This window comes from Myotis nattereri (assembly GCF_964212035.1).
Source record: "Myotis nattereri genome assembly, chromosome: X".
In the NCBI taxonomy this organism is placed as follows: Eukaryota; Metazoa; Chordata; class Mammalia; order Chiroptera; family Vespertilionidae; genus Myotis; species Myotis nattereri.
In genome coordinates, this window is record NC_138078.1 from 118882739 (window position 1) to 118954827 (window position 72089).

A 72089-nucleotide genomic window follows, 5' to 3' on the forward strand; every position below is an offset into this window, starting at 1 on the left:
AAAGCTATAGTCACTCTGATAATATTCTTCTTAACTTTTAAAATTCTGATCATATTAGTGTATGCCAGAGTTACCAGGGTCCTACATGCCCCTTGAGATCTAAATGACGTTGCTTTGAGCTCCTCTCCACCTCTGTGCCCTAACCCATGTAAGTCAAGAGCCCTGTCCAAGGTATTTGTGAATTTCATGGGGTGGAGGAATTGGGAAGATTTATATTCTTGTGACCTCCTGTGATCCCAGGTTCCTGCAGCTTTAGGCATGATCTTTGCTTTTATCACATTGACCACAGCATGTCACCTAGAGCCTTCCTTGGTTCCCTGAGAATAGAGTCTACTGAAGGTCTGTGGTGGGTAGAGTCCTGGGTAAGGGGTCACATCACATACAGCTCACAGACTTCCTACATCTCTTCAGCTCCTCTGTGCCTCTTTTCCTCTGCTCCTTACCATTTCCCTCCAGGGTTTCTGAGGTTGCTGCAAATGTTCCCCTAGCTGAAATCTACTCTCAAGAACTCAGCTAAATAGTTTTGCCAACATAGTTAGTTCTTGCCCTGTGGATTCTTGTCATCAGCAATACATTTTCTCCACCTCATTACATAAGTAAGTTCCTTCCCCTCTCTGGGTCTCAGTTTTCTGATCTGTATATTGGACTAGAATCACTAGATCAGCCCTGTCCAATAGAAATATAGTGCAAGCCGGTGTGCTCTCCTTCCCAGGAGCATGCTCTCGCCTCCGCCACCCCCTTCTTCCATTATAGGCATGCATCTCCTAAACTCTAAGGGACCCCACGAGGCTTGCAACCAGGGAGCAATGGGCAGGAGCAGTTACAAACTCCCTGACCCTGTCCCCAAGGCCCTCTTTTCTCTGACTTCTTACTGAACCAAAGCAGAGCAGCCTGGGCTCATTTCCCCAGCCCTGCATTGTTTCACTGTCCCCAACTTTAATAAACGTCCTCTAAAATAATAAATAAATAAATATAATGCAAGCCATATTTGTAATTTTAAATTTTCTAATAGCCACATGGAAAAAATAAACAGGTATAATTAGTTCATATTTATCCTCTCAGGTAGCAATGGGGGAGCTACTAAAGAATTTTTTAACATTATTGAGGTATGATTGACATAATGAACTGCGCATATTTAAGGTGTACAGTTTAAATTTTGACATGTATACACCTGTGAAACCATTCTCACAATTGAGATAGTGAAGATATCTGTCACCCTCCAAAGTGTCCTGTGTCCCTTTGAAATTATGTTTAATATTATATTTTATTTAACTCAATATATAAAAATACTATTGTCATTTCTACATGTATTCAATTTGAAAATTATTAATGAGTTATTTAACATCTTTTAAAAATATTTTTATTGATTTCACAGGGGAAGGGGGAGGGAGAGAGCGATAGTAACATCAGTGATGGGAGGGAATCATTGATTGGCTGCCTCCTGTACTCTCCCTACTGGGGATTGAGCCTGCAACCCAGCCATGTACCCTGACCAGGAATTGAACTGTGACCTCCTGGTTCATAGGTTGACGCTCAACCACTGAGCCACGGCAGCTGGGCAGTTATTCAGCATTTTTATACTAAGTTTTCAAATTCTGGTGTGTTTTACACTGATGATGGGTCTTGTTTCACACTAGCCACATTTCAAATGTTTCATAGTGACATGTGGCTGCTAGTGACTGTTTTGGACCACATATATCTGCACGATCTCCGAGCACCCTTCACGCTCTCTCACTGAAGGGCTCCCATGTCTATACCTCTTTCACACATCTGAAGTGTGTCATCATCTTTCATCTTCAGACTCCACAGCGCTCCTATCTGAATGGTCTCCAGGTTTGCGTTATGTACCTAGGGGGTAGTGAGCAGGCTGCCTTCCTGCATTCAAGGTGGCTTGAACCAAGCTGATGCTGCTGTGTGCACAGCCCTGGTGCTCGCTCCTGTGCAACTTGCCATCTGGACCCACAATCACCCCACCCCAGCTGAGACATCCAGGGGAGGGCCACTCATTGGGACCCCTCTTAGGCAATTGAATTCCAGAGCATGCTCTGTATGGGGCCATTCTGTCAACAACAGAGTTAGGCAGATTGGTTGTGAGGTATTACTAATCAAGTACGGAAGTTCATAAATGAGTGACTTTAAAAAAATATGTTTTTATTGATTTCAGAGAGGAAGGGAGAGGGAGAGAGATAGAGACATCAATGATGAGAGAATCATTGATCAGCTGCCTCCCGCACGCCCCACACTAGGGATCGAGCCAGCAACCCAGGTATGAGCCCTGACTGGGAATCAAACCATGGCCTCCTGGTTCATAGGTAGACGCTCAACCACTGAGCAACACTGGCCAGGCAAGTAACTTTTTATTACAAACAATGTTGGATTAAGGATTATCCCTATGATCAATAAGAATGGAGCCAGGCTTCCCCCTAAACAAGGTCACTTTCATTCCAGGAGGCCTTCTTAGATGGGAGAGGAAGGGCAGGTAATAGCTTCTATGCTGGGAGTCGCACATGACTCCTCACCTGTCTTTCCTAAGTGGAACCCTTGAGCAGCCATTAAGGATCATTAATAGGTATGGCCGTGGTAACTACAAATGTGGGATGGGAGTTGTCACAACCCGAGTATGTCAGTGGCAGCACACCTGGAGTATGCTGCATGCAAAAATGATTGAGAAGTCCTAGAACAGGGCACTAGGGTGGGATAGGCTGTCCAGAGTGAGGGGCCGCTGGGGCCTGGTGCCATACACTGAGGCACAGATGCAAGACATGGAAACTGAGCGATGGCCAGCAGGACTGTGCTGGGTGGGCCCCAGTGAAAGGGCAAGAGAGCAAGAATATCTTCCAGACGCTAACACTCTCAGAACCAGTCCCTCTTAGGGCAAAGGAAGCATAAGCCTAGGGTCAGGCAGCAAAAGAGCTATAGACAATCACCTTAGACTAGCCCAGCCTTCCTTCAGGCCCAAGGGGCGCCCTGCCATGGGTTGAGGGAGCTGCCTGACTTCTTCAGGGACAGGGAGAGAGGCTGGGAGTGGGGGTTGACTGGGGCCCTACAGCTCCCAACCTCTAGGACAGCCATGTGGGGCCAGAGGGAAGCTGCATCTTTTGCTTTTGCAGCTGCAGCGGCAGTGAAGAAAGCGGGAGGGCATCCTGAGGCGGGAAATGCCTATCAGTGTCATCCCCAGCTGCTTCCGGCTTCCTCCTTCAAGGATCCCGCAGCTCCTCTGTATCCACGCCAACCTCTCTCCTGCCCCGAGTTCTGGCAGGCAGCTGTGCGCCCGCTCAGGGCCCACGTCACAGGTCCACTGAGGGGCTGTCAGCTCCCCATTGTTCTCAGGGTTTCTCCGGCATTCCTTTGGCTCATGAAAGGAAATGCCTGAAGCTTCCCCCCACCTTCTCAGAGATGCTTGCCTCCTCAAGGGACACTGCCTGAGTGGGTCTGGCTAGGCTGGTACACCTGCTGGAGGCCAAAGACCAAATCTGAGAGGTTAATTAGGCCTCTGTTTCATGGATTCGCCCTAAAGGCTCCAGAAGGGCAGCTTTCCCTTCTCCCTCCTGAGCATATGCTGTTACCCCACAGTTATACACATAGCCACACTCCCTATCCCCATCCTACTCATTTCCACACTGTTCCACACATGCCCTCATATGCACACCCCCATTCTTCTAGGGAAGCTGTCAGGTGTGGCAGGGGCAGAAGGTGTGCTGTGGGCATGAACTGAGACTCTTCCAGAAAGCCTTCCCTGGCAACCCTATGTGGAACCCTTGAACCGCCATTAAGGGTCACTAATAGGTGTGGCTGTGATAACTACACATGTGGGATGGGAGTTGTCACAACCCGAGTATGTCAGTGGCAGCACACCTGGAGTGGCAAACCTTACTGAGTGGAAGCTGTCCCTATCCTGACTCCCCAATCGCTATGTGCCAGGCTCAAAAACCCTGCCCTCTTGGAGTTTTTATTCCAGTGTGCAGAGAAGACAACAAGTAAATGAACAAGTAAAATGTATACTATGACGCATTGTCATAAGTGCTATGGAGAAAAAATAAAGGACAAAATGGGAAGACTGAGTAGAGAGAGGGTTTGCAATTTTACTTTATTTTTTTAAAATAGGTTTTTATTGATATTTATTTATTTATTTATTTATTTAGAGAAAGAGGAAAGAAGAGGGACAGAGAGAAATATCCATCTGCTTCCTCACTACTGGGGAATCGAGCCCACAACCCAGGCATGTGTCCTGACTAGGAATCAAACCAGGGGCCTCTAGGTGCATGGGACGATGCTCAACCAACTGAGCCACACAGGCCAGGGCTGAGAGTTTGCAATTTTAAATATAGTGGGTAGGGAAAGCTTTATTGGAAAATTGACATTTAAGCACATACTAAAGAATCTGAGGAAGTAGGCCATGCTGATATCCAGGAGAACATTTCAGAACAAGTGCAAAGGCCCTGTGGTAGGAATGTGCCTGGAATGAGCAAGGAGTAACAAGGAGGCCAGTGTATTTGGAGTGGAGGACTCAAAGGAGAAGCAGTAGTAGGTGAGACTGAAGACGTAATGCAGGCCAGATCCTGCAGGACCTTATTTGCTATTGTAATGAGGGAGATGGGAGCTGCTGGAGGGTTAGAAGAGGCCTGACATGATCTTAGATGGTAAAGGATTATTCCAGCTGCTGTTTTGACAACAGACTGTAGGGAAAATAAGGGCAGACCCAGGGACACCAGTTAGGCGCTTCTTGAAATAAATCCAGGTGAAAGATGATGGTGTCTTAAGCCACAGTGGTAATAGTGGAGGTGATGAGATGTGAGAAGAATCTCAATACATTTTAAAGGTAGAGTTGACAGGATTTGTCGATAGATTAGATGGGAGGGAGTGAAAGAAATAAAAGAATTGAGGAGGACTTAAAAGGTTCACAACTGAGCCACTTTGGAGTTGCCATTTACTGCAGGGAGGTACAGAATCAGGTTTTTACTGGACTAGGGTAGAGAACCCGGCACTCAGTTATGGCCGTATTAGGTTTGAGAAAATTATCTGACATCCAAATGGAGCCGTGAGTGGGCAGCTGGGTACGTGAGTCTGGAAGTGAGGAGAGAGACCTATACCTTTCCCATGCATGTGTTTATGCTTTTATGGTGCATTGTGTCTATAAACAATTTCTAGGATTGCTTTATGAGTGTTTAAATTTTATATAAATAATGGTAATACCATGTACATATCTTTTTGCAACTTGCTCTTTTTGCTCAACATTATGTTTTTGAGATTTATCATGTTGAAACATATAGTTCTTTCTATTCAACTCTATATGTATTTCACTGTATAATTATGTCCTAATTTATGTTGCCATTCCCCCTATTAATAATAGATTTAGGTTGTATGGATTTCTGAATGTTTTTATTCTTCCATGGAGTGTGATGCAATGCTTTCTGGTGCTAGGTCCACAGATACTAAATGATTGAGTATTTATGTTCACCTCTACCTGTGTGTCTGGGATTACCAATTCCCACACAATAAGGAACAAACCATATCTGTTTATTTCCTTGTGCCCTATTCACTAAGCTGGGCCCAACCACTTTTCTCCCTAATGGTATTTATTTGGTGAGCCACATAGCTCAGACTGCTGGAAAGTAACAGCCATGATTTGCACTTTTTCAAGTTACCCCAAAACTTAATGGCTTAAAACCATGAGCATTTATCTCATGGTTTGTGTGGATCAGAAATGGGGTGTGGACCGTCTGTCTTGGGATCTCTCACAGGCTGTAGTCAAGGTGTTGCCGCGGGCTGCAAGCACCTCAAGACTCAAGTGCTGGAGGATCTCTTCCAGCTCACTCACAAGACTGTTGGCGGGAACCTTCAGGTGCTAACTGACTGTTGAACTGAAAGCTTCATTTCTTGCCAGCTGTCAGCCACCCTCAGTTCCTTGCCATGTGGAACTCTCCATAGAGCAGCTCGCAATAAGGCAGCCGGTTTCCACAGCACAAGTGAGAGATGGTGAGAGTGTAAGAAAGACAAGAGTCACAGTCTTACAATCTAATCTTGGAAAAGACAGCCTATCACCTTTGCCATATTCTATTCGTGTGAAGACAGTCACTAGGTTCAGTCCACGCACTGGGAGAGGGATTAGACAAGGGAATACCAGGAAGCTGGGATCATGGAGATCCTCATAGAGGCTGCATACCACAGAAATCAGAGGGCTTAGCTGGGGACAAGATCAATGGAGTCAAATGCCCACAGAGACATCAAGGAGGATGGAGGGTGAGGAAGTAAAAGCCAGAGAGCAGGAATAAGAGGATGGATGGACTCTGGGCTGAGAAAATGAAGGCATCTAACAGAGAGCATTTGTCTCAGAACTTTGGCGGTGAAAGTAAAGTGTATGTCAGTGGAGCAACATGTCAGTGGAAGGACAGGGAATCTCAGAGCACATTTTAAGGCCAAGGGGAAGGAGCCAGTGTGGAGCCAGACCCCTAGGACAGGAGGAAGGGCATCCTGTCATCTACCGCTGAGTGCACTCTAGGTTACAATTACTTTTACATATACATTCCTATTTGATCCTCATGTCAACCCGGTGAGCTGTTAATGGAGGTTATAACATCATCCCCATTTACAGACGAGGAAACAGGTGCAGAGTAGGGAAGTGGCTTTCCCACGATCAGATAGCCAATGTCTGAACCAAGACTAGAATTCAGGTATTCCGTCTCCTGGTGTTTCAAGTTCAGTGCTGGTTCCTCACTAGGCCCCAACACTTTCAGCATGCTATTCCGCTGCTCAGGAACCAACCTGGCTCCCTATGTCTATGAAATTAGGGACCTCTCCTCACCTCAAGGGGACTGAATGAAGGACTATAGTTTCAATTTAAGGCAGGGCGAACCACAGCTGGAAAGCAGTAAGAATCCCTTGAAGGTCAAGGGGCAGTCACTCAAATAGGGTGGCTTTGGGGTGTGAGGAGGTGTAGGGAAGACCCTACAGAGTGGTCTGGTGAGATATATGCCTCTGAGTCCATGGAACTCTGTTTGGACCCAATGAGGGTATGTGTGCAGGATTGCTGCCAAGTCCACATGCACCAAGCAAGGCCTCAAAGGGGAGGCACACAGCCCAGGAGGCTGACTTTCACTACAGAGGAGCTGTCCCAGTGAATTCCTCTCCCAGCCACTCAGCATCACTGGCTCTGTAGGCAGCTGACACGTCCAGTGAAGGAGTTTCCATCCAGGTCTAGAAAGCACCAGTGAGATCTGGGCAGCTGCTTTTATCCAACCTCGCCATGGCCTGTCTTCCCCTTTCAGAGGGAGCCTGACCCCCTTTGGGCAACATTCGGAAACTCGCTGGTGTCCCTTCTGAGACTCCCTGCCTCGGGCCCCAGCCCTCCCCCCACCATGGCCTTAGCCCTTTCCCATGAAACCTAGAGCACCTTGAGACTGGGGGCGGTATCTCTCCTAACAGGCAGGGGATCCAAGCCCTTTGTGAGCCGCAGGACATGCACAACTTACCCTGACATTGAGACAAGGAGTCAATGACAACCTACGGGTCACCTGGAACAACCTGAGCTACAGGATTCTGGAGACCTTCTAGAGCCTCATTTTTTTTAGATAAGAAAATTGAGGTACAGAAGATGGAGGGTGTTGGTCCAAGATCTCAAAGCTACTGAATGGCTGAGAAGTGGGGGGAGGGAGCATAGTTTGAAGGAGACTTGATGCTAAGGAAGAAAAGACTGCTGTGCAGCTAAGGCAGGAGTTCTGAGCAAAGTGTAAAGAAGTTGATCAAAGCAATGTGAGAAGGCTTGGAAGTGGCACACAGTAGGTATTTGACAAATGTATCATAAATAATAAAAACAATTGTTGCTGCAGAAGTAGGGGGAGGAACCAGGCCACAGGGCTAGAAAACTCTGCCCTCTCTGGGTCCTGCCTGGTCCAAATCAGTGAGATTTGAATAGCCAGTTGGAGCTTTCTTCCCATGTGACCCAACTGTGATCGGAAAGTGGGGTGGTGGTAAGGGGGGGAGGAGTTGGAGGAAGGGAAGTCTCACTCTTACTTGGGATAAAGAACCCTACCCCCTTGTTTTCCCTTTCAATTTTCTTTTTTTTCTTTTTTTATCAATAACTTCATATTTTATTACATAAACATGTATTATAGGCTTGCCTTACACTTTGAATCAATCTCCTATTTATACATAATTTTGTAACATTAAACATTGATCATTTCAAATATATTAACTAAGTGATGCAGTGGACACATTTCATTAAACAATATCAAAAAGTAGCATTCTTTAACATCACCATCAATATAATCGAAGTGTTTAAATATTGGGAAGCCATCAAGTTCACAGTGGTGAACACAAGCTTTACAGAATCTAATTTTTATTTAAAGTATGAATTTTATCATTGGTAACATAAAATGGTTTTCTTTGATACGAGGCTCACTATGTTCATTTAGAGAAAACATCTGCAAGTCAACAAGAGCTTGTCAATCACTCTTAAGTAAAAATGGTGTTTCATTAAAAAAAAAAAAGCAGTCCCACTTGTAACTCAATCAATGAATTGCAGTAGTGCTTTTCCTTTTTTGTGTGTGATTAATCACTATGCTTTCATTATGTTCAATTTGTAACAATGAAATTGGGGGTCACTACAACATGAGGAACTGTAGTAAAGGATCGCAGCATTAGGAAGGTTGAGACCACTGGTCTAAGGTTTAATTCTACCTCAGTTTCTGGCTCCTACCCAGCCTGGCCCTGGTCCCGGCTTGGGCAGGAGGCAAACAACTGATGTGTTTCTCTCACATCGATATTTCTGTCTTTCCCTTTCTCTCCCATTCTTTCTGAACATCAATGGGAAAATATCCTCGGGTGAGGATTAAAAAAAACACAAAGGTGGGTAACCTGGTCAGAAGGTCAAATCTACAAGCTGCTCCTCCCAGGGGGTCTGGAATGAATGTTCTAGAGCATCTCCAGGAAGGCCTGCGGGGATGGTGCCTCCACATTCTGGAAGGTGTTCTGGACTCTGCCGTACAGGATTAAGTATTTCACCTTCAGCCAGATGAACCCAAAGTGGTTCTCATCGAACAGGATGAAGACTCCAGGGAACCGCTCCCAGTAGGCTAAGCCAGGTAAGGTAACAGTATCCACACCATAGAAACACATCCTGCAGGTTCGGGGGTAGTTCTGGTCTCTTGTGCGCATGCCCACAGGCAGAACAAACGGGGCAGGCTGTTCCTCCAAAGCTGCAGCCCCGGACTCCCCGACGCTGGGCTGGGCAGGGCTCTGCCAGCCATGGCCCTCGCTTTTCTCAGTCCCTTTTTCTTGCTGCTGCTGCTGCTGCTCCCGGATCACCTGCTCATCAATCTCCTGGACCACGCGGGAGAGCTCGTTGAAGTCGCGGAAGAACTCGCCATCTGGCAGCCGGATGCGGCGCATGAGGTGGGTCTCTAACATCCTGATGGTGTCTCCCGTGATCTTCGTGACCCTGGCATACTTCCCATGGAAGCTGAGCATGACAATCTTTAGGCCGAAGGCATCGTAGTTGCCTTGGAAGAGGCCTGGCCTGATGAGGTCCTCCGGGTGGCTCGGCGGGAGGTAGAGGCGGCGGTAGGCCAGGCAGTCATACTGATATCTGTCCTCCAGCCCCAGCGTCAGCGACAGCACCAGCGCCCGTTCTTGCCTAAGTCTCGCTGTTAAATCCTTCCGGTGGTCTGTCTTGTCGCACTGGAGGGTGAGCCTGTCCCTCTGAATCTGCACGTGGCGGCTGTGGGGCCTGCGGTGGCGGCCTTCCATGCATTCCACCACGGCTGATTTCCTCTCCGTCAGGCGAACTCTGAACGAGGGCTGGAATTGCAGTGGGCCATCCACATGGGTGTTAAGGGAAGGCCCGTACGCCCAACCAGTAATACATAAGCCGTCCACCCCGACATTCAGCAGTGTTCTATAGCCCTCAGTATCTAGCTGCCACAATCCCAAAATGTGTCTGTATGGGTGGAGCAGCTTCGCATAGACTTCTCGATAAGACATACCTATCACCTCAGGTTCTGCGAGTTTTCAGAAAAGCCATATTCCTCCCGGCAGCGCCGTCTCCAGATGCTGTCGATGTGCAGGATGTGGTGGAATTGGCTGCAGGCCAGGGCCAGGCTGGGCAGGTCGGTGCCGGGGAGGCAGGCAAAGATCTCCACCAGCATCTCCACCGGCAGGTCCCGCAGCGAGCAGTGCGGGGGCGGCATGAGGCTCGCAATTTCTCCACTCTCCGCACAGCACCGCGCTGCCTCGACCGCCTCCGCGTGCTTTTCTGCCTCGGCCGGGGCCGGCTTGCCGTAGGCCACTGCCCTCTCAGCTGGGCCCTGGCACTGCTGACGACACCAACACCGACATCCCTGTGAAGAGCCCGCGCCGCAGAGACTAGCGCACTCCTCCATTCCTCGAGGCATAACAGCCAAAAAGCCTGCCTCCCTTTCAATTTTCTTGAGTGTGGACTTGGTACCAAGCAGTATTAGAAACAAACACACACACACACACACACACACACACACACACACACACACACGATCCCCTATGAGGCAGGAACTATCAACACCTCCATTTATAGTTCAGGAAACAGCTAGTAAGTGGCCATCTGGTTTTAATACCTATGCACCTAACCAGTAGACTACACTGCCTTTTGGCTGAGAAGGGCAGCTTGTAATGGAGCTGCTGCCACTGATGGCGACATAACAGGACATGATTTGGGGTTGCCAAAGTCCTGCACACTTGCACACAACCTCTACATGGCATGGGGCCTGAGGTGCTCCAATAAACAGCCTAATAAGCCATTAGCCACAATGAAGGTTTTGACATGAGTCTCAGAGCTCTGTAAGGACAGCAGGGCCCTAAGGAGACTGCACCATGGTGGGAATGTTTGAAAAATAAAGGAGGAAGAATGTACAGGGCAGCCTGTCTTCCTTTCTATTCACTTAATACTTATTAAGCACCTACTATGTGCCTGTGCAGGGGCCTGGGGCTACAGCAATGAGCCAGAGAAGCCGGTCCCTTCAGTCCCAGAGCTCACAATCTAGAGAGGGAGAGCAATTAGCAGTCACACTAAAGTGTGACGGGGTCAGTAGGGGGTCAGTGAGAGGGTTGTGGGGGCACCAAAGAGGGACCAAACCGAGGTCTAGTCCAACCCTGGTCTACTGTGCCAGGGAGAGACTCCCCCCAAGAACTTTTCACTTTCAACTGAGATCTTGTTTGATTTTCACCACAGCCCAGTTTCCAGAGAGGGAAACTGAAGCCCAAAAAGTCAAATGATTTGCTCAGGAACTCAGTCAGTGAGTCACAGAGCAGGCACCCAGAGTCAGTGCTCAGACTCCCGGTCCAATGTGCTCCCCACTTCAGCAAGAGCAAATGCAAACAAGTTCTAATGATGGAGGGAGTTTTGCAATGGAGGAGAGGTGTGAGGCAGATAGGGTTGGAGGAAAAGTGATCCTACAGGACATGAAATCCAAAGGAGGGGACGGGTGTCCAATGGGAGCGGTACAACCTGAGAGTTCAGTGCCCTTTGGGCCCCAGTGAAGTCCCAGGAAAGCCTCTAGCAGCAGCCCTTACACTTGACAGTTCCTGGGACAGCCAAAGGAGGGCCATACCCATCAGGCTTACCAACTAGGAAGGCAAAACTGCTTGCTGTTGCCCCAGACCTTCCACTTGACAGACTTGGTGTTCATGACACCTGCCCCTGAGAGTCCATGGCAACTAGGAATCACTATCACTACCACCCCCGTCCCCCCGCCCCCCCCCCCCCCCCCCGCCAAATCACAACTCACAAGATGTTCTTCTGCCTATTGTGGTCAGTAGCTCTGTGGAGCTGTGAAGAAATAGGGTGCACCCAGCCTTTAAGACTGAACATAGCCTCCACTCATCTCAGGTGGGGCAGAGTTAGAAGTGGTTATTAGTTGTGGGGGTGCAGGTGAAAGAGGTCTGCAATGCTTTGAATGCATCCATCTGCCTGAGCTCAACATCACCAGAGATAGGCCATGGTTCAGCATTCATCCCAGAATCCCCTCTAGAGCTAATCCAGAGGCATCCCAGTTGAAGAGATGCTCAACATTTAATAGCCCTAGGTTTCAGTCAGCCCCTGAAGCTTCCAGTTTCTCACATGCTAAAGAAAGATCATTCTAAATAGCTTGTCTAAATAGATTGTTTAAAGAAATAAGATGACATCTAGCACAGAAAACATATTCTAGCAAAATGTCTAGCACATAATAGATGCTCAAAATGTCAATCTTGGGAGCTTCATTCTAAATATTTTTGCCCTCCCCCACAATGGAAACTCCTCTCTTCTCCACATCCTTATTTTAACAGAAGCCCCAGTGGGTCCTTGGGAGTTCAAAGAGCCCAAGTTAGAGGTCACCCAGAAGTTCCTGGTTTATTGGGAGTGACCCTACAAGCATGAGAGACCTGGGTTTTAGTCCTGGCTATATTAATGGCTGGCCTTGATCAAGTTACCTGCCCTCTCTGGTTCCCAGTTAGCCTCTCCATATGGACTATGAGGGGCTGGCCTAGGCCAGAGGTTTTTCAAATTATGTTTCACAGAAGCCTAGGTGCTTTGGGGTACACTTGTGGTGGGAAGAGAGATAAGACTGAATGGGTGAGGCTCTGGACATCCCCCCTAATCTTGTTTTGATGGACTTTGTAAGCGCCAAAACTTTGAAAGTTGTGTGAATACTCTGGCCCATGCTCCTGGCTTTGCTATGGGAAGATGTTGCCTTGGCTGCTTCCTCAGCCTGAGTGCACAAGCCCCGCAGCCTGGGAGCAACACCAAGAGATGCTCCCGACCTAAATGGTGCCCCAACTCCATTTTCTCCCATGCCAACCTGCCTGAGCCCTCTTCCTGCCCCAGTCCTCTCTGACAGTCACAACTTCCCAAACCAAGGCTGCTTTGGCCAAACACCCCAAGGAGAAGTATGGTGAGGGAGGCTGGGGCAGAGACGGGGCCTTGGAGGGGGAACAAGCCCTCGCTGGCTCTCCCTCCTTGGAAGAGAATGACAGGGGCCAAGCCCCCAGGACACTGGCCCCGTGGCCCACCTCCCAGAGCGTTCTTGCTGAGTGTGGAGGGTGGAGGTCTAATCTGCCTTTGGGACAAAGCCTACCTGGTGCTTGAGTATTGTTGCCATGGAGACACAGAAAGATGTTATTAGTATCTTTTCAACTCAGTGGCCTTGTGTGGTCCAGTCCCGTGCAATCTTAGCAGTAGCACACCATCACCCTGGCAACCCATTAGCCTAGTGTTGTTACCATGGAAACTGCAGCAAGGTCGATCAGCCTGGGAACTTCCCTGAGGAGATGTGCTCTGGGGGGGTCTGCCCATGGCAGTGCCCACTCTGCAGGCCTCCCAATGGACAGTGACCCACTCCTCGGACACTCCAGGTAGTTCAGGATCTTTTCTGGAGCGAGATCAGACTCAGTGTGAAGGGAAAGAATTTGGCCCTGTAGTGGCAGAGCTATGCCTTGTTGCCATGGAAATACTGCTTTTAAGTATCTCAAAGCACAGTGCAAAACTAACTCCTCCAGGAGATTGAGGCTGGCCGGAAAGGAGGCTGTGAGCCTGCTCTTCATTCACTTGTCCATTCAGTCATTCAGCATTTATTGAACACTTATTAGTACAATGAAGGCTGTGTATGGCCTGGGCTCTAACTATAGGAACCCCTGCTCACTCACCCTCCTCAGTAGAAAGAGGAGTAGTAAGGTGGGGGAGGCATCTTACTTCCTGATTCAATCCCCATTTGAGGAGAAGGTGTTGACACACCAAAGGGAATGAGATCAGAGGGTCTGTGTGTGGACAGGGGTACTTTGGAAGAGTGTTTGCTTCCTTTTTAAAAAAAATATTTTTTATTGATTTCAGAGAGGAAGGGAGAGGGAGAGAGGTAGAAACATCAATGATGAAAGAGAATCATTGATCGGTTGCCTCCTGCATGCCCCACACTGGGGATCGAGCCAGCAACCCAGGTATGTGCCCTGACCTGGAATCAAACCAACCTGGAATCAAACTGTGACCTCCTGATTCATAGGTTAATGCTCAACCACTGAGTCACTCTGACCAGGCAAGTGCTTGCTTTCTATACTCTTCTGTTTTTAGCCTACCCCCTGCATAAGTATTCAGGGAATTAGAATCTTTGTGTGGTCTGGGTCACCAAAGGCTTGGCCAGACATGGAAGAAGACAGGCTATCCTGGGAACCAGTGAGTCCCCATCACAGAAGGTATGCAAGCAGAGGCAAAACAACTGCTTAGTGAGTATTGTGTAGAGACCATAGAGCACAATGGCTAAGAGTACAGGTTCTAAAGCCAGACTGCCAGGCTTTAAATCGTGGCTCAATTGACTCGCTATGTGACTTTGGGCAATTCACTTAAGTTTATTGAGCTTTGGTGTGTAAAAAAGGGATAAGAGTTTCTACCTCATAGGGTTGTTGTGGGAATTAAATGAGTATAATATGTAGAGCACTTAGAGCAGTACCTAGCATATAAGTGCTCAATAAATATTAGCTTGCATTATCTAATGATAGCTTGGCCTAGGATTCTATATTCTTCCTGAACACCTTGGGGATAAAAAAGGGATTCTGGTAAGGGTGAGACTGTCCTGCTGGGGAGCTGGCTGAGGGGAGCACCTAAGAGCTTTGCACTCACCCCTTGCATGCTTCCAGCAATAATTTCCTTTTTAAAGTGGTTTTGGATTTAGTGTCTTAATTGAGCTTCAAGGCAACACAAGAGGTACAGTTATCATCACCATGTTATTGATAAGGCAGGTGACGCTCAGAGGGGACAGTGACATGGTTACCAAGTGGCAGAACTGAGATGGGAGCTTACCTTCTATCACACCATCTCACAGTCCTCCAGGCCAGCTTGTAGGGAGGACAGCAGTTGGAATGGGAAGTCATGCAGTGGGCAAAAGAGGAGCCCTGCCAGCCGTAGCCTGTGGAAAGCACAGGTTACTGTTTGCATTTCTACAAGGAGGAGCTGAGCTCAAAGGCCAGGGAGCAGAAGAGGGTCTCTCCTAGAAATGCTTCAGTGTGACTGGTATGCCCCACCCATGGGCAAAGGACAAGGCTAGGCCTGCTCCTGAGTGCTTCCCTGAACTTGAACTTGAATCCTCCAGAGCTCCCACCCCTCTGAGCTCACGCAGAAAGCTGGGCCTTTGGGCAAAGTCTAAGGGAGTCATTAGACTCTGATCTGACTTTTCTGTTCCCTACCTAATGGTTCAAGTATTTATCGGATGGCTAATAGCCTCACCACGGGATTTTGCTTGCTGGGACTGGTAAGGTGGACTAGTATTTTTATGCTGTTTAGAGGGGTAAATAAGAAGGGCTGTGTTGTTGTTTTTTAAACACACACACACACACACACACACACACACAGCCATCTCATAGGCTTGAAGACAAGAGGAACACCTTAACTCATGGTCTCCTGAAGCTCCAGGTTAAAAACAACATATATTACCTGGAAGTGTGGGAAGTACACAGAGGTGACATTGAAAATCTTTAGTAACCAGCATAACATGTATAACATGGGCACCAACGAACTCCTAGCACATACAGAGGAAGAGAGCAGTCCCAGATTGAGCCTTGGCCAGGATCCGAGTGTTCCTTTAGGCCTCTCCTGTAAGCGCATGCAAAAATCAGTTTTGCTCATTGCCTCCAGTGGCTCTGCGATCTCCCGTAACAGCTGTGAGTCTACGTGATGTACCTGCTAGGGGGAAGGCTGGTGGAATAAGGAAATGCTCCTGGGGAGCCAGGCAGCCAAGGGACATCCTGTATGGATGTGGACAGGGCCTGACCTTTGCAGCCACAAGCTAGAGACCATCACCCTTGGGATCCTTGGATGGCAACTTCTGTTCCTCCCCCACCCACTAACATGCACAAGCAGTTAGTATGCACACAGACTTAATACAGTGAAAATGCACATACCTTCCCAGTCAGTGTTCACAAATACAGAATCCACCTCCGCCCATTACCTGTAGATGTACTCTCACCTCCTCTCAAATTATGGGCATAAACTCACACCCACGAAATCACTCACACACTCAGAATCCTGCACCAGAAGCAATTAAAAGAGTCTCCTTTGACTAACTCCATTTGACACCCCTCCACACACATCTTGGTTTTTGCTCTTTCTCACACCTTCCGTGGAATAGGACAGATGAAGTGGCCCTGTCCCAGGCTTGGCGCAGGCAGTAAGAAGTCCCTCCTGCAGTTCCCATAAGCTGCCAGCAGGTGGTAGCATCTCACTCCACACTGACTTCCACCCAAAGACCTAGAGAAAGGGAGGCGGAGCACAAGGAAAGTTGAACTAAGAAGCTTTCAAAGTGTCTGGCCAGGTTAGCGGGCCTGCTTCCAGTCTGTGAAATGGGTTTAAGAACAAATCACGTCTGCTCTCTGCCTCCTGGGTGCTTGTCCTCAAGCTCTGTGCTCCCTCTGCCAGGATTTCCCTTTTCCTCCTTAATCTCTACCCACACTGAGGTCTGGGCTCCCACTTCTCAAGGAAACCTCTCTGATCATCACTACCCCTCACCAACTAGATGGTGAGCTTCTTCTGTAATAAACTTCCTAGAGCCCTTACCACAGTCCTGGTCAGACATTCCCTTGTGATTTTTTTTAAAATAATATCTGGTGGTAAGGAATGTGGTACATAGTAGGCACTTATTAAGCATTTGTCGAATGTTGAGAAATGAATGTCTAGCCTTTTACAGATGACAAAGCACTTTCATATGCAACTCAGACATCCTCTGAGGTAGGCATTTTTCTCCCTGTTTCACATATACATCCAAACATTTGAACTTCAGAAACCACTTGAGCCTCACTACAATACAAGCCTCTGAGGAAGCTAGGAATTATTTCCATATTAGAAACAAAACTGAGGCTCAGAAAGGTGAAGTGAGCAACCCAGTCTGGGTACTTGGAGGAGTCATGATTCTTAAGTCTCCAGATCCTGTGCTGGAAGGTATGATCCTTAGATTCCCCGACACCACTATGGGCATGGTCACCTCCATCGAGATGATGGCCAATAAAGTGTATGGTTAGCAAACACACAAGCTTTGTGGGGAGGCAAACCTGGGCTCCCATCTGGCCATCACCTGTCCAAGGAACATGTGATAAGGCTTTATGGGGAGCCTTGGCTGGCACTTGAGGGGTTGGGGGAATTTGGGGAGGCAGAGAGCCAGGGAAGGGGAGACCAGAAAAGCAAGAGGAGTGCTGGGCAATGGAGTTTGGGTAACTCAGGCAGAGGCCTTCTTAGTTTCTGCTTCCTGAAAACTGCTCACTTCCTCACACCCCTGCTGGGGTGAGGGGAGCAGCCAGGGCTGTACAAGGGACACTGTGCAGCCACTGGCACATACCCTTCCCCTTGAGACTTCCAGAAGCAAGGTAAGGAACAAGTCTTCTCCACTGCTCACATGGTGTCCTACCCAGGGATAGGCATTTTTTTAGTTCAATGTTTTAAAAGATTATTTTATTCGGTTCTTGGTTAGGGGCTTGTAAATGGGCTTTTCTTACGTTTGGGTTCTGAAAATGTTAGCATAGGTTGAGGGGAGGTAGAGCTACTTTTGAAACTAGCACCTGGCATGAGACCTGCAACTTGACAGGCAATATGGGAGCAGAAATAGGTTGTAGAGGGCTGTGGAGCTGAGCTGGGGACAGCCCAGGGTCCCGTTAGAGTGAGGAAGGAGGGATATCAGATTGAAACTTCTTGGGAAAGCATCACTTGAGATTTCTTTTTTAAAAAATACATACATGTGCATATTTTAATATATTATGTGAAATAAAGGTTAAATTCCCAATTACTCTCATCCTTATTTTCTAATGTTTCTCTCTATTTATTTATTATGTATTTATTTTTCATTGAGTTTATTGGGGTGACATTGGTTAATAAAATTATATAGGTTTCAGGTGTACAATTCTACATCATCTGTATATTGTATAATGTGTTCATCATCCCAAGTCATCTCCTTCCATCACCATTTATCCCCAATTTACCCTCTTCTACCTCGCCCCATTCCCCTTCCCTTTGTTAATCACCATACTGCTGTAGATGAGTGGATAAAAATGCTGTGGTACATTTACACAATGGAATACTACTCGTCTGTAAAACAGAAGAAAATCTTACCTTTTGCGACAGCATTAATGGACCTGGAGAGTATTATGCTAAGGGAACTAAGCCAGTCAGAGAAAGACAAGAACCGTAAGATTTCACTCATATATGGAATCTAATGAACGAAATAAACTATTAAAGTGGAAGCACTTGAGATCTCTGTAGAGGGCTGTGGTGAGCCCTCCCTCCTAGGACCCCTTCCCCTGCATTCCTGTGGGATCTCTCCCCTCCCTTCTTTACTGTCCCTTTTCTTTCCACATCACTTACACCTGAGGAGTTCCTAAGGAAGTGAGAGGAACTCTAGGCTGTGAGACAGTTTGGGAGCCTAGAGACAGGGGCATGAAGTCTCATAACTATGCCAGGGTCACCAGCCCCTACCCCCACACTTACTGGGGTGGGAGCCAGAGACACAAGCACTTCTGCTGCCCTGTGACTGAGGGCGCCAGAATTAATCCCTCCCCACAGCAGAGAGGTGACTGCAGCCCTTAAGTGAATGCTTGGCATTTCAACAGTGCCTTCGTCTTTCTTTAAAGCAATGCCACCTTAGTCCTCTCAGTTTTTGCATTCCACAGAATATCCTCAGATGAACTTAGCCTCTCTGTGCCTCAGTTTCCTTAGTATAATACGGAGTTGTGGCCTGGCTGGTGTGGCTCAGTGGTTGAGCATCAACCCATGAACCAGAAGGTCAAGGTTCAATTCCCGGTCAGGGCACAGACCCAGGTTGTGGGCTCAATTCCCATTTCGGGGTATGCAGGAGGCAGCCGATTAATGATTCTCTCTCATCATTGATATTTCTATCTCTCTCTCCTCTTCCTTTCTCTCTGAAACCAACAGAAATATACTTTAAAAAAAATGAGGTTGTAATGGGGACTAAGGAAGTCAGGATGGTGATGTGCTTGGAACAGTGCTTGGCACATGGGAAACACTTCCTACCAGTTTGCTAGTATCCTCTAGCTATGTCCCTTTAAGCAAGCCACTTTCTCTTTTTTCTGAGTCCCACTTTCTTCATCTGTAAAAATGAAGGGGCTCATGGCACTGAAGGACTTTCCAGGTGCCTGCCAGCTCTGACCCTCTAGGATGCTATATGTCTGAGGTAGGGAGAACAGAGATTATTATTCTATGAAAATACATGAGGGGGGACTGAGAACCCCCAGAAGATAAAGTGACCTGCCGAGGATCACACAGCCAGTTACCGGGCAAGCTGGGGTTAGGATCCAGGGCACCAAACATCTAGTTTCAGGCCATTGGGCTGGCCTGGCTGCAGCCTGCCAGTACTTTAACACCCAAGGAAGATTAGAAAGCATTTGGTTTGCGCAATGGTGAAAGAAACGGAGGTTCCTGCAGCCTCTAGGGCTAAGGGAAGCTTGTGTAGACCCACATAATCCAGCGTGGCCTTCCTCACTGGGCAAGGTCCCTGCTTCCTGCCCTATGCCTATTTCTTCTCCCAGAGCACTGATCCCTCTTACTTGAGGTCACTGCTTACTGGGACCTCAAGGAAGCTCTATTCATGAGCAGATGCTACACGCATGCTCGCGTGCACAAGCACACACATACACACACACACACCTTCAAGGTGACCTAGGTAGGTGAGGGGGTTGAGGCCCAGAAAAGCCCAAGGAGACCCAGTAAGCCCTGGACAGAAGCAGACTCGGGAGTGGAACTCAGGCTTTTGAGCCCCTGGCCGGTGTAGAAAGGTGCCTGACTTCGCAATCCTATGCCAGGTTCTGCCCAAGCTAATGTTGCCACAGAGAGGAGAGAAGGCTGAGGGCCTGATCTGTTCCTGTGGAGGCCCTATGGGTTGTTTAGGACACTGGAAGTTTCCAGTGGCCGAGGCTCACTGGAGGGTGGGGAAGGTGAGGGGGAAAGGAGGGGGGGAAGGGGTGTGAGGTGGGGAGGTGTGCAAACCCCTATTGGGAGATGGCAACTGACCTAAGCTAAGAGTGGAGCCAGGTTTGAGGCTTGACTTGCCAACTAGTGGCTCTGTGAATTTGAACAAGAGCCTTGGCCTCCCTGAGCCTGTTTCCCCATCTATAAATTGGAGATGATGATGGCTCCTGTCCACTTAGGGTTTTAGCGTGAGGCTCCATGAAGATATTAGCTCCCACTGGTGAGCTCCTATTGTGGGTTGGGCACTGTGCCCAACACTTTACCTGCATCATCACATTCAGTCCTGACTAACAGTACTGAAATGTAGGCAGAGTATCCCATCCGGTGTGGAAACAGGGCTCACTGAGACCAAGACGCTGGCTTTCAAGTCTCACAGATAAGTAATTAGTGGCGCTAATGATACCATTGTAATTAAGTAGTTATATTAACAACAGGAAAGGAGCAAATGGAAGGCTATACATTATAGGCATGCTCCCTGCAAAATATTGGGGGAAGGGACTGGACAAAGGGAAGACAGATACATGCCCAGTAAAATTGGGATGACTAGGGAAGGTACTTGACTGTCAAGCACACCTGGGGACAGAGATGGTTGGCCAGAATGGGCAAGGCCACTGTAAGCCCTCAGAGATTTGGGATACTTAATTCCCTGAACAAAGAAGCTTGCTCTCTTGCGCTCTTGGGCACTCTTAGTTCCTCTTAGCACACTTGGCTCATGGCTCACACTTGGCTTCCTGGCACTGTCCCATGTGGTCCACACACACAATGGACTAATGGACTGCAACTAGCCTGATGCTGCACTAGACCTGTCTCCAACATGGAAAGGAAACTCTGGTCACTGGCTTTCCTTCTAGCTTTACTGAAACCCCATCTACACTTCTATGACTGGGCTAAGGGAAATGGGACTTTGGAAACACGAGGATTTAATTCCACGCAAATAAAAATCATTCATTCTCCCATGTGAATCTCAGAACATTTCTTTTCTCAATATGTAAGAAGTCCACCCCCAGCAGCACCCAGTGGGGAAGAGGAGCCCCTCACTTCACCTGATATCACTAGGATTGGAACTCTGATCTGACTCTGTTGGACTTTTTCCCTCACGATGCCATGGAAGAGCCTAATTTCCACCCACAGCAACTCCAGACTTCCCCCTTTCACCGAAAGTCATTTCCTTTGTTAGTATAATTATTATCGGTTAGCATGGCCTGGAGGCCAACTCATAACCAGTTTATTAAATTTCCTTAATTTTAGACCTCACTGCAGAATGGAAGTCTCCCTTTGGGCCCTAGGCAAGAGTGCAAGGGCTGAGTTGAAGGGCTTCATCTGAGACAGGTTTCAGCAAACTGTGTTCCAACACCTGTTTTTCTAAATAAAGTTTTGTTGGAACACAGCCACACCCATTCACTTACTCTTTGTCGATGGCTGCTTTTGCACGACAACGGCTGACTCGAGTAGTTGGCACAGAGACCAAATGATCCACAAAGTAAAAAAACAAAAAAACAAAACAAAAACCATACTATCTGGCCTCTTACAGGAAAAGTTTGCTGACCCCTGATTTTCAACATTCAAGGAAATGTTCTGGATGCAGCTCCAGCCTTTGGCTGAAGTTCAAGGTAGCAGCAAGGGAAGTCCCTTGCCAGGCTCCCTTTCTGAGCACTGGCCAGTAGGAAAAGAAAATGGACTTTTTCAAAGGAACCCTGGAGAGGCCTTCCATTTGGGGGGTTCCAGAGAAATGCTGGCTGAGTCAGCAGCCCCTTCTAGGGCCGGGAGCAGAAAGCAGTAAGTCCTTTGCTGCCATGCACGTTGCCATTCTTGTTGCCATTTAGCTGGCAGAGGCTCACTCTATCAGAAAGAAACTCTGGATTAAGAAATTTCGGTTAAATAACCTTTAGGCCTGAAAAATAGAATTATATAAGCATCTCAGAAAAGCCACTCAGGCCAGGTCCCACAGTTCCCTCTGTGACAGAGAAGCCCAGCCCCATTTGGGGATACCAAATCAGCCAGGGCCTGTGGGAGAATCTGAAGTGCTAGGCTTCAAAGTGGCTAGGACTCGTTTTCCACCACACCCGGGGCCTGAAAAGCTGTGTGTGGTCTCAGTCTGTTTGCCTCCCTAATCTCTGTAATTTCTAAGGCTGCCTAATTTCCTAATGGATTTGAAGCATCATTGCTTTTAGGTTCTCTGCCCCCTCAACCTCTAGGTCCAGGACGTATGGTCCAGAAACAGTTATGTGAGCTCCTTTTATTTTCTCTGCATTTACTTTTTAAAAAATATATTTTTATTGATTTCAGAGAGGAAGGGAAAGGAAGAGAGAGACAGAAATATCAGTGATGAGGGAGAATCATTGATCGCTGCCTCCTGCACGCCTCACACTGGGGATTGAGCCCGCAACCCGGGCATGTGCCCTGACCTGGAATCGAATGGTGACCCTCCTGGTACATAGATCCACACTCAACCACTGAGCCACAGCAGCCGGGCTCCTCTGCAAACCCCTATTCATTCTATTGTATTTATTTGGACAAGTCAAGATATTGCCAAAGGGTGGCGATCCCTATGTTCTGCCTTCTTTTGGTGTGACACCAGTTTTCTTTCCCCTCACCCTCTGCCCCAAGGAGCTCAGACTTCCAGTCACCCACTAGCATCCAGTTGATTACATGTGCCCGAGGACACTGGTGGCTTCTCCCCATCATGTCCCCATCTCCACTGCCCAGCATCCTCCTGCCAACTTAACCAGATTCAATTGGGCCTTCGGGAGCCAGTGTTAGTTGGTCAGCTTCCATTAGCCTTTCTCTGATCCCACCAGCCATCCATTTCTCTTGCACCTACGGAAAATACCAAACATGCTTTGTACTTAACTCTGCTCTCTAATTAGGGGACCTCCTATAGTACCATAGGAAGAGTGCATTCTAGAATTCGAGGTCCAGATTTTAGATCCACTTACTGGCTGGGAGCCTTTGGGCAAGTCACTTCACCTTTCTGAGCCTGTTTTCTCATTTGTAAAATGGGTATCATGGTCTTTGTTGCCCAATTGTTAGGATGATAAAATGAATTGATTTTTTTTGTGTGTGTTGTTGTTGTTTTCAGTTCCACTGGGTTAAAGTCAGGGTGTCAACAGGGCTGGTTCCCTCTGGAGGCTCTGAGGGGAAAATAATTTCCTTGCCCTTTTCAGCTTCTAGTGGCCTTGACTTGCAAACCCTTCACCATCTTTAGAGTGCATCACTTCAATCTCTGTTTCCATGGTCACACCCGAGTTGATGTTTGTTTGTTTTTTTAAGCACTAAACTGTTAAAGGGCTACACATATATGGGTCAGTAGTAAGTTGTCCTGCCCTGTCACCTCCCCCTTCCTCTTGGTTTCATGTGAAACTAGAGCTTTGGGGGTGATTGGGAGATAACAGATGAATCAGCATAAAGCCAGCCCACCCAAAACCTCCTTGCCTAAAACCAATGACTCTGACAACCAGTTTGCCTAAAAGTCAAAGTAGTAATTTTGAAAGAAGTCACTTTGTACCAATTTTCTTAAGAGGCACTTCCACCATAATGTCATATTTTTAAATCTCTCTGTCACAATCCGCAGCATTTTGTCGATGATGAGATCGTTTTGTATGCTGGTGGATGGCTTTTTCTATTTTATCTTCTATTGAGCACTGTTATGACTTTTTAGCAAGTTTGCTGAAAACCTTCTCTTAAAATTGTATATTTCTACTACTAAATACTTGTCAAATCTACAGCATTTCCCACAAGATGTATTGAGTGCATTTTTTTTTTATCACTCCCGGCTCTTCCTTGCTGGGTTTGACTGCATCCTACATGTCTGTTTGCACCTAAGGAGTTGATTAACTGAATTAGCATGTACCCAATGTTCCTTTGTGTTCTTCGAGGTATTGGCATTTTGGTAACAAGCATGAAGAAGTGAGACAGATGGGGCAGAATTGGACTGCTTGCATCTTCTTTTTCATGCTATCTCATTCATCAAGCACCTCTACTTTGTGAAACATAAAATGATACATACAAAGTCATTACCAAATGTATTTATTGCAGGAAACATAACATTTTTCAAGACAGGCAAACTGGCTAAAAGGTCCCAAAAGTGTTCAAAAAGTAGAAGACACCCACCAAAGATACAAAACAACTTTTAGTAGAAATCCCACCTTTAACCAGGATGTTCTTAAATACAATTGCTTTCTAAAAATCCTTTTTGATGACACTGCAAAAAAAATTGGGACACCCAAACTGATGCCAAAACACTTCAAAGTGGACTGAATTTTATGTGAACTGGCCGTTAAGCCTAGAGATTCCTTTTGTGAGTTTGTGGCAAATTGGTTTGTGGCCATTTGACCTGGAACCGATTTGGGATGCAAGCGTACTGCCTTGCATGTGCAACATGTGGGCCTGGGGACAACCATGGACCTCAGGGGACAGTAAGGGCTCTCCTGAACATGACCTCCACGAGTAAGGGCAAATTATCATCTTTAACTCTTTATTATAAAGACATATTTACATAGAACAATCTTTACAAACACAGTGAACACAACTATGGGAAGGGGACAATTTCTTAATGAAAAGGGCCTTAATATCTTTGTATAAATTAGTATAAGAATCATACACAACCACTTTAAATAAGACAGGCCCCCAGCCCCTCACTGCCCTCCACTGCCATGTCCCGCCTTCCTCCCTTCCCCATGGGGCTAGGCAGCTGATGAGTCAGGAGATACAGAGAGGAAGAGGGCGAAGAAGGCCCAGCCCCTGGTGGGGGAATCAGTGGCAGAAGAGGTTTTCTGGACACTGGCCAGCCCCTACTCTGAGTCTGAGGGGTGTGGGGGGAGGCAAGTGCCCAGGTGGGCTCCCAGGGTGGGCCTTAAAGCAGCAGCAGCAGTAGCATTAGCAGCAGCAGAGGTAAGGGTGAGAGGCGGGTAGGCAACATAAGGGTTATTGTGGGAGTCAGGGCCCCTGAGTCCCAAACATACATATGTGGCTGTCAGGCTCTTGTCTCCCCTTTTCTTCACTCCTGGGAGGCCTCTGAGAAGGAAGCCTGCTCAGACCTATACTTCCTCCCATCCTTCCTTCTCTCCTTCACCTCTTCCTTCCCTTCTTTCTTCTCTCCCTCCCCCTCCCACAAAGGGAAGGCCACTGGGAAAGAAAGTCCAGTCAACATGAAAGGAAGGCTATTGAGTCCAATTACTCAAGGCCAACTCCAAGCTCCTGAAAACCAGTGCTGGGGTTGGACTGTTAATCTCAGTGCCTGAGCTGCCTCTATGAAAACATCGGGGGTCTGGGAGTGCTGACGGAATGGGGTCAGCTGGCCAGTTAAGGAATTTTTCAGCCCAGGTTGGGGAATGAAGCAGCAGAGGCAGGCCAGGAAGGCTGGAGCAGCTCTGTCCCCACACCACCGCCACCATACCACTGCCACCGTGGGGCAGTTCACAGTCCACTATCCTCTCCCCTCCCAGCCGGCCCCAGCCCCAACCCCAAGAAAAGGCACTTAATACATTTTGAAAAGACATCAACAGGGAAGAGGACATCATCAAGTGGGACTTGGGAGACCTAGGTCCTCATTCTGGCTATGCAGTGACCCTCAGTGGGTCACTGTCCCTCTCTAGGCCCCTGTCTTTGCAGGAGTTTGCATAAGGAGGCAGAGCTTAGTGATCTGCAAGATTCCTTTTGACTCTGATATTCTGTGATTCTTGGCAAAAACATGTCTGCTTGGCTTTTGCTCCTGGGAGAGTATGGAGCCACCTCAGGCCCATCGCCCTCCCTTCCTGAGCTAGAGCTTGAACTTACTGGTGAGGGGTGGGTAGAGGAAGTTAGGGAGCAGTGAGTTGGGGGAGTGTTAGAAGACACAGATGAGAGAAGTGACAGAGCGCTGTGTGTCCCTCTCCTTTGCCTCTTGAGAAAGCAGCCATAAAGCTATTCCTCCTCTTCTCCAATGCTACACCCCTCCCCTTCACCAGAGCACCAACCCCGCCCCCCCCCCACACACATACTCCAATGCCCCCAAGGCACCCTGTCTACATGCCAAAGCTCCTGGCCTCTAACTAGAGTCTCTCATTGCTCATCTCTTTACTTCCCTCTGGAGGCCTGCTAAAGGTCCAACTGGCGTGAAAACCTGGGATCTGCTGGAGCCCATTGAAGAAGGGAGTGTTTCCATGCAGCCCCCAGGGCAAACCTGAGGAAGGGAGGGCTGCATGGAGGTTGGGGTATTAGGTAGGAGAGGTGGATACTAAAGCAGGACGAGATCCAGGAAAAGGACGGCCTTCCAGTGCTGGGTCTCCAAAGTCAGTCCAGAGAAGGGCCACGTCATTCAGGGAGGCTGGTGGGTGAGAAGAGCTGGGACCATCAGCAGCTAGGACGTGTGCAAGATGAGAGGCGAATGGATATAAGGGCTCCAGAGAAGCAGACCAATCTATGGAGTAGAGAGAAGTGCAGGGGGGGAAGTACTTGAGGGCCCCTTCAGTCCTAAAGAAACAAAAAATGACCAGAGAAAAATCACTGACATGTTTCTGTCAAAGGGATCACCTGGGGAAAGGAGAAGAGACAGCCTTCGTTCTGCCCCCTCCTCACAACCCTAAACATAAAGCCCAAAGCCTCTGAGTCGGTGCCACCTTATCCTGCTACAGGGAAAGAGACAACAGGCCAGGCCTCAGAAACAGACTTAGGCACTGCTCTCTCTGCTGTCACCTTTGATTTTCTCTCCTTCCCTGGGCAACTCTTCTAACTCTCTGCCTGCTGCCCCCAAGGCTCTCTGCCCCCTCCCTCCTCCAGCTCTCTGGTGAGGATCCACAGCTCATCAAGATCCCTTAGGACTTCTAGAACTCTCCAACTAGGTCAGCCTACCCAACCCCAGGGTGGAGGGGAGCCAACACCCAACTCCTGGGAAGCCAGGAGATTGGCTCCCAAGTGACAAGCCCCTCTCTGGGCCTTGGTCTCCTCTCCTGCAAAATGAGGGGGTGAGATGGGTGCCCTGTAAGTCCCGTTGTGTGTGATGCCAGGATTTCTTGGGGCGGGTGTCTGACCAGTGATGAGCACAGGGTCACCCAGCTTCCAGGCTGATCCTCCCCCAGCCCTCCCACACCACCCACTGACCAGAGGCTCAAGTACCTGCTTCAGAAAGGCATGGGGCCCTTATGAGAGAGGCGTGGCCGCTGGCGGCGGAATTTTCTCCGACCTCCCTGCCAGGGCCCTGGTCCATTCCTGGACCCTCTGGGCTGCACCAGGTGGTGAATATTGCCTTCCTCCAGCCCCTTCCCGGCAGAAGGCTGTGGCAGGGGCCCTGCAAGAAGGAGAAAGCCTGTTAGCAGGAAGGCTGGTTCAAATAAGCAGAGGACCGCAGACCACAGGCCTGTGGCAGGGGACAATCTTTCCATGAGGCGGCATTCCTCAAAGCTTTTCTTTGTTTTTGTCTTCTATCTTGATGAACAATTTGCAATTTTTACACTGTCCTGGGGGAAATGGAACCTACCTCACATCTTGACAGTTATGGAACTGAGTTTATGTCCTTTTGACAGTCCTGTCATGTTTTTGGCAGGCACAAACTTGTTCTTTGTTGAGATCATAATTGGGGGTACAGTTGGGGACACTGTGCCTGTACTTGGCTGGGGCACAGCAGGCAATAAAACCCCCTGGCAACTGATACACTAGAGACATTTCAAGCACACGACACATCAGTGAAATGAATGCCGCCGCCACCACGTACCCATCACCCAGATGCAAGAGGGAGTCACGTATGCCTTTGTTATCCCTTTTCTTTTTTTTTCTTTGCTGAAGTACTTTAAAGCCAAATCTGGAACATCATGTCATTGTACTCCTAGGTCCTTTGCTATGCGATGCCCCACTTTTTTTTTTTTAATCCTCACCTGAGGATATTTTTCCATTGGCTTTTAGAGAGAGTGGAAGGGAGAGAGAGACAAAGAGGGAAACATTGATGTGAGAGAGACACATCCCAACCAGGGCTGGGGATCAAGCCTGAAACCTAGGTGCATGCCCTTGACCAGAATTGAACCCGGGACCCTTTAGTCTCCAGGCTGACACTCTTTCTACTGAGCCAAACCACCTAGGGCTGAGATGGCCCACTTTTGAGTACTGGAGATCTCATACCTCACCCCTGGCATCTTACCAGTGTTTAAGCATCTCCTGGGCTCACATCTCCTGTGGCCACCCTGTGGGAATGGCTGGGGGAGGGGAAGTCCTCTGACTCTTATGTGTGCCTTATGCTGGTTCTACTCAGCCTGTGACCAGATTTAGAGACCAATAAATATTACATGAATAAATGAATGAATGAATGAATGAACAAATGAGTGAATGGCCACCTGAAGCAGCAAGTCTGTGCATGAGGAGGGGACTGAGCTGCTGCAGTCGGCACCTCCCCTCCAGATGCCCTATCTCCTTTCATATCACATGCCAATCCTCTACCTGATGCAAATTCCTGCCATTTCAATCCCAGTTGGCTTCTCTTCTGCTCTCTTAGACCCTCCTCTGCATCTGTCCACATTTGGCTTAGAGTAGAAGCCTTCTGATGCCAGACCAAGCCCTGGCAGTAGACTTCAAGTGGTGCTGGGTGTTCCTGGTTTCCATGAAGTAGAAGGCACATGGGCCCGTTCTCATAGAGACTGCAGTCTAACCAAGGAAGGCTGGAAATGGCAGAGCAGGGAGATGAGATGGTGCTGGCAGGGTGCTCATGCAATGCCTAGAAGGGGGCTAGCCTGCAGAAATATGGCTTCTGAAGCAGTGATCAGAAATCCCAGCCTCTTTTCCCCAACATCATTGGATTTACCTTTAGCTATATCTCTCTCCCTGGAGCCCAGTTCCACCCATCTAAGAATCCCTACCACTAGTTTACAGTTTCCATATAACCCTCCACCTCATTGGATGCCCCTGGCCATTCCTCCTTTCCCTCCTCCCTGCCTCCAGGATCCTTCCTTGGTTCCTTGATCCTTCCTTGGTTCCTTGGCTCTTGTGATTCCTCCTCCACTTGCACACAATTTCCAATTGTTGATCCTCCTCTTGGGTTGAAAGTAGGTAAGTTTGTTCTTAGGGCCCTCCCTGCCCAGGCTCTTGGGGCCCGCTGCTTGCTCTCTCTCTCTCTCTCCTCTCTCTCTCTCCACACACACACACACACACACACACACACACACACACACACACATACAATCTAGTCCTCCACAACACTCCCCTCCACACACACACCGGGAGAAAAGTCACAGGCCCATTACAACCCTGCTGTTTAACAGCCACACTTCTATGCTTCTGGTTGGGGTGGGTTAATATGTCAACTCCTCCCCTAAACGCATCACCTAATGAGAATTAAAATACAAATTAGACTTCCTCTTTAAGGCAGTAGGCATGGACAGGGGCCAGGAGGTCGCTTCCAACTGTCATAGAGCTATCTACCCTCTTAGCTACACTGGCAAAGGGTCTGGGCCAGGGGAGCAGGGAGGGGAGAAGGACCTTCACTAAGTCCCCTACTGGAGCTGCTTCAGCTTCTTCCCTGTGCTTTGGGGTCCCCTCCAGGCTCTCCTTGCGCACTGAGGCTGATGAGAATAATGTTGATGAGGATGCAGTGCCACAGAAATACTCAGGGCAGGAAGGACTGTGCTGAGAGTGTGGCCAGGCACAGGGAAAGACCCTAGGAGCTTTGACAATGTAAGCGAGACCTTGGTTCTTGCATCCCTGCTAACTACTGGGGGTGGAGTGGGCATGGGGCAATGGCACAGGCTATGGCCCAGGGGTACAGTAGGCATGGAGAAGAGAGGCATGGTGCCTGGATTAGGGAGTGCGTCATCTCCAAATGCTCAGCACCCAGGACTGTGAGTGTTAGTGGGAGGGTAGGGGTGATGGGTCCTAAGGAGAGAGGGTGGCAGAGAAACAGGATGGGAAAAAAGGATGGTGCTTCAGACTCTGGCCAGGGAGAAGTCTAGACTCTAAGCCTGCAGGAACTCCCTGAGCTGACTGAGCACTCAGCCAGGCCCTGGAGATCAGCCACTCAGAAGCCCCTGGCATTTTGCATCCCATCGGGTGGGGTGGCTCACTGTCCTTGTAACCAGAAGTCTGCAGCTCCTCCCGCACCCTGATCCCATCACCACCTGTTTCCTACTTTTGATTCTGAGTCTGGCTCACCCTAAGATAAGCGGACACCTGAAACCCAGGCTTTATCCTGTCCAAAGGGATTTTTAAAGGCTGTTAATTCTCATCATTGCAGAGGTCCTGGTTATACAAAAGAATTCCCCTTTAAAAATGGGGGCCTTTCTCAGTGCACTTGGTCTCTTCCAACTCATTTGCTACTTACCAGGAGGCTGGAGCAATCCTCCAAAGAATCTCCAGGCTAGAGGCACTCGAGCCATCGCTCTCCAAAGTGCCACCAGCAATGAAGCCCCAGCATCTCTGCGCTGAGAACCACAGTCAGCAATGAACAGGGTTTGATTTTCCAGCAGCCTGAAATCCAGGCCTGCCAATGCACAATGAGGTATGTGTGGCTTTCAGGAACACCAGCCTCACCAGGAATGATGCACCTGTTTTTCCTCTTGTCATTTAGCCTATCTTGTGATGGCTTTAAAAGCCTACATGGGTGCTCTTGTGGGGACCCTGCTAGCTATGTCCCCTCCACTACTCAGGGTCCTGCATGTGTCCCCAGGATGAAGCCTACTTCGTTTGCCCAACCCCCATCCCAGTGCCCTGAGTGATCTTCTCATGCCAGCTTTGCCACCCTTGGACATCTTACGCTCTGGCAGCCTGGCCTTCCACTTGCGTTAGTCGTGTGCCACTAAGAGGCCTGACTCAGGTTACATGGATGCTTAGCACATAGGAACTGGGGATGGAGCCGTGATTGCCCCCCCCCCTAAGTGGGAGGGGTACAGCAGGCTGTTCTCATACTATCACTGTGACTGCAGGCGTTGAGCTAGGCCTGGAAAGGGGGAGGAGAAGGAGAAGGAGAGAAAGAAAGGTACTCAGACAGAGAACAAGGAACACTTGGCCCTGGCCCAGCAGCTCTCAGACTCAGAAGAGCAAAGTGTATCCCAGGTCAGGAGGCAGTGGAGGAGTATGTGTGTACTGGGTGGAGGGGTGGGGGGCATTCCAACTCAGGACAGAGTGTATTGTGGAGAAAGTAAGGTTTTCAGGCCTGGGACTTTGCCTGAGGACTCTGGATGGGGAAAGCAGACAAGTCTTGGCCACGGGAAAGGAGGTTCTGGGGTTCCTGTTTCTGACCCAGGACAGAAAGCAGGAGGAACAAGACATGGGTACCTAGATCCTTGGCTGGTTGCCACCTGTATGGAGGTGCCCATCCTTGGCTCCAGGAGAGGTTATGGGGTGGAGAAGGCAATGAACGCCCTGGGAGTTTGCTGTGCTAGGCTTAAGCAAAAGGTGAAAGCAATGAATTGACCCAAATCAGGATAGATAAAAGATAGATAGCCTAATGAAGAAGAGTGAATTCAAGCAAGAAGTGACAGGGTCTGGGCCAGATGTAGTGTCCCCTCCCTCTGAAACCAGCTCTCCCCTTTACCAGTACTGCCCTAACAGCTGGATCCCAAAAGGGCACTAGTGGTAGTCAGTTGGCCAAGGGTCTCCCCATAGCTTCTGGGGAAGCACCAGCTACGCAGATCAGGCAAACCCAGCTTCCCCTGGAACACCCTCTCTGCAGCCATTCTTTCTTCCCCGAAGGCATCACCTTGGACTATTTAGCAGTAGTGGTGTCAGGTGGGTGTCTTGTCTTGCCAACTACACTGGATGGTAGGCTCATAGAGGAGGCCCAGGTGGTGTCTTTCATTCATATATTTTGCTCTCTTCCTGCCATTGACTGCCTGACAGGAGTTTCTAAGGAAAAAGCCTGCTCCCTTCGTATCAAGGAGGTGGCTGACCCAGAGCTCCGGCCCTGAGAGGAAGACCACTGGACAGCTAGCTGAAGGCAGGCGATGCCAGACCCAACCAACGTGCCTTTCTGAGGAGCCAGGCAGTGCTCCAGGGCCAGGGCAGTGTCATAAGACAAGAGCAGAGAAAGGAGGGGACCTACGAAGAGAGAGAGCTAGAGCCCCATCGGGCCCCTCAGAGGTTCCTGGGCTGCAGGCCATTGTCCTGCTCCGGAGGGTCTGGGACCAAGTGCTCTTCCTGGAGGAAACTTGCTGCCCTGTCTTCTGTCCCCCTCTGCTCCCACCTCCTGTGACTCCCTCCAGTCCTAGCACAGGCTTTAATCCACCCGGTCTTGGCCTTTCTTTCTGTGGTGCCGGGCAGGGAGCAGCAGTGACAGCCAGATCACAGGACTGTGGCAGCTGGAGGTGGGAGCTGGCAGCCTCAGGACACACTGACACACAGAGGACAGGCAGCCTGGGGTGGGACTGCTAGGGCTCAGGGAGGGCAAGGGAGCGCCAGTGCCAAGTGTGCCAGGCTGGGCATGTGGTGCAGGTGGGGGTAAAAGGACTCCCCCTCCCTGAGCTGCGTGGAGGCATCACGTTAGGCACTGTTTCCCGGTTTGGCGCCAGGAGACAGGGCACTAAGGTGAAGCATGCCTGTACCTGGGGCAAAGGGGAGGCTGAGCCAGGATATCGAAGAACAGAGTCTGTGGACCTCCTGCGCAGGAGCAGAAGAGACCAGACAGGACATTGGAGTAAGTGTGGAGAGGACCAGCTTGGCCAAGGGGAGGCTGCCTCTGCCCACATGCAGCTGAAGGAGCAACAGCTGGGCTCCACTCCCCCGCAGCTCCGCTCCTGCCTATGCAACAAGTGTCACGTCTGCATCTTGGCACATCATCTCCAGTATCTTGCCCCCTAGGACCAGACCAGGCGGCGGTTCCAAACCTCCAGGGTCTAGAAAACTTTGAAGGAGGGAGCCCAGCCCACCGGGCTCAGGTCAGTTCACTTCATTGACCCACGAGGGGAGAGGGACGTGCCCCCCGCCACCCTCCACCACGTGGGATGTGGAGCGCGGGACCCGGGGAGCACGCCAGAGGCCCTGAGCTTCTCGGACTGTGAGGGGCAGCCTGGAGGGGCAAGGCGATGGGTCCCTGCCCTGGGCGCCCTGTCAGTCTGCGGGCGCGGGCTCCGGGAGGCGGAGAGCGCGGCATAGGCAGCGGGAGAGCAGGAGGGAAGCGCGGGCTACGGGAGGCACGCACTCACCTCCACACACCGCGGTCAGGGAGAGCCAGAGCAGCAGGAGCGCCTGCACGCACAGTCGCAGATTCATGCTGCTCCTCCGGCCTGGCCAGGAGGCTGGGAGGCGGAGAAGTCGGGCGTCCGCAGGCCAAGAAAGGCACTCGCCCGGGCTCCTGCGGGCTGGTGGGCGCGGAGCTCGCGGGGTTCCCGGGCCGCGCCTCAGGCTGGCCGGCCGTGCGCGCTTGCCGCCTGCCCTCTCCTGCAGCCTCTCCCTCCCTGGAGCGGGCAGCGCCGCCAAGCTGGCTTCAGAGGCTCCGGGAAGGCAGCGAGCTCTTTCCAAAGTGGCTGGCTGCTCAGCCGCGGCTCCAGCTGCCCCTGGTCCAGGCTGCCAGTGAGAATGCTCCCTGCTCACTCTAGGGGCTGCATTTTGTAGCCTGGAGCTTGGCAGAGAGCCCACTTGGTCATGTGGTCATCCGGAGGGCTGGAGGGGGGGGCCAGGAAGAGGGAGAGGGGGCGAGCCTCCCGCACCGCCCCCCTCCAGGCACGCACTCTGCAGCCCCAGCCTGGGCGCCAGAGGGAACCTAGATGTGGCCCCACAACAAAGGCTGCACTGCGCTCTGACAACCCACAAACGCTTCCCAGACAATGCCTGCCTGGCTGGGGCCAGAGGGTTTGAGAGACCTGAAGGATTTCAAACACAGGAAGAATTTGAGGCGGTAGAGGGGAACACTTAACCCTTTCTCACCCCGCTTCCTCAACAACTGTCAAGGATCCTGGACGCTCCGAGAAGGACCAGGCCCAGGCTGCCCAAACTTACCGGGAACATCTCTGACCCTCTCCCTCTCCCTACCGTTTTCCATCAGCAAAGGCTTGGCCCTCCTATCTCCTCGGAAACTTCAACCAACTTTGATTGAGTATGACTGCCCAGGCTTGTGCCCAAGACTGCTTAATTGCCCAATGGCCCCAGGAGGCACCCTCTACCTGGAATGCCACCACTCAGCCCACCCAGCCCCCGTGTTCTTCATTCTTGTAGCCGCACCTCAAATCTCATCTTACCCAGAAGACTTGCCAGGATAACAAACACTCCAGGAGGGGCTGCCCTTACGTTTCTCCTCACTGCAGGGACACACAGAAGCTGCTATGGCGTCCCCTTTCCTGTTCCCTATCATTGCGAGACCAGGGCAGTCTACCCAACTCCAAACAGTCTAGACTGGATTCACTTTGCCTGTCCTTGGGATTCCCCTTTGTAAGTGGGTCCTGACGGTTGTTTGCCTTCCCAGACTAGACTGTCAGCTCCTACAGCCTGGGAACTCACAAGGGAAGAGGCTGCCTCATTCACTGGACTGGGAACCCTCTAAGATGGGACCCTGTCTTCTCATTCTTCTGCATCTCTCCAAAGTCCCCAATATTGGACTCAGCACATAGGTGGCACTCAACACATGTTAAAAGACTAAATTGAAAGGTGTTTCTACATTCCAGCTGGCCAGGCAGTTTGCTTGAAGTGTTAAGTCCAGATTTACACAAAAAATACATTGGACAATGTGTATGTGTGCCATCAGAGATTAAACAAAGAATTTGTATACATATATGTATAGCCCATAGACACAGACAATAGAGTGGTGAAGGCCTGGGGGTGGAGTAGAGGCTGGGTGGAGGGGGGCAAAGAGTGGGGAAAATGGGGGACGTCTGTAATACTGTCAACAATAAAATATATATTTTAAAAATATACGAGAGACCATGGCACATTTAAAATATGTTTGAAATGTTAAAACAATCCAGCAAATGCACAATTTATTTACAATCAGTCTCCACCATAATTGTCAGCTCCACAAGAGAGGGCTCTCCACATTGTTCAGAGCTATATCACCATATCCCCTGGGACATGGTGCTCAATACATACTTTTGAATATATGAATAAAAATTTCAAAAACATCCCTTTTGCCTAAATCACGGTAGCGGGAAGGGAATAAAACAGGGTTCATGTTAATAGCCTGTGGCTCATTAGCTACATTCCAGTAGGAAAAAGGCAGAGATGTGAAGCAGAGCATCTTCCTATGGACAGCGGGCATTGGAGGCTGAGATCATCTTCCCCATGTTATTTCCCTGAAAAGAACCTTCCAACCAGGAGGGAAACCACCTGGCCTCTAGTGTCCACTCTTGTGTGCTATAGGGCCATACTGTCATCACCTAAACTTACCAGGTCTCATGGAAATGATCATCTCTGCCTTTCCCCCTTCAGTGTTGCTCTGGGATTAAATGAGATAATGTACCTGAAATCACTGCGCTAATGGGAATAAACCCTTGTAAGGTTATTTTTAGGAACCATGATGCTCCAATCCCTGCACCCCCAAAGGAGTGTCCCCCATAACTAAGTTAATAGAAACATTAATATGCAATGATACCTTCGCGAGGGTGTATAGAACTATTTGCTAAGTGGTTAGAGCTACACTTTCCCTGTCTTTATTTCCCAAAAGTGCCAATCTCTGCTGGAGCTAATCTGATGAATACACTTGAACCAGGGAGTTAATAATAGTGATTTGAGGTTTTGCCTCCCAGGTACAGTTTTCATTTTAGCAGGGCCTTTGGGACACAATGTCCTACCCAAAGGTAATATCAAGTTCCACTCTTTTGAGCAAGGAGACACTTTAGTGACTTTCATATCACTGCTTTACATGGAGTCCACCATGCTTCAAAGTCAACTCAAAAGGGATTCCCTCTGGCAACTTATAACCCAACTTTTAACATGCAGGTCCAGCCACTGAAGCCTCAGAGTGCAATCCTGTTGCAGCCCATTTCTCTCTGCATGTCCCCACACATGATGATGATGATCATATAGCTAAAATTTATTGAGCATATGCCATGTGTCAAGTACTGTTATGAACACTTTACATATATTAACTCATTTAATCCCCACACCTATGAAGTAGTTCTATTCCTTATCAGCCCCATTTTACAGATGAGGCAACTGAGGCTAACAAAGGTTAAGTAATTTTTCCAGGCCTGCCTAATTTCAAGGCCCACACTTTTTCCTCACTGGGCTTCCAGAAGCAAATTCTCACTTACTTGGGTCCATATATCATTTGATTTGCACTTCTAACACCTAACTTATACTGTCTTGAATCAAATTAGGGAACAGTGAGGCATGGAGGTTAAGCACATTGGTTCTGGAATAAGGCAGCTCTGTCACTAAATAGGTAACTTCAGGCAAATTGTGTGGCCTTTCTGAGGGTGGGTTTCTCACCTGAAAAAGGGGTTACTACCTAGCTCCTTGGGTTATTGGAAGGATTAAATAAATCAATACCTATAAAGTACTTAGCACAGTGCTTGGTTTTCCTATTACATAAGCATTATATAAATGTCACATATTCTCATAAGTATTTGTGCATATGTCTTATTAATACTATGAAATAGTAAGACTATGTGTTCTCACCAGCAGTATTGGTGCCCAAAGAAAATGTCCAATTACTGTTCATTGAATGCAGGAAGGAACCATATAGTCATACTGTGGGTTTATGCTGCATATCAAATGTCAAATAATTGGATACTTTTATTTAGGCAAAATCATTACAACTTGGCCAACATGTTCTTAGATGAGTCAATACTAGAAGTTAGAAATAAAAAAATTGTGAACTCCCTCCACCCCCAATTGTAGGTCTTGTTTTTACTGGAGTAATGTAAAAAGTGGAGTGGAAAGAGGATATCTGGAGAATGATGAGCCTAGCCAGTAATCAGAGAAATCTCATAATAGAAAGAGCCCCAAACCTCATTATGCATATGGAGAATCTGAGTCCCAGAAAAAAATTGACTTGCCCAAGGTTGTACAGAAAGCTGGTGGCAAAGTCAGGGCTGAGATCTAGGTCTAAGTAACTCTGATCTCCTGTTTTTCCCTCTGTGCCTTCCCAGCATAGAGACCTTATCAGCTGAGCAGTGCCCCAGGAGGCTGGGAAGGCACTCTAAATGGCTTTAGTTGGGCATAGGCCCTTTATTCCACAATACAGCCCTTCTGGAGCACTTCATAAATAGAGTTTCCCCAATATCGTTCATCCAATTTGTTCCCTACGATATAAGCTAAATTAATGAGCAAAGAAGTTCAGTAACAGCAAAAAAGTATTGAAGAAGAGCCTCAAAGCCCTTACTCTCTGGAGCTACTTAACAGGAACTTGAAAAACAGCAAAAGAGGCCAGCTGCTTAGTTGATGCCTCAGTAACTAGCTCCATGACAAATGAGTTTTGCTTGGTTAAGTACCAGTAGAGAACATGAATTTTCACCACCTCACTACTAACTATTTGTATTTCTAATTCTACTGACTAGAGTTGAGATTTCTTTTAATTAAAATTTTATCATCTTAATAGGGTTTTTTTTTTTTAATTTGGGCTAGATTTGTTTTGTTGTGGTTGTTATTGTTGTTGTTGCTCAGTAATGCACAGTATTTCTTTTTTCTTTTTACCTTTTGACCCTCTTTACCCATTTCTCCCACCTCCATCCCCCACCCCTAGCAACTAACTCTCTGTTCTCTGTATCTATGAGCTTGTTTTAATGTTTTATTTTTAGATTCCACATATGTGAAAGATCATACAGTATTTGTCTTTCTCTATCTGACTTATTTCACTTAGCATAGTGCCCTCAAGGTCCAACCACGTTGTCACAAATGGCAAGATTTCATCTTTTTTATGACTGAACTAGAGGCCCATTGCATGAAATTCATGCACTTGGGGCAGGGGGGGAGTTTTCCTGAGCCTGACCTGCACCCTCTCACAGTCCGGGAGCCCTTCGGGGATGTCCGACTGCTGGCTTAGGCCTGCAGGGAGTGGCTTAGGCCCGGAGGTGGGAGAGGCTCCCGCCACCACTGCTGTGTTCACCAGCCGTGAGCCCAGCTTCTGGCTGAGTGGCGCTCCCCTTGTGGGAGCTCACTGACCACCAGGGGGCAGCTCCTGAATTGAGCATCTGCCCCCTGGTGATCAGTGTGTGTCATAGCGACTGTTCGTTCTGCCGTTTGGTTGATTTGCATATTAGCCTTTTATTATATAGGACGAGAGGCTTGGTACATGAAATTCATGCACTTTGGGGTGTGTGTCCCTCAGCCCATCCTTCACCCTCTCCATTCTGGGACCCCTTGAGGGATGTCTGACTGCCCATTTAGGCCTTTAACGGGCAGTTGGACATCCCTCTCACGATCCAGGACTGCTGGCTCCCAACCGCTTGCCTGCCTGCCTGCCTGATTGCCCCCAAACCACTCCCCTGCCAGCCTGATTGACACCTAACTGCTCCCCTGCTGGCCTTATTGCCTCTAATTGCCCTCCAATGCTGGGCTAGACACCCCTAACTGCCCTCCCCTGCCAGCCTGATCACCTCTAACTGCCCTCCCTTGCCAGCCTGATCACCCCTAACTACCCTCCCCTGCAGGCCTGGCCCCCCACCCAATTGCCCTCCCCTGCAGGCCTTGTCCCCCAAAACTTCCCTCCCCTGCAGGCCTTGTCCCTCCCAACTGCCCTCTCCTCTGGCCTGGTCCCCCCAACTGCCCTCCCCTGCAGGCCTTGTCCCTCCCAACTGCCCTCTCCTCTGACCTGGTTGCCTCCAACTGCCCTCCCCTGCAGGCCTTGTCCCCCCAAACTGTCCTCCTCTGCAGGCCTGGTCCCCCCACCTTCCCTCCCCTGCAGGCCTTGTCACCCCAACTGCCCTCCCCTGCAGGCCTGGTCCCCCCAAGTGCCCTCCCCTGCAGGCCTAATCACCCCCAACTGCCCTCCTCTGCAGGCCTGGTTGTCCCCAACTGCCCTCCCCTGCAGGCCTGGTCCCCCCAACTGCCCTCCCCTGCAGGCCTGGTTGTACCCAACTGCCCTCCCCTGCAGGCCTGGTCCCCCCAACTGCCCTCCCCTGCAGGCCTGGTTGTCCCCAACTGCCCTCCCCTGTAGGCCTTGTCCTCCCCAACTGTCCTACCCTGCAGGCCTGGTCCCCCCCAACTGCCCTCCCTTGCAGGCCTGGTCCCCCCAACTGCCCTCCCCTGCAGGCTTTGTCCCTCCCAACTGCCCTCCCCAACTGCCCTCCCCTGCAGGCCTTGTCCCCCCCAACTGTCCTCCCCTGCAGGCCTGGTCCCCCCAACTGCCCTCCCCTGCAGGCCATCTTGTGGCAGCCAGCTTGTGACCACATGGGGGCGACCATCTTTGACCACATGGGAGCAGCCATCTTGTGTGTTGGAGTGATGGTCAATTTGTATATTACCTCTATTATATAGGATAATACATATTACTATATCACAATTTCTTTATCGATTCAACTATCAATGGATACTTAGGTTGTTTCTGTATCTTAGATACTATAAATGCTACAGTGAGCATAGGGGTGCCTATATCTCTTTAAGTTAATATTTTTGTTTTCTTTGGATAAATACTCAGAAGTGGAATTGCTGGATCATATCCTAGTGCTATTCTTAATTTCTTTGAGGAACCTCCATACTGTTTTTGCATAGTCACTGCACCCATTTACATTCCCACCAACAGTGCACAAGGGTTCCCTATTCTCCACATCCTTGCCAACACTTGTTATTTCTTGTCTTTTTTAAAAAATATATTTGTATTGATTTCAGAGAGGAAGGGAGAGGGAGAGAGATAGAAACACCAATGATGAGAGAGAATCATTGATCGGCTGCCTCCTGCATGCCCCACACTGGGGATGGATCCCACAATCTGGGCATGTCCCTGATCTGAAATCATTGTTGAGCATTTTTAATCATAAATCAAAATTGAATTTTGTCAAATGCATTTTCTGCATATATTTAGATGATCATATGTGTGTTTTTTAATTTGAATTTTGTTTTAATGTTGAAAGTATTACATATGTCCTCCTTTTTCTCCATTGACCTCATCTAGTCTGCCCCTGTCCCCCATGTTCATATGATTTTTATTCTTCATTTTATTAATGTGGTATATGACGTTGATTGACTTGCAGATATTGAACCACCCTTGCATTCCTGGAGTAAATCCCACTTGATCATAGTGTATGATCCTCTTAATGTATTGTTGAATTTGGTTTACTAATATTTTCTTGAATATTTTAAAATCTATGTTCATCAGGGATGTTTTTCTATAAGTTTCTTTTCATGCGGCATCCTTGTCTGGTTTTGGTATCCGGGCAATATTAGCCTCAGACCAGAGCTGCCAGCACAAAGCTTGCCGTTGAATACATGCTTACGATATATTCAGCAATCAACTTTCCCATTTTGGGTGTGCACCATTTTAATTAGAGAACATGATGTTAATTATGCAAAACCTAGACTGGAACTTAGTCTATAAATCAAGAGATGCTCATAGCCATTTGGATGACAAAAACTGGCTGTTGGGATTTATTAGACTTTGCTAGGGTTTCTTCATTTAGCTGTATACTTCTCTCCTTGTCCAATGTTTCCTAATCCTGGTCACAAACTACAAACTGGATCTATCCCTGTCCACAGATGGAGTTCTTGTTTTACACACTTCCCCTTTCCCCTTTGCACACAGATACTAACCATTATAAGGTACTCCTTTTGCAAAAATTAGAGAAGTAGCAATTTTGTAGCATAACCAAACTACCTTTATTTGCATCCTTGGCATTTAATACTGCATCAGTCCCATTGCACACTAAATCCTTCCACAGGGCACCTTTCAGCCACTCCCAAATGAGCTCCAAATGTCCCATAAATGCTTATTCCAGCCATATGTTTCTTCCAACTTTTTTCAAACTACATGCATTCTCAGATTCTCTTATCAGACGTTCCCTCATAGATACACCTCATTTGACACGCTAATAATGTCCATGAAAAATATGACAATGGAATTCAGATAATCAGCAATATTTCAAATGTCTTTAAAGAGTTCACTGTTCACTAGTGAGATAAGTCCTAAGAGGAATCCTCCAAGAAGGTGAAGAACTGCTTCTCTGCCCCACCACCATCCCAACCCCACAGAGTTGCCCCCTTTTCCCAACATCCTGCCAGATTGCTTCTGATCCTTTGGTCTCTCCCAGAGCCATGCAGGTCCCTGTTTCTCTTGTTGGTCTTTGAGAGCAGTTCCATTTCCTCTGCACATCCTCTATGACGTCTCCCAGGAGCCTCCATCCTTCCTCTCCTCTAGAGTCTATAAATACTCTGGTTCCCCAGGGGAGGCATGCAAATTCCTTCCTCAAGCAGCAAGGCCCTGTGAGCTAGGATAGCCACACCCAAACGAACAGGTTTATCACCAAGGGCCAGTGGGCTATTGCACCATTCTTCCTCCAGCTTTGCTGTTTAAACTTATCTGGGCTTACCTCAGGCGGGATATTATACAATCTCAAACTTGGCACCTTTGTGTGCTGAGCCACAGCAGACTGTTGGAAACGAGGTATTGAGTCTATGACCAGTTTGGTTATGGGTTTAGAACTCTAAGATAATGAAGTTAAAATCAAAGGGATAATCTGGGGCAGCTTTGCTCCATCCCAAATCCAGTTTGTACCCCTAAAGAGATCAGAGATTGGCATCAATCACCACATGAGTCCTAACCCTGGCCACAGACTGAGATCTTCTTGGCCTCTCACTTCATCATTCATACATTTCCTGAACACATAAAGAGTGAGTTCAATGATATATTAACTTGAAAAAAGGTAATACTTTTGAAAAAAGAATGAAAAAGAAAAGTAGCCTTTATACAGCAAAACCCCATGTATTAGTTTCTTGTGGCTGCTGTAACAAATTATCACAAACTTAGTGGCTTAAAACAACAGAAATTTACTCTCTCAGTTTTGGAGGGCAGAAGTCTGAAATCAAGAAGGTGCAATTCTTCCTTGCCCCTTTCAGCTTCTGATAGCCCATGCATTCGTTGGCTTGGGACCGCATCATCTTCACACTGCCTTCTCCTCTTCTGTCTGTGTGATCTCCCTCTGCCTCTCTCTCTTCTAAGGACACATGTCACTTGACTTAGGCCCACTCAAATAATCCAGGATGATCTGATCTTGTGATTCTTAACTTAGTTACATCTGCAAAACCTTTTTCCAAACAAGTTTACATTCACAGATTCCAGGGGTTAAGACATGGACATATCTTTTGGTGGGCCATTCAACCCACTTACCCCACTACCTCCATTCACATCCCTGCCACGCTGAAATAGAAAGAGCATGAATTTTCTGTCGATTTTACTTCCAAATATCTCTCAAATCTATACAGTCTCTATGCTTCTGCTGTCTCATCCTCATTCAAACCCCATCATTCTCCATAAAAACTGGTTTGGCCATGCCAGTCTCACTATGTTTGAAAGCCTTCTGTGGTTCCCCATGGCTCTGAGGATCAAGACTCAACTGCTGGCCATGGGCTGCAAGGCCCTGCATGATCTAGCTCCCACCCATCTTGCCAAACTCCTATTTTGCCTTGTCCCTCTTTTTATCTTGCAAAGCCATGTCCCTTATTGTCACAATGCCTTCCTAATACTTTTCCCTTCTTTTGGAGAACTATCCTCCCTATCCCATCTTCTCCTGACTAATGTCCATCAACCATCAGCTCAGCTATAAGTTCTAATAACTGTTCACCAATAGATGCTTTCCCTGGCCCCCATTCTCCTGTAAGAACATCTTTCAGTGTTTGCAGTTAGGTTTGTGTTGAATTAATGTCTCCACTCATTCACCTAGCCCCCAACCAGACAGAGCTCCACAAAGGCAAGGGCTGTGACTATCTCGTTTCATTACTATGTCTTCAGCATCTAACCAGTGTCTGACACAAATTAGGTGTTCAATTATTATTTGAATAACTATATTGTATAATTAATTAATTAATCTATACATCTATATTTTGATCCCTCAAGTTCCTCTCCTAAAAAATGAGAGAAACAATGCCTATTTCACAGGGTTGAATAAGAATAAAAATGAGATAATGGAGAGGAAGGGGCTTTTTAAACCATGAGATTCCTTACTAATTTAAGGAATTATTATAATATTGGTCAATGTAACCAGCCTTTAGAGCAGCTGTGAGCAAACTACGGCCCGCGGGCCGGATCTGGCCCATTTGAAATGAATAAAACTAAAAAATAAAAAGACCGTACCCTTTTATGTAATGATGTTGACTTTGAATTTATATTAGTTCACACAAACACTCCATCCATGCTTTTGTTCCGGCCCTCGGGTCCAGTTTAAGAACCCATTGTGGCCCTCGAGTCAAAAAGTTTGCCCACCCCTGCTTTAGAGGGACAGGGAGGTGTGCTACATAGGGCATAGGGGCAGCAGGAGAAATGAGGGTAGAAGTGAGAAAGGATATTTGAGGTCTACATTCCTCTGAATAAGAAGAGTTTCTGTGGCTCTGTTGTGTAGGATAAAATTACAAGAACACTCAATTCCCCTGCTTTAAACTTGAAGCTCATAACTTATCACCCTCTGGGATCAAAAGAAAATGCCAGGTATAAATACTGCCTGAAGTCACCCTTGGCATTTAAGGTTTTAATTGTCTTCCTTTAAAGCATATGCTCCAGGTGCTAGCTGAGGGTAGGGTGACAGACTCCTGGACTGGGCCCATCTCCACTGGTGCTTCCCATGAGGTGATCTATCAGCCATGGCACTTGCTTGAGGCACTTTGCCCAGCTGACAAATGACTTTGAAGAATTCCTCTTGGCTTTTTTTTCTTCCTTTCCTTACCTTCTTGGCTTTCACTGCTAACAGGTGGGGAGGGTATCACCTCCTTCTTCCTGCCCCTCTAGCACGTCCATCTAAAAGGCATCCCTGGGGGCTTGACATTCCAGGTCTTTAGTTTCTTACATTGATTTCCTCAAACCCCATCAAGTCATAATCTCCTTTCCTGCAGGGAAAAGACACTTCCACCTCTTCCTCCATATCCTCTTAACTCCTTGTCTTGGGTCAAGAGACCTAAAAAGGCCATTTCTCATTTCCATCTTGTCTTCCATTGTTTTCTCCCCTGGGATGTCTCTACATTCATGGCCCTGAGATGCCTCACTGGTCTGGAATGTCCATGGCAAGCCAATCCTCTGAATCATAGACTTAAAGAAATTGGAAAGAGCAGAGCTCATTAGGCTGTCATTTCCCCAGTTTCCTCCACTGACCTGGATATCTTCCCATTGGCTTGATGATGTCCTTCCCTGCTCCATCGTCTCACTGGGCTTTGAGCTATGTCTACACAGTCCCAGAAAGGTGAAGCAAAAGGCATGAATCTGAGTAATTCAAGCAAAATCCCCAGTATTGTCTCAATGATTTGGGCACCCTAGTACAAAACACTATTTTGGTACAAAGTTTCAGGATAGTTACCTTTAATAGATGCCATGAACTGGAGCTGGAAAGGACCTTGCAGCTCATCTGTTCGAAGACCTACTCTTTTTTTGGTTTATATCACTATTGAGTTATAATTGACAATTTATATGCCATGTAAAAATACTGTTACAATTTTCTATGTTATGACATATGCATACCTCCATGTAACCATCACTGCCATCTAGTTTCTATCACTCCCTAAAATTTTCTTCTGGCCCTTCGTAATTCTTTGCTTCACCCCCTCCCCATTCTCCGTAGGCAACCACTGATTTGCTTTCAGTTACTATATAGTTTTCATTTTCTACAATTTTATATAAATGGAATAACACAATATGCATTATTTGCTGGCTTCTCTCACTCAGAATAATTATTTTGAGAACCATTCATGTTGTTGTATGTACTAATAATGTCATATGTCTAATTTTGGCTATTGTGAAAAAGGCTGCTATGAGCACTTATCTACAAATATTTTATATATGTATGTCTTCAATTATCTTGGATATATGCCTGAGTATTTACCTGGGTCATATGATAACTCTATGTTTAACCTTTTTAAAATTAAAGTATAGTTGGCATAGAATATTATATTAGTTTAGGGTGTATATCATAGGTGACTTGACATTTATATACCTTATTATATTTAACCTTTTGAGGAACCACCAAACTATTCTCCAAAGCAGCTGTTCAGCCCCACCAGCTAAGTGTGAGGTTCTATTTTTCTTCATCTCACCATTTTATTTTTCATCTTTTTTTTATTTTAGCCATCCTAGTGATGTGAAATGGTATCTCACTGTGGATTTTATTTGTGTTTCCCTAATGATCACAGATATTGAGCATCTTTTAATGGTTTTGTACATCTTCTTTGGAGAAATATCTATTCAACTTTTTTGCCTACTTTTACAATTGAGATATAATTCACATAACATGAAATACACCATTTTAAAGTATACAACTCAGATCCTAGCCAGTTTGGCCCATTAGAGTGTCAGCCTGCGGACTGAAGAGTCCCGGGTTCAATTCTGGCCAAGGGCACATGCTGGGTTACTGGCTCAATCCCCAGTAGGGGTGTGCAGGAGGCAGCTGATCAATGATTCTCTCTCATCATTGATGTTTCTATCTCTCTCCCTTCCTTTCTGAAATCAATAAAAAATATATTTTTTAAAAGTATACAACTTTGTGGTTGTTAGTATATTCACTAAATTGTGCAAACATCATCACCACTATCTAATTCCCAAACATTTCCATCACCCCAAAACAAACTCCATATCTATAAGCAGTCAGTTCCAATTCACCCCCTAGCAACCATTAATCTATTTTTTATCTACATGAATTTGCCTCCTAATACATTTCATATAAATAGAATCATATAATATGTGACCTTCTGTGAATAGCTTCTTTCACTTAGCATAATGTTTTCAAGGTTCATCCGTGAAACTTAGCCTGTTTCAGTACTTTGTTTCTTTTTATGGCTGAATAACATTCCAGTGTATGGATATACCACAGTTCTTTATTCACCAGCTGGTGGACATTTTAGTTGTTACCACTTTTGGACCACTATGAATAATGATGCTATGATTGTTTGTGTATAAGTTTTTGTGTGACTATGTTTTCAGTTCTCTTATATATCTAAGAGTGGAACTGTTGGATCATAGGGTAAATTAACTTTTTAAGGAGTTGACCAAGAGTTTTCCAGAGCAGCTACACCATTTTACATTCCCACCAGCAATGTATGAGATTTTCAACTTCTGTACATTTCCCCCAAACATTTATTTTCCATTTTTTGTTTTTTTTATAACCATCCTAGTGGGTGTGAAGTAGTATCTCATTATGATTTTGGTTTGCATTTCCCTAATGACTAATGACTTCTCATGTGCTCTGACCTTTATTATTTCCTTTCTTCTACTTACTTTGGTTTAATTTGTTTATCTTTCTCTAGTTTTATGATGAAAGCAGAAAATCATTGAGACCTTTTTTTTTTCATTTCCAATATAGGCATATAGTGCATTCCAAAAATTCTGACATGTTGTGTTTTTATTTATATTCATTTCAAATATCTTCTAAAGTTCCCTTTAATTTCTTTTTTACCCCATGGATTATTTAAAGTATGTGATTTAGTTTTGAGATATTTGAAAAATTTCCATAAATCTGTTATTGGCTTCTAATTTAAATTTATTATAATCAGAAATATACTTTGTATAACTTGGATTCCTTTTTTATTTTTAATCCTCACCCAAGGATATGCTTATTTATTTTAGAGATAGTAGAAGGGAGAGAGAGGAGAAAAAACACACACATTGATGTGAGAGAGAAACATTGATCGGTTGCCTGATCGGGGATGGAACCCACAACCTAGGTATGTACCAATTCCCTGACTAGGAATTGAACCTGCAACCTTTTGGTGCATGAGATTATGCTCCAACCAACTGAGACATTCTGCTGGGGCTAATTTGGATTCTTTTAAAATTTTTGAAACTTGTTTTATGGCCTAGAATATGGCCTATCTGTCTTGGTAAATGTGCTGTATGCCTTTAAAAAGAATATGTATTCTACTGTTATGGGGTGGAGTGTTTATAGTAAATGTCATCTAGATCAAGTTGGTTGATAGTGTTATTCATATCTTCTATATCATTGCTGAATTTATGTCTACTAGTCTATCAATTATTGAGAAATGAGTTTTGAAATATCCAACTACAATTGTGGACTTTTCTGTTTCTACTTACAGTTCTGTCAGCTTTTGCTTCACATATTTTGAAACTCTATTACTAGGTGCATACTTAACATTGTTGTCCTCTTGATGAATTGACCCCTTGATCACTATGAAATTACCTTCTTTAACTTTGGTAATAATTTTTGCTTTAAAATCTACTTTATCTCATGTTAATAGAGTCATTCCAAATTTCTTTTGATTCGTGTTAGTATGGTATACCTTTTCCCATAATTATACTTTTTTAAATGTGTTTTTAACTTTATAGTTAAAATGCTTTACTTGTGGGAAGCAAGTAATTGGTTCTTGATTTTATATCCTATCTGACAACCTCTGCCTTTTATTCATGTATTTAAACCATTCACATTTCATTTGTTGATATAGCTAGGTTTAATTCTATCATTTGGTTATTTGTTTTCTATTTGGTCCATCTGTTCTAGTTCATTTTTTTCTGTCTTCTTTGGGACTAATTTATTATTTTTTATGATTTTGTTTTATCTCATTTATTTGTTACTTTACTGATTACTTTTATTTGTAAATATCTTTAACTTATCAAAGTTGATCTTCAAGTGATATATAACACACCACATACACTATAAAGACTTTACAATTGTGTAGGCCCTTTCCTCCCCTTCTAACCTTTGTGTTATTGCTGTCATACATTTTCCATTTACATATACAATAAACCCCACACTACATTATTATTTTTGCTTAAACAGTGCACTATCAAAGATATTTAAATAATTTTTAAATCTTATATATTTATACATGTAGTTACTATTTCTGGTGCTCTTCCTTCCTTTGTGTAGATCCACATTTTAATCTGTTATCATCTTCCTTCCATTTCTTGTAGTATGTGTCTGCTGGTGATGAATTATTTCAGGTTTTGTATGACTGAAATGTCTTTTTTTGGCCTTCCTTTTTGAAAGAAATTTTTGTCTGATATAGAATCCCTGGTTGAAAGTCTTTTTGTCAGTTCTTTAAAAATTTTGTTCCAGAGTCTTCTCACTTGCATTATTTACAATTTGAAATCTTACCTTTGTTTTTTTGTACATAAAATCTCTTTTTTCCTCTGGCTGCTGTTAAGATGTCCTCTTTATCACTGATTTTGAGCAATCTGATTATGATATGCCTTTGTGTAGTTTTCTTCATGTTGCCTGCACTTGGAGTATTTGGATTTTGCCAAGTTCCTTGGATCTCTGGGTTTATAATTTTCATCAAATTTGGAAAATGTTTGGCCATTATTTCTTCAATAAAATTTTTCTCCTCCATCCTGTCTCTTTTTCTCTTTCAGAAACTCCAATTATATTTCTATTAAGCCACTTGAATTTTTCCTACAGCTCACTGATGCTCTGTTTATTTTTTTCATTTTCTCTTCTAGGTATGTTTTATATTGAATTGTTTCTATTGCTATGATTCAAGTTCACTAGTCTTTTCTTCTGCATTGTCTAATCAGCCATTAATCTCATCCAATGTATTTTTTACCTCACATGTAGTTTTCACCTGTGTAAGTTTGACTGAGGTATTTAAAAAATATCTTCTATGTCTCTACTTAACTTTTTGAACATATGGAATACAGTTCTTACAACTGCTTTAATATTCTTATTTGCTAATTCTAACATCTTTGTTAGTTCTGGTTTGATTTCAATTGATTGATTTATCTGCTCCTTATGGGCCATAGGTTCCAGCTCTGTCCATGCCAGGTAACTTTTTATTGGATGCCAAGCTGTGAATCCTACCTTGCTGGGTTATTTAATATGCCTATTTTTCTATAATCAGTGGTTCTCAACCAGAGGCTATTTTGTTTGTCCAGAAACACTCTTGATTGTTATAATTGAAGGGTGCTATTGGCATCCAATGAGTAGAGGCCAGGTATGAGGGTAAACATCTTACAATGCACTGGACAGCTCCCACAACAAAGAATTACCCAGCTCAAAATGTAGTTGTTCTGAGGTTGAGAAACCCTGCTATAAATATTCTTGAACTTTGTTCTGGGATTCAGTTAAGTTTCTTGGAAATTGCTATATCCCTTTGGGTCTTGCTATTAAGCTTTGTTAGATGAGACCAGAACAGTGCTCAGTCTAGAGATAATGTTCCCCAATATCAAAGCAAGACCCTTCTGTGTACTCTACCCAATGCCCCAATTTTAGCTGGTTGGAAATTGGTACTACCCCTAGCCCTGTGTTAGTTCAGAGCACTATTCCCTCTAATCGTTTGGTATGGTTCTCTCCCCAGCATCAAATGATTTCCTCATGCTTGTGGACCTACATAGAGTTTATTCCATCCCTGTTTCACCCCCAGCATGCAGCCTACCTCTTTAGGATGTCCTAGAGATAACTCACACTTACTATTTCTACTCTCACCCCCACCTCAGACCTACTCCTCCTTCTGCATCTCAGTGCCAGTCCCCAAATCTAGAAATCCAGGAGTCATGCTTCACTCCTGCTTCCTCATCACTCTGCTGTTCAATCAGCCAATTTGTTCTCACCAGTGTCTCCTGCATTCTGTCTATACTTTCCATTCCCACAGCCCCTGCCCTATCTGGGGCCATCCTCATCTCTGGTTTGAACACTTCATAAGACAGCTCCAACTTGCATCTCTAGCATTTCCTTCCACTCCTCCTATACATCCTCATCTCCAGCATCACAGAAGTTTTCACTGCTTATCATATAGACCAGGCTTTTCACAAGTCTGTACTTTTGCAAATGCTAGTCTCTTTGCCTGAAATATAGTTTCTCCACTTCTTTTTAAAAATATATATTTTATTGATTTTTTACGGAGAGGAAGGGAGAGGGATAGAGAGTTAGAAACACCTATGAGAGAGAAACATCAATCAGCTGTCTCCAGCACACCCCCTACTGGGGATGTGACCGCAACCGAGGTACATGTCCTTGACCGGAATCGAACCCAGGACCCTTCAGGCTGCAGGCCAAGGCTCTATCCACTGAACAAAACCGGCTAGGGCAGTTCTTCCACTTCTTTGTCTGGCAAACTACTCATGCTTCAAGAGCCAGCTTACAAGTCACCTCTTCTGTCAAGCCCTCCTTGATTTCTTGAGGCATCTATTCATTCCTGACCCTTCATTCTTCTACTGCATTTTGGTCACACTTTAACAATACTGGTCATAGACTCTTTACACTGCTATCTGTCTCCCCTACTACTATAGCTGCTAGGGATCTAGCAATCCCTGTAGGTGCTTACTATGGACTGAAATGTGTCCCTCCCCCAAATGCATATGTTGAAGCCTTAACCCACAATGTTGCTATATCTGGAGATAGGGTCTTTAGGAGGTAATTAAGATTAAATGGGGTCATAGGGGAGGGCCCTAATCCTATAAGACTTTATGGCCTTATAAGAAGGGAAGAAGTATCTCTTTCTCTGTCGCTTTCTCTCTGCCATGTGAAGACACAGAGAGAAGGGGGCTGTGTGCAAGCCAGGAAGAGACTCTCACCAGAACCTGACCACACTGACATCCTGATTTCAGACCTCTAGCTTCCAGGACTGTGAGAAATAAATTTCTGTTGTTTAATACTCAGTTCATGGTATTTTGTTATGACAGCCTGAGCAGGCTACTACAGCACTTAATACATGATGAATGCATTTTTTAATTTTTTAAAGCCTCACCTGAGGATATTTTTCCATTGATTTTTAGATAGAGTGGAAGAGAGAGGGAAAGACAGAGAAATATCGATGTGAGAGAAACACATTGATTGGTTGCCTCCTGCGGGAGCCCCCACTGACCAGGGGCCCCAGAGGAGTTGGGGGGCGGGTGGGAAGCCTGAAACCAAGATACCTGCCCTTGACTGGAATCGAACCAGGGACTCTTCAGCCCGCAGGCCAGAGCTCTATCCACTGACCCAAACCAGCTAGGGCTGATGAATGCATTTTCGAATGAATGAGAAAGAAACAGGAGACAGGGAGAAGGAATGAATGGGGAGAGAAGCTGCAGTCAGAAAGCAGAAGGCAGTAAGAGAAGATTTAAGAAAAACAAAGTAACAGGAGGAAGAAAGCAGAGGATGGGAATGAGCTCAGAAGGGAGCCAGTTTTTCAGTGGAGACCATGCCCATGCCAAGGGAACTACTGCCAAGATGCGGGGGGTGGGGGGGGGGTACAGGCCCAAGTGCCAATGTGGAGCATCCAGGCACATTATTTTATATACTGTATGTTTTCAGGAAGGGGCCCGATGCCTAGGTCCCTTAAAAAGGAGGCACCTTAGCTCTTTGGCTGGGCAACAGCTGGGTGCCCTCGCTTCTCTGGTCAAAGAAGGCCGCTGTCCACACCCAGCTGCGGGAGAGACTAGGAGAGTGTTTACCCAATGGCCCCAGTGTCCTCAAAGGACTCCGCTCTCAGTTACACAGCAAACAGCTGGCACCGTTGTGGCCGAGTCCTGCGACCCAGAGCCTCCAGCGATGTTTAAACTGGGATCGTGAGAATGAGTCCTCCACCCTCATCTTCCTCCAGTGAGCTTGGGGGTGCTCGTTTATGAACTGGGACCTGACAGGTGGCTTTTTAAAAACTCTCGTTCTGACAGGACGCCTCCAAAAAACGAACACAAAGTTTTCTGTCGCCTAGGGCTTGTGCAAATTGGTTTCAGACTCTGCCACCCGCTGCAGCAGACAGCGGTCTTTCCAGTAAGAAGACGTTTCCTGGCGGGAAACGCGGACTGACAGGCGACCGGGTGGCAGTGTCTGCTCAGCCCTGGAAGCCAACAGGCTCCATCCTCTGTTGCCCTTGAGCCTGCAATTGACTCTCTGCGCTTTGGGATCCGCCCTCTACACCGCAGCCCCAGCCAGGGGGCTTTGTCTCCCCAAACTGGGTGTGGGCAGCGTGCCTGGGGGGGGGGTCTTGCTCCCTGCAAAGCCGCGCTCCCTGGCAAGGAGGGAGGTCCTGGCTCCACCCACTCGGCAAAGCCCTTAAGATCTGGGCTCTGAGCCAAAATAGGTCGGACATTTAGAAACCAAACCAATAATAGAATTGGAATACATTTGATCACTTGTGGGGGAGGGGTTGGGGTGCTTGGGGAGCTGGTAGAGAGAGCCGCAGGGAACTGCGGCTTTGAGAGCATTCCTGGGGCAATCATCAGTGCTTGCAATGCTAGCAATCATTGCTAGGCCCAGCCCCACAGTTAGTTGGACATGACAGAGCCATGAGGGCTGGTTCTTTATTCTATTGTTCCCACTTGGTCAGAAAGGGCTCCTAGCAAACATTCTGCTAGCCCCAGCTTTCCCAATAAAATTGAGACCTTTGCTCTACTGTCGCTATTCAGGATGGCGTTTTGACTCTAGCCAGTGGTCGGCAAAGTGCGGCTTGCGAGCCACATGTGGCTCTTTGGCCCCTTGAGTGTGGCTCTTCCTAAGCCTTAGGAGTACCCTAATTAAGTTAATAACAATGTACCTACCTATATAGTTTAAGTTTTAAAAATTTGGCTCTCAAAAGAAATTTCAATCGTTGTACTGTTGATATTTGGCTCTGTTGACTAATGAGTCTGCCGACCACTGGTCTAGACTAAGGCCTTATTCACAATATCTACACTAGGATGTCAAACCACCAGCCTGGCAAAAAGCTGAGCCAGCATTTAGGTTAGGACTCATGGAGAAGTGGAGAGATGTTCCCACCCAAGAGGCCACACACTACCCTGAAAACTCTCCTGCCTGGCAGTAATTTTCAAACATCATCACCTGGACAAGTGACCTGGGGTCCTTATTAAAATGCAGATTCTGATTTAGAGCTGGGAGGGTCCTGAGAGTCTGCATTCCTCACAAGCTCCCAGGGGATGTAGCTGCTGCCCTGGCCCATACCTAGGAAAGCAAGCTGTAGAGCAGTGGTTCGCAACCTCAGCTGCACATTAGAATCACCTGGGAATCTTTTTAACATCCTGATTTCTGGGCCTCATCCTCCGGAAATTCTGTTTCTTTGTTACTAATGTTGTGGCCCCACCCATTAACAAAGAAACAGAATTTCCAGAGGATGAGGCCCAGAAATCAGGATTTTAAAAAGATTCCCAGGTGATTCTAATGTGCAGCCAAGGTTGAGAACCACTGCTGTAGAGCAATGCCCTTAACTGCAACAGCAAATTAAAATCACCTGTGGAGCTTCAAACACTTGAACTTCACTAAAAGAGTAAATCTTAAGTGTTCTCATCACGAAAATAAAAGGTAACTATGTGAAGTGATGGACATGTTAATTCCTTTGTGTAATCATTTCACAATCTATATATGATAAATGCAAATCTTTAAAAAACATTATGGTTGTGGGCTTGATCCCCAGTGTGGGGCATGCAGGAGGCAGCTGATTGATGATTCTCTCTCATCACTGATGTTTCTATCTCTCTCTCCCTCTCCCTTTCTCTCTGAAATCAATTTAAAAAAACTTTTAAAAAATAAAACATTATGTTGTACAACTGAAATATATACAATTTTTATATGTCAATCATACATCAAAAAAGCTGAGGAAAAAACTAATTTCATTCTTCTGGGATGTGGCCAGACTTTTTTTTTTAATTAAACTTTTTAGGTGATTATAATGGGCAGCCAGGATTGAGAGCCACTGGTCTAAGCAGCTGTGAAGAGGGCCTTAGGCTGTAGCCAGAGACATTGATTCCATACTGAACCCACTTAGGTGGCACCAACCTTGACTTCCAAATGGAACAGCACATCTAGAAAAGGAAAAGTGGTGGCCTCTGCATCATAAATCTGAAGAGCATCTGGGAGAAGCTCCTGCTGGCAGTTCATGCCATTGTTGCAGCTGAAAATCCCGCTGATGTCAGTGTCATATCGTCCAGGAATGCTGGCCAGCGAGCTGTGTTAAAGTCTGCTGCTGCCACTGGGGCCACTCCTATTGCCGCTTCACTCCTGGAACCTTCACCAACCAGATCCAGGTAGCCTCCCTGGAGCTGAGACTCCTACTGGTTACTGATTCTAGGGCTGGCCACCAGCTTCTCACAGAGGCATCTTACGTTAACTTGCCCACCATTGCTCTGAGTAACAGACTCCTCTGAGCTAGGTGGACATTGTCATCCATTGCAACAATAGGGGGGCTCACTCAGTGGGTCTGATGTGGTGGATGTTGGCCCAAGACGTACTGCGCATGTGTGGCACCATCTCCCATCAACACCCGTGGGAGGTCATGCCTGAAACCTATTTCTTCTACAGAGATCCTGAAGAGATTGTAAAGGAAGAGCAGGCTGCTGCTGAAACGGCTGTGAGCAAGGAGGAATTTCAGGGTGAATGGACTGCTCCCGCTCCCAAGTTCACTGCTGCTCAGCCTGAGGTTGCAGGCTTGCAGGTGACTTCTGTGTCCACTCAGCAGTAACCTACTGGGGAGGACACAGGTACACAAAGTAAATAGGTAAATGATAGTCTGCCAGCCTATGGGAAGTGCTATGAAGAAAAACAAAACAGAGGAGTACTCAGGTGGGTGCAATGTCAAATGCGGTGACCATGGAAGGTCTCACTGAGGAGATGGGCATTTGAGACTAGACCCAAAGGAAGTGAGGGGTGAGCCTTTGTAGGTATTTGGGGGAAGAACATTCTAGGCCAGTGGTTCTCAACCTTCTGACCCTTTAAATACAGTTCCTCATGTTGTGACCCAACCATAAAATTATTTTCATTGCTACTTCATAACTGTAATGTTGTTACTGTTATGAATCGTAATGTAAATATCTGATATGCAGGATGGTCTTAGGTGACCCCTGTGAAAGGGTCGTTCGACCACCAAAGGGGTCGCGACCCACAGGTTGAGAACCGCTGTTCTAGGCAAAGAGGCCATCTAGGTGAAGACCCTGAGGCCTGAAAACGGAGGTGGTTGGCAAGGCTGGCGGAAAGGAGAGGAAGAATAGTAAGAGATGAGGGCAGAGGGCAAGTGGGAGGAGGGGTACCAGAAGGTGCAGGACCATGGAGGCCATTGTAGTAACCTTGGCTTTTACCCAGAGGGAGATGGGAAGCCATAGAGGGTTTCAGCAGAGTCTCCCAACAACACTGTTAGGTGACAGTACCATTATTCCCATTTTTAAATGACGGAACTACAGCTCAGAACAGCTAAGTGACTTGGCTAGTGAGTGGAAACTTGGGGACCCCACACCTCCTCCTCCCTAGTCTCACCCTCAGAGGAGGGCCAGCATGTTTCTTACTACCTTCTGCTCCTTTGTCATTACCCAAGGATTGTACACTACCCTGTGTATCCCCTCCTTGCTGTATCCACTAACTTCTGCCTCTTTACTCATTGAGCACCTATGTGCCAGCTACTGTTTTAGATGCTGTGAATAAATTGATGAATAAGAGAAGTCAGCTCCTTGCTCTCATGGAACTTTTATTCTAGTGGGTGGGGGAAACAGGTATGTAGGAAATTAAAAAAAAAAAAGAAATGCAGAGAGAAGAGTGGCTACGTTATAGAAGCTGGGTATGAGAGGCCTCTCTGTGGAGGTAACATTTAAATTGAGATGTGGGGAATCTAGCTGGTTTGACTCAGTGGATAGAGCGTCGGCCTGCAGACTGAAGGGTCCGAGGTTCGATTCTGGTCAAGGGCACATGCCTGGGTTGCAGGCTTGATCCCCAGTAGGGGGCGTGCAGGAGGCAGCCAATCAATGACTCTGTCATCGTTGATGTTTCTATCTCTCTCTCCCTCTCCCTTCCTCTCTGAAATCAATAAAAATATATTTAAAAATAAATAAATAAATTGAGATGTGGGGAAGAACATTCCAGGCAGAGGGAGATATGTGAGTAAAAGCTAAGGTACAAAGGAGCTTAGCATATTAGAGGAACGTAGGGCAGGAGCATGGGTTGTGATGCAGGGAGAGGGCAGGATACCCAGTGGCAGCACAGGAGCCAGTTCAGGGGCAGAGCCCTGTGGGTTATGAGCACCTGGGAATCCACTGGAGTGTTTGAAGCAGGGAAAGGCAACGATTTGACTGATGATTTAAGAACATGCTGACATCATATCTTATAGGGCTATTGTGAAGGAGTATGGATTGGTGGGGAAAGAGGGAATGAAGAAAAGTGAAAAGACTTAGGATACATTTGGAGATACTGAAAGATAGCCTCTAACTTTTTGGCTTGAGCAGCTGCATGAATGGTGATGCCATTTAGAGGCCTGAGGAAGGCTTTGGGCAAGCGACTTTGGAGGAAGAGTCAAGAGTTGTTTTGAACATGTCTGTTTGAGATAGTCATGTCAACCAGGCAGTTAGATTCATGATTCTTCAGTTTTACAGAGCAGGCTAAGCCGGAGAAGAGATATAATCTAAGATGGAGGAGGGATAGATTCAGAAATATTGTCACCATGTATACCCACCTGTGCCAAGCTCAGTGTCTGGCATATGGCATGTAGTGTCAAAAATTTTTGTTGGTTGAATGAATTAATAAGTAAAATGTGTTCTTAGAGTTTTGAAATCAGACAGACTTGGGTTCAAATTTAAATCTTGGCTCTGCTACTTACTAGCTTGATGTTGAAGTAGTTATTAAACCTTCTGGAGTCTCAGTTTCCTCATCTATAGAATGAAGACAGCAACAATACCTATTCCATAGGGTCGTCGTGAATATTATACTAAACTCGTGACCCGGTGCACAGATTTGTGCACATTGAAAGGCAATTAATTAGAAGAAATATTTTAATATCACTATTCACCCTTTCTCTATAATAGAAGTGTCAACCAAATTCATGATCAGCAATGACAGATCAAAACACACGGGTGCGATTGGCACCAGCAAGAGCTTTATATGTATTGCGCATGTGTGAGTCAACTTTGCTTTATATCTATATCTATATCTATATCTATCTATATCTATATCTATATCTATATCTATATCTATATCTATATCTATATCTATATATTAAACTTTCTTAATTAAACCTGCTTTCTGATGTAGCTAAACTTTTTCCAGCCCAGTGAAGCACCCCAACTTCTCTTTCAGGTTATTGTCAGCAACAGAGCAGTAAATATCAATATGAAGCAGATTATTATTGTAGATCACACAGGGAGAACAAAGGGTAAAATACTTAACTGCGGCAATGTTTGACCGTATTCTGCGCAGTGAGAAAACCTGAAGTCATTTTCAAGGTCCACCATCTCTTACTTCTTTTCAGTTGGGTCAAGTTTCTAAATCTCCATTTTCCAGCTAATGAAAAGAAAATAGGATTCCACCAAGTCTCCTATGTACCTAATTCAGGACTCCTGTGAGGATCAAATGAGATGAGGCACGGGAAAACACATCACAAACATTTGGTTAGAGTGTAAAAATATTTGCACCTGGCTATAAAGCAAGTTGTGTTCCTGGGCTGAAGAAACTCCAAGGAGGATAGTTGCTAGGGAGAAGAAGCCAGGCATTGCTATGTGACATCATTACCAGGTGCCCACAGCCAACGTTTCTGGGCTGGGCTGGGCTGTGGGCTGCATTTTGGGCCATGGGTTCTCGGCAGTGTCAGCTGCGATGTGGTGGGCTGTCACTCTGGTGTGGTAGTGGGACCTGTGTCCCATTTGAGGGAAGCAGAGTGTTGCTTTGTCGCGCCAGGTCCGCACTGCCATTTCTCTGTAAATAGCCAGTGTGCATCATGGCAGGTCCTGCATTGAGTGTCTGCCCCCTGGTGGTCAGTGCATGTCATAGAAACTGGTCAGACAGTCAGACACTTAGCATATTAGCCTTTTATATAGATAGATAAGCCATGTAAAGTGCATTGTAAGTACTCAGTAAATTAGTGGCTGTTATCATATTTGAAGCATGAGGTAGGCCCCAAGAGGGACCCTTGAAGGGACCCCGCAGAGAGCAACCCCAGAGGGTGGGACAATGTGACCAGGCTGTCGTGTGACAGGCAGTAATGCCTAGTAGTTAGGTGTGACCCTCTTGAGCCAAACTGGGTTCATAATCCTGGCTGAGCCACTTACTAGCTTAGTTAACTTCTATGTACCTCAGAGTTTTTTTAAAAGTATTATTATTTAATCTCTAAAATAGAGATAATAATAGACCTACCTCACAGGGCTGTTGTGAAGGAGTAAATGAGGTAATCCATGAAGAAGGCTGAGAACAGTGCCTGGCTCATCCTAAGGGCTCAGTAAATGTGAGGATGTAGAAGGGAGGGGGCTGCAAATAGGCTTCAGCTGTGTCCTTGATCGTCTTCTAGAGAAGATAGTGTTCAGCCCTGGCTGGACAGTGGAGCCCATTTCCAATGGTTCTGCTCTCCCAGCACTCTCCTTCCTACCTTAATAATCCTCCCCAGCTGCAGCCTTCCAGTTTCTGCAACTCTATGAATAGCTTGTGAGCCTTTGCCAGGGTTAGTGTGGAAAATGCCAGCTCCTCCACTCAAAGGATGCAGAAATGTAGCCCCTTTTCACTCTGGGGGAGGTGTTAGCCACAGGCTACAGGCAAAATAGTGCCTGAAGTCTGTCTAAGAGCAGAGAGAAATAACCAACTGACACAGTCCTAGAAGGCCCCGGGGCTACTTTTCCATTCAAATGCTCCCTTTGTTGCTAAGAAGCAAACCTACCCCATCTCCACTGGCACCAGCCTGCCCATTGTTTTCCTAAGCAACCATCCTAAGCCAAGAGCTAGAGCTTCCTCTGTTTCACAGAAATGGCAAACAGGAGGCGCCATTGCAGTGGGAGCATCATATAACCCAAATTCTCCACAGGGCCCAGATCAGGTATCCCTGGCAGAAACATAACGGGTCCAAAGGAAGTCACCAAAGGCATTTGGCCTGGCTCTTCCCCTGTGCTTGGCTACCTTTGGTGGATACTGCTCAAGGCCCTGAAATCTGAGCAATGAGCACCAAGTGAATCTAATATAAGTTCCAGTTGAGCAAAGTGGTGAGCCTGTGGATTTCTCCCACCAGAGAGATAGAGCAGAGATTTCAAAAACAAATGGTCCTTCAGGCAGACAGGGATGGATGGGTGTGGCATAGAAAGGCTTGGAGGGGTCCTTTCTCCAAACAGAAGAACTTCTTTGGTACCCTTGAAGCTTTTCCTCTGCTCCTGGCCAGTAGACTGCCTGCCTCTGACTTACCCAACCCCCACTCCCTCCTCTTGTCGGATATCTCCTTTGGGGGTTTCTCATCACCTCAGTGATTCCCCAGCTCCATCTTTATCCACCCATTCTTATCTCTACAACCCTCTCAGCATGTTGTCTTCTGCTCAATGATTAAAGCTCCAGCTTCTCAGAGGCTTATCACCACAAGAGAATTTTTAGAACTAGAAAGGGCTTTCTAAATCAATGTATCCTAACATCTTGTTTTTTGGTTTTTTTAAATTAAATCTTTATTGTTCAGATTATTACAGTTGTTCCTCTTTTTCCCCCCCATAGCTGCCCTTCACCCGGTTCCCACCCCACCCTCTGTCCTTACCTCCCTCACTGTCCTCATCCATAGGTGTACGATTTTTGTCCAGTCACTTCCTGCACCCTCCACACGCCTTTCCCCCCGAGAATTGTCAGTCCACTCCCTTGATATGCCCCTGATTCTATTATATTCACCAGTTTATTCTGTTCATCAGATTATTTATTCACTTGATTTTTAGATTCACTTGTTGATAGATATGTATTTGCTGTTCATAATTTTTATCATTATCTTTTTCTTCTTCTTCCTCTTCTTAAAGAATACCTTTCAGCATTTCATATAATACTGGTTTGGTGGTGATGAACTCCTTTAGCTTTTTCTTATCTGTGAAGCTCTTTATATGACCTTCAATTCTAAATGATAGCTTTGCTGGATAAAGTAATCTTGGTTGTAGGTTATTGCTACTCATCACTTTGAATATTTCTTGCCACTCCCTTCTGGCCTGCATAGTTTCTATTGAGAAATCAGCTGACAGTCTTATGTGTACTCCCTTGTAGGTAACTAACTGTTTTTCACTTGCTGCTTTTAAGATTCACTCTTTGTCTTTGGCTCTTGGCATTTTAATTATGATGTGTCTTGGTGTGGTCCTCTTTGGATTCCTTTTGTTTGGGGTTCTCTGCACTTCCTGGACTTATAGGTCTATTTCTTTCACCAGGTAGGGGAAGTTTTCTGTCATTATTTCTTCAAATAGGTTTTCAATATCTTGCTCTCTCTCTTCTTCTGGCACCCCCATAATTCAGATGTTGGTATGCTTGAAGTTGTCCCAGAGGCTCCTTACACTATCTTCATATTTTTTGATTCATTTTTCTTTTTGTTTTTCAGGTTGGGTGTTTTTTGCTTCTTCGTATTTCAAATCTTTGATTTAGTTCTTGTGATCCTCTAGTCTGCTGTTGGATCTCTGTATAATATTCTTTATTTTAGTCAGTGTATGTTTAATTTATAGTTGGTCCTTTTTCATATCCTCGAGGGTCTTACTAGATTTATCAAGGGTCTCACTAAATTTATCGGTGGTTTCTAGAAAATTCTTGAAAACCCTTATAACCGTGGTTTTGAACTCTATATCCAGTTGTTTGCTTTCCTCCATTTCTGTCATTTGTGACCTGTTTCTTTGTCTCCGCATGTTTTATGCTTCCCTGTGTTGATGGACTGTCTTTCTGTGCTAGGTGTCCTATAGGGCCCAGTGGCTCAGCCTCCCCAATTACCTGAGGTGGACACTCTTGGTGCACCCCTTTGTGGGCATTGTGCACAGTCCTGTTGTAGTTAAGCCTTGATCGTTGTAGGTATCACTGGGAGGAATTGACCTCCAGGCCAATTGGCTATGAGAATCAGCTGTGTCTATGGTGGGAGAACTTCTGTGCTGGAGACACCCTTCTGGGGCAAGACTTGCTTCAGTGGGGCTTTGGTGATCACTGAGTCTGTCCCCTGAGTGTGTCTCTTATGGATCTGGGGAGTTGTAATCTGGATGGTCCCACTCTGACCACTGAGTACACTGGCTCTTGGATCTCTAAGGAGGTGCTAATTTAGCCTCTGCCTGAGGCTACCCAGCAGGAGCTATGGGAGAGATCTGCAGATTCCTCTTCTTTGTGGTTTGGAGGTGCCCAGATGAGGTCCAGCTGTGAAGCAATTCAAGCTGCTGTGGGGCCTTGGGCCTTCTTTTGGATGTTCTGGGTCTTTCTGACCCAGCTGCAGTTTGTTAGGTAATTTTCACATTGCAAAGGGCCAGGCCATTCATATGCAAAAGCCTCTGCTCACAGCTTGGGTGGGGCAGGGTCTCAGGGAATCAACAGGGCGGAGCAAATAGCTATGGCTGATCCTCAGCCCTACCCTAAGAGGCCCAGGGTCTCAGTGTCCCACAGTAATCGCTGCAAGCACCTCTGAGAGAAAGCCACCCTCAAGTTCTGCCCTATGCCAGACAGTCCAGTTTCTCCCCATATGAGTCTGGGTCCCCAGAGACTCGCCCAGAACTGGAGTTCAGAGCAATCAGGAGCTTGTGACTCCCTCCCAATTGAAAAAGACAGCCGAGTCCTCAGTTGCCAGCCCTTTCTACATGCACCTCCGTACCTCTGCACTTTACTTCCGCACCTCCTCTGAGTCTCAGTGTGCTTTTCTCTTTCCTTCTAGTTGTAGAATTTCCACTCAGCCAGCCTTCCTGTGGTTCTGGATGATGTCCGTTTTGTCTTTTAGTTGTATTTTTGAAGTGGTTGTGCGAGGCAGCAATTTCAGGTGTTTACCTATGCCGCCATCTTGGTTTCTCCTCTCCTAACATCTTTTTTATACAGATAATGAAATTGAGGCTCAGAGAGGAAAAGATTCCTGCCCTAGGCCACACAGCAAGTAATTGGCAAGAGTAGACCCAGGAACCTAGGTCTCCTGACTCCCAAATCAGAGCACTTTGTACAACACTACCCTCATTTGTCTGTTGCTGTGTACAAATCACGTTAAACCTCAGTGGCTTATGACAACAGCAATCAGTTTATTACATATCATGGTTCCTGTGGGTCAGGAATTGGGGACAGACTCAGCTGGGCAGCCCAGGCTCAGGGTCCCTCCAAGGCTGCAGTCGGAGAGTGACTGGAGCTGGAACTGGAGGGGGAGTGAAGATGGGGCTGCAGCAGCTGGGAACAGGCCAGGCATCTCTCTCTCCATGTAGTCCTGATACTCTTCATGTGATATTTCCATGGGAGTTAGTTTGGGCTTCCTCACAGAATAGTGAGAGGGCGAGGCTTCAAGAGTGTGTGCTCCCTCTGATATTTCCAGGGGAATACTTTGTAAAGTATATGATTGTCTAACCACTATTCTCTACACCTAAAACTAATGCAAAATTATATTGAATGTAAACTGTAATTGAAAAAAATAAAAATAAATTTTAAAAAAAGAATGAGTGTTCCAGCAAACAAAGTGGAAGCCATATTTCCTTTTACGACCTAGCTTCCAAAGTCACCTAACTTTACTTCTGCTATAGCCACAAACCAGCCAAGCTTCAGGGGAGGAGGGAAGACCATAGATAGCCCCTACATTTTGAAGTCACATTGGCAGAAGCGCATGTGGGGTAGGAGATCGTTTTGTAGCCATCTTGGGGTAGGAAAATTATCTCCTACCCCAATCTTCCCCCTTTTCCTTCATGTGAAATTTCTGCTTTGGCCAACAGGGCTTCTCCAGGCCTTTCAGTCAAGCCTTCTGCTGTCTTGCTTTTTCAGTTTGCCTACCACCAGACTCCTGCCCAGGGTGCCTTCCTCTCTCCTCCAGGGCTTTCCTTAAAATTCCCTACAGACTCCCATGAGTACCACACATAGCAATTTCCCTCTCATCAATGCATACAGACACTTGCATGTTTAATAGGTCAAAGACTTGCTCCACACTTGGTCAGGGCAGTCTGTGGGTTTCCACACATGGGCCCCAATTCACATCTGGATTCTATTGGCTGAACTGTCTTCCTCATTCTTCCAGGGTCACAGAGGTCCACATGGCTTCTGGCTATAAAGGGCAGGACAGAGCGGTGATCATAGTACAGTGTCTCTTCTGAGTTGGGCACAGGAGACTGGGCTCTGAGCACAAGGCCCTGGCAATCAGATGAGGGGTGGCAGTAAAATGTATTGGCAAGAGCCTTTGGCTGGGAATCAGGAAACAAGTGTGCCTGCACCAGCTCTCTGGCCAATTTGAGGTATGCATGGCCTGAGGCAAACTACTCTCTCTCTTTCAGTGGGCCTCAGTTTCCCTACCTCTGCAATACGAAACCTAAAGCTTGCCCTTCTTATCTGTGTGATGAGCCAATAAGGAGATGAGAACAACCCTCTGAGAGCAGAAAATGCTTTTAAAATGCTAATAATTCTTGTACTTGTTTCTTCCCTCAATTATCACTGCCTTCCTCACCAACATGGAGACTCCAAGAAGTGGTGAGTTGGTAAAACGTGGTTATGGAGACGGCACTGGCCAGCAGTTTTTTCCTTGGCATGTATGGTAGGAGTCAGGCAGGCAGAGCATTGCAATATAACCATTCCCAAGTTTTTAAAAGACTCACCCTGGTCAGGAGCTAAAGCTGAGCAAAGGGTTTAACACAGAGCTAATAAGTCCACTGTGACCTGCTACAACATTCCCAGCCTATTCATGCTCCCAGGGAACACAAATAGTCTGAAAGGCACCCCCTACAACCTCCAGGGAGAAAGTTCTTTGTGAGGCTACTAATTTATCTGTGTGGCCTTGGGTAAATTAGTTCCCCTCTCTGGGCCTTACTTTTCTTCTAAGTAAAGGGATTCATCACCACCCCTGCTGCTGGAGAAGAGCTTGATGATTTCTTGGTTCCATTGTATCTACTGTGCAGGAGTATGGCATGTGGTGTCTCTGGGGCTGGAGCACATTCATTCAAAACAGCCTTCATAAAAAAATCCATGGTTTCCTCCAAATAAGGGGAGCCCCCTAGATCTTCATATCATGGAATCTAAGAGCTAGCTAAGGAGAGTTTGGGCCCAGGAGTTAGTAGACCAGGGAGGCAATTCTGGTCCTGTGATGTGACCTTGCCTGAGTCAGAGGATCTCAAAACTCTGGGGCTAAAAGGCACTGCCAAAATCCTCAAGCCCAGTGGCTATCATCCTCCAGAATGAACAGCCCAAGATGATGCTCATATGGGGGACCCACTGCCACTCCAGTGTTTGGGGCAATTCTCTGTCATCCTGAACTTTATTCATCCCTTTTCTCCCACTCTAGAAAGCATATCACCCCTCTCTAGTTTTGTGCATGTACACAAAATCTGGTCATTGCAGCATTGCTTGTAATAGAGAAAATCCAAAAGCAACCTAAATGTCCACAAGAAGGGGATTAATTTATTTAAGTTATGGGGCATCCATAATACAAAATGCTATGCAGAGATTTTCTTTTTAAATGCAGGAGGCATGAATATGTGGATATAGAAAGTTATTCAAAGTATATAGTTAAATGAAAAGAACCAAGCTGTGGAACAATATGCATGATACAATATATGTTAAACACATATACACACACATAACAATCTTTTTCTGTAGGTAGTTACATATGCATGTAAGGTATGTACTGTATGCATGTTAGACTTCTCCAGAGAAATAAACCAATAGAATATGTAGATATAGAGATAGAGGTGGAGATATATGGATATGTACATTTATATGGCTCTTTCTATTATGGAGGCTGAGAAGTCCCATGATCTGCCATTTGCAAGCTGGAGATCCAAGAGAGTCAGTGATGTAATTCTAGTCTGAGTCTGAAGGCCAGATAACCAGGGATGCAGATGGTCTAAGTCCCAATCTAAGGACAGAAGAAGACTGATGTCCAGCTCAAGTAAGCAGGCAGGGAGGGAGCAAACTGTTTCTTCCTTTGCTTTTTGTTCTAAATAGGTCTTCAGCAGATTGGATGATGCCCACCCAGATTGGGGAGGGCAATCTACTTTACTGAGTCCACCAATTCAAATGCCAATGAAACACTCTCACAGACACATCCAAAAATAATGTTGAATCTGGGTGCCCTGTGTCCCAGTCAAGTTGACATATAAAATTAGCCATGCCCAGCTGGCGTAGCTCAGTGGTTGAGCATCGAACTATGAACCAATAGGTCATTGTTTGATTCCCAGTCAGGGCATATGCCCTGGTTGTGGGCTCGATCCCCAGAGTGGATTGTGCAGGAGGAGCAGATCAATTATTCTTTCTCATCATTAATGTTTCTATCTCTTTCTCCTCCCTTCCTCTCTGAAATCAATTATATATATATATATATATATATATATATATATATTTTAATTAGCCATTACAGTATGCAACCACATAGACAAAAGCTTAGGTTACCGAAAACCCGAACAGATTGTTTTCAGAAAAGGGACTGAAATGAGAAAGGAGTCTCAAATAATTCTTCCAAAATATCTGGATAGTTTGGATTTTCCCAATGTGAATGTATTCAACAATGTATTTTTCTGATTTAAAATTCCATTTAACAATAATGCCTATGGAAAGGGACACAAACAGATTAGTGGCTGCCAGGGATCAGGGATAGGAGGAGTGAGAGGATGGGTGTGATGCTGAAGGAGTAACTCCAGGGAGTTCCTTTATGGTGGTGGTTATGCAAAACCATACATGTGATAAAATCACATGGGACTGTACACACAAATATACACACGCAAATGAGTGCATGGAAAATTTCATGAAATCTGAAGGGATACAGTCCAGCTAGTGGTATTGCACCCATGTTATTTCACTGGCTTTGATATTGTGCTGTAGTTATGTAAGATGTTAGTGCTGGGGACAGCTGTGTGAAGGGCACAGGGGACCTCTCTGTACAGTTTTTGCAGTTTCTTGTGAGTCTATAGTTATTTGACAATAAACACTTAAGAAAGGGGAGGCTCAGAGAACTTTTTTGAATTTTTGGAGGTGATGGAAATGTTTCCTATCTAGAATGTGGTGGTGATTACATGACTGTACACATTAGTTAAAATTCTTTGAACTGTACACATAAACGGGTGAATTTTAATGTATGTAAATTATGCTTTAATAAAGCCATCTTTTTATCATTATAGTATCAACCTTTATTATAAACTAAAATCCTAGAGAGCAGAGGTGGCATCCTCCAGGTTCTAGATGTATGTGCCTGTCAGTAAGAGAAAACCATCTCCATGTTTGTAATGTAACAATAAACCCAATTTTTATAAAAACCACACACCAGAGAACAAATGAGTGAGAGTAATACTACTGTAGAAAGAATTGCTCTAATAGCATGGAGGGACCTGGAGAGTATTATGCTAAGTGAAATAAGCCAGGCGGAGAAAGACAAGTATCACATGATCTCACTCATGTAGAATCTAATGAACAAAATAAACTGTTGAACAAAATAGATCCAGAGGCATAGAAGCATGGAACAGACTGGCATAGAAGCGTGGAACAGACTGTCGCATCTCAGAGGGAAGGCAAGGGTGGGTGGGAAGAGCTCAACCAAAGAGCTTGTATGCATATATGCATAACCCATGGACTCAGACAATAGGGTGCTGGAGGTCTGGGGCATGGGGCAGGCCAAGCCATAAGGCGTCAGTGGGAGAAAAAAGGGGACATATGTAATACTTTCAATAATATTTTAAAAATGAAAAAATAAAATGACCAACATTTTTTTAAAAAAGAACTGTTCTGACTTATTAACGCAAGTAAACCATTCACAAACTTTTGCATTTTATGGTTAATAAAAAAATTGCTCTTAACACCCTTCACAATAGCCAGCAACACCTGTGCTGGGATCCCCATCAGATGATCAAACCCCTCAAGTGGCGAGGAGTCCCTCACATAATGCTGTAGCCTATACCATTGTTGGGAGAACTGTAATAGAAAGTTCTTTATTAGGCTATTAATTAGCTGTGTGGCCTTGGTTCAATTATTTCCTTTCTCTGGGCCTTGGTTTCCTTAGAAGAAAATGGACTAGCTGACCTCTCAGATCCCTTCCAGCTGTAACACTGAGTCACTAAAAATTGTAATTTACTTCCTCATAATTATTGACCTGATTCTGTCTTCTGCAGTCGCCCACAACTTGGCCGTGTGTAACAGGAACAGCCAGAAACACATTAGAAATCAGCTTGCCTGTGCCCTCCACATTGTCTTCATAGCACATGGAGGAGCAGTATGGGGCAGGGCTGGGATCACAGAATCCGCAGCCAGGTAGCCAGGAGGCTGACCCTGAACTCTGCCACTTCCCAGCCTCAGTGTCATATCTGTAAAAAGGAACTAATGGCCCAGCCGGCATGGCTCAGCAATTGAGCATCGACCTATGTACGAGGAGGTCATGGTTCAATTCTCGTTCAGGGCACATGCCTGGGTTGAGGGCTCAATCCCCAGTGGGGGGCATGCAGGAGGCAGCCGATCAATGATTCTCTCTCACCATTGATGTTTCTTTCTCTCTCTCTCTCTCTCTCTCTCTCTCTCTCTCTCTCTCTCTCTCTCTCTTCCTCTCTGAAATCAATAAAAATACTTTTTTAAAAAAGGGATTAATAATAACAATCTCTTGGGGAGTAGTAAATGTAGTAATGTATGTAAATCGGGGTGTGTGGGTGGCAGAACAATGCCCCCTAAAGATGTTTACATCATAATACCTAGAAACTGTGAATGTGTCATGTTATGTGGCAAGGGGGACTTATGGTTGCTAATGAGCTGACTTAAAACAGGGAGATTTAGGCATTATCCCAGATAATGAGCATGGACCCAATATAATCATGGGGGTCCTTATAAGTGAAAGAGGGAGGCAGGAGAGTCAGATTCAGCATGATGGGGCATGAGAAAGACTTGATAGGCCATTGCTGGCTTTGAAGATGGAAAGGTGTCATGAGCCAAGGAATGTGGGTACCTCTAAAAGCCAAAATAGGCCTCCAGAAGGAACACAGCCCTTCTGACATCTTGGTTTTAGCCCAGTGAGAGCCATTTTGGACTTCTGATCTCCACAATTGTAAAAGGATACATTTGTGTTGTTTTAAGCCACTAAGTTTATGGCTTATCTGTGATTTCATATTCCGCTGTTTCAGTTATCCACTGTCAACTGAGGTCTGAAAATATTAAATAAAAATTTCCAGAAAGAAAAAATTAATAAGTTTTAAATTGTGTGCCTTCCTGAGTAGCGTGATGACTATCACACAGTCTGGCTCTATTCTGCCCACGATGTGAATCATCCCTTTGTCCAGAGTCCACACTGTATACGCTCCCCCACCTGTTATTCAGTAGCCGTCAGGGTTATCAGATCAACTGTAGTGATATCACAGTGCTTGTGTTCAAGTAACCTTTATTTTACTTAATAATGGCCCCCAAACACAAAAGTAGGGATGCTGGTAAATTGCATATAACAAAGAGAAGCTTTAATGTGCTTCCTGTAAGTGAAAAAGTATGTCTGTCTGTATGTATGTATATGAAAAAGCATAGTATATATATGTAGAGTTTAATACTAGCCATGGTTTCAGGCATCCACTGGGGGTCTTGGAATATATGCCCCAGAGATAAGGGGGGACTACAGTACTTTGTTACAGCAGCCATAGGAAATTGACACAAGAGGCTATGACCATGACCCCTTCCTGATTGGTCTCCCAGCACCCACTCTTGCCCCTCACAACATAGCCAAAACAATGTCTCCAAGACCCTCATCTAACCAAGTCACATCCTTTAATGCTACTCTTCTACCTCTTCTTCAAATGCACCCCAGGGCCTTTGAACCTGCTGCCCTCTGTTTAAAATATGCCATCGTTCCCTTGGCAACATTTAGTCACCTTGCATCTTTGGCTCAAAGATGAAAATGCTGCTTCCTCAAGGCAACCTTCTCTGATCCCCCGCCTGGGTCAGGTTCTGTGTGTAAATCCTTTCATGGCGCCCTGCACTCCTCTGCAACACTTGTAGTTTTTCTAATAAATATATGGGTTTCTCTACCTTGGGGTATACTGCTTGTCTTTGCCCAGTAGGCTGTAAGCTTCCTAAGGAAAGGGATAATGTCTGTCTTATGCACTTCACCTAGTCCTGTGTCTGGTACACAGGAAACACTTAGTAAATGGCAGCTATTATCACTGTTTCATTTTTGAATTTTCACCAATCTTCAATTGGTAGAGCATCGTCCTATATACTGGAAGGTCATGTGTTCAATTCCTGGTCAGGGCACATTCCCAGGTTGTGGTTTCCATCCCTGGTCGGGGATGTGTACGGAAGGTAGCCGACCAATGTTTCTCTCTTACATCAATGTTCCCCCCCGCCTCCCTCCTCCTTCCCTTCTCTCTAAAAATCAATGAAAACACATCCTTAGGTCAGTGGTCGGCAAACTGCAGCTCGCGAGCCACATGCGGCTCTTTGGCCCCTTGAGTGTGGCTCTTCCTAAGCCTTAGGAGTACCCTTATTAAGTTAATAGCAATGTACCTACCTATATAGTTTAAGTTTAAAAAATTTGGCTCTCAAAAGAAATTTCAATCGTACTGTTGATATTTGGCTCTGTTGACTAATGAGTTTGCTGACCACTGCCTTAGGTGAAGATTAAAAAAATAAAATATAAAAATAAAAGTGGTCCCCCTTGACCTAGTCCTCCTGGGTGGTGAGAGCAGCTCAATGTATAAACTGAGTATGCTGTCACTGCTTAATGGGGGCATGCCATTTCTATTGATGCAGCTGAAGGCCATTTTCCTTTGTCGCTCTCTCACACTCTCAGCTCCAGCTGAACTTGACATCACTCAAACTACCCACCCACCAGCCCCAAGTTTTGTTGCCATCAGAACATCTGTCAAGCTAGCTTTCCCTGCCCTGTTTCTGTGTGGTTGCTCTTTGTAACCTAAGTGTGGAGCTTTCCCCTCATCCCTGTGTAGTTCCATCATCTAATGTTATTGGGTCCTTGTTCTAATCTGTCTGTATCTTGCTGAGTCCCAATTCAGTATATTAACCAACCCTCCCAGCCTCGTGTCATCTGCTCACCTGAGCAATGTGTCCCTGCACCTGCCTCCAAGACCTGGATAACAACGAGGAGCAAGGGTAGTACTAATAACAGGGCCCTGGAAATGCTGCCAGAGATCTCCTGGGCCTGGCACCTATTGAGGGGTGTTGAATCAGCAATGCAAACTGTGCCCAGATCAAGTCCTGGCTTTGCCACTATTGTGGTTGCGAAATTGGGAATAATAATACCGTATATTAGTTTCCTAGGGCCATGGTATCAAAGTACCATAAACTTGGTGGCTTAAAAGAACAGAAATGTATTCTCTCACAGTCTGGAGGCTAGAAGTTCAAAACCAAAGTATCTGCAGGGCCACACTTCCTCTAAATCAGTGATTCTCAACCTTCTGGCCCTTTAAATACAGTTCCTCATATTGTGACCCAACCATAAAATTATTTTCGTTGCTACTTCATAACTGTAATGTTGCTACCATTATGAATTGTAATGTAAATATCTGATATGCAGGATGGTCTTAGGCGACCCCTGTGAAAGGGTCGTTCGACCACCAAAGGGGTCGCGACCCACAGGTTGAGAACCGCTGCTCTAAATGTTCTAGTGGAGGATCCTTCCTTGCCTCTTCTAGCTCCAGGTGGCTCCTGGTGTTCCTTGGCTTAAGGCAGCAAAACTCCAGTCTCTGCCACATGGTCTTCTTCTCTCTGTATGTCCCTGTGAGTCCTCTTCTCTTCTTGTAAGGACACCAGTCATTGAACATAGAGCCCACCCTGCTCAATATGACCTTGTCTTAGCTAATTAGACTTGCAAAGACCCTATGTCTAAATAAAGCCACATTCTGGCCCAGCCAGTGTGGTTCAGTGGTTGAGCGTCAACCTATGAACCAGGAAGTCAGGGTTCGATTCCCGGTCAGGGCACATGCCCAGGTTTTGGGCTCAATCCCCAGTGTGAGGTGTGCAGGAGGTGGCCAATCAATGATTCTCTCATCATTGATGTTTCTGTCTTTTCTTCTCCCTTCCTCTCTGAAATCAATCAATAAATAAGGCCACATTCTGAAGTTCTGGGGGGACATGAATTGGGGGGTGGACACTATTGAACTCACTACAAGCCCAGGAAGATAATGTAGGGCAGGACTTCTCAAACAGTACCGTGCGCACACCCACTTGGAGAGCTTGTTAAAATGCCGATTTGAGTTAGTCAGTTTGGGTTGGGTCTGCATTTCTCACAAGCTCTCGGGTGATGCCCTAGCTGCTCCTCTGGGCTTTGAATAACAATGATGTAGGTGAAAAACAGTGCTTTGAAAACAGATGTCCGGTAGGCTTATTCCATTTCTTTTGTAATGAGTTTTTCTCACGGTCCTCTTTCCCATTCACCTGGCTCTTGTGCAAACTATAGAAGATAGAAAACATGTTTTAGTTTGAGTCCCCTCAAAAACAGACACGGAGACAAGGACTCAGGTTTAGGTATTGTACTGGGGAGGTGCTCACGTGAGGCACACGTGTGGAAGTAGCTTAAGGGAGAAAGGGGAGAAAAAACAAAGAAAATGGCATTAAACAGCAGGTGGCCAGGGGGCAACTAGGGCTCCATCCTGCAGGGGGACACTCCTCAGAAATGTCCTTCTGGATTGCTTGGCTGGGGTGGGGGTGGGGGGCTAGCGCATTTCTCCACTGATTTCCATTCCCCATCATTGAAAGCTGCCCTGGGATCGGGTTTCTGTGTGTAGCTGGCCTAGCTCCCCAATGCTGGAGAAAGCCCTCTCCCGGCAGAGAAGCTGCAGGCACTGGATGTGAGAAGCATGGGCCTGCTGGAAAGAGCCTTCTCCTGCAGCCGCAGGTGACCTCGAGGAGGAGGCTAAGATGGGGGAGGGAGGGAGATCATCATCACCTGCTACAGAAGCCTTCCAGGTTTGCATGTCAGTGGTATCTCTACCATTCTATTTTGAGCTCATGAGCTACCCAAGCAAGCTCTCACTTACAGTTATGATTAAGACTGTCATCCAGCCCTAGAGGACACCTTGCCCACAGCAGTGGCATGGGAGAATCTGTCAATGGTCTGTCAAAACTCACATGTGCCCTACCTCCCCTTATCTGCCTTCACATGGGTAAAATTGTTTATACTGTTAGATACATGATGGGGAGAAGTGACCCCCTAGGGTAGTGGAACTATGCATCAGGGTCACCTTAAGGAGGGAATACTCCCCTATCTCATAGTCCCAACTTCACCTAGTTCAATTGATCCACACTCTTGACATTCAGTATCACGTATCATCTGCATCACAACCCTATGAGGTAGTTGCTATGATTGTCCCTATTTTATAGCCATATACTGAGGGCTTGAAAAGCTAAGTCGCTTAGCCAAGGTCACTTACAAAATGGCAATAGTGAGATCCAAATGTAGTCTATCT

At 46.3% G+C, this 72089-nt stretch overlaps 2 protein-coding genes and 1 pseudogene across 4 annotated transcripts; 1 reads left to right on the forward strand and 2 right to left on the reverse strand.

Annotated features, from left to right (window-relative positions):
- Positions 1-8871: 8871 nt before the first annotated feature.
- LOC308511441 (F-box only protein 31-like) lies at positions 8872-10376 on the reverse strand (the record flags this gene model as incomplete). The annotated part of the gene is given in 3 exon segments (XM_081081482.1): positions 8872-8910; positions 8914-9992; positions 9995-10376. Coding segments are annotated over 3 exon segments (1500 nt in total).
- A 16678-nt stretch (positions 10377-27054) lies between these two features.
- APLN (apelin) lies at positions 27055-33118 on the reverse strand (the record flags this gene model as incomplete). 2 transcript variants are annotated; one of them, XM_081081144.1, is made up of 2 exons in its annotated part: positions 27055-27221; positions 33052-33118. In XM_081081144.1, the coding sequence occupies 2 exons, from the start codon at positions 33116-33118 to the stop codon at positions 27055-27057; spliced, it is 234 nt and encodes a 77-aa protein (XP_080937270.1). The 2 variants fall into 2 exon arrangements, with proteins under 2 accessions (XP_080937270.1, XP_080937269.1); XM_081081143.1 differs by having other exon boundaries at positions 27055-27207; positions 33035-33118.
- A 20474-nt stretch (positions 33119-53592) lies between these two features.
- Positions 53593-54289, forward strand: LOC308511803 (small ribosomal subunit protein uS2-like; annotated as a pseudogene). Its single transcript has one exon. The product of its transcript is annotated as a small ribosomal subunit protein uS2-like (transcript).
- Positions 54290-72089: the final 17800 nt, after the last annotated feature.